General features: G+C 50.9%; 2 protein-coding genes across 3 annotated transcripts; one reads left to right on the forward strand and one right to left on the reverse strand.

Annotated features, from left to right (window-relative positions):
- Nucleotides 1-410: 410 nt before the first annotated feature.
- LOC122368822 (heat shock 70 kDa protein 12A-like) lies at nt 411-34037 on the forward strand. Of its 2 annotated transcripts, none has more exons than XM_043343081.1 (13): nt 411-803; nt 21062-22165; nt 22999-23174; nt 23530-23751; nt 24601-24787; nt 25465-25593; nt 25807-26018; nt 29442-29561; nt 29874-30008; nt 30658-30790; nt 31397-31572; nt 32337-32429; nt 33356-34037. In XM_043343081.1, the coding sequence occupies exons 1-13, from the start codon at nt 431-433 to the stop codon at nt 33452-33454; spliced, it is 3159 nt and encodes a 1052-aa protein (XP_043199016.1). In that variant the 5' UTR covers nt 411-430; the 3' UTR covers nt 33455-34037. The 2 variants fall into 2 exon arrangements, with proteins under 2 accessions (XP_043199016.1, XP_043199017.1); XM_043343082.1 differs by lacking the exon at nt 411-803 and adding an exon at nt 15429-15677.
- A 3467-nt stretch (nt 34038-37504) lies between these two features.
- On the reverse strand, nt 37505-40962 carry LOC122368820. The gene is made up of 3 exons (XM_043343079.1): nt 40365-40962; nt 38909-39062; nt 37505-38573 (listed from the first exon to the last, which is right to left on the reverse strand). Exons 1-3 carry the CDS (start codon nt 40481-40483, stop codon nt 37920-37922), a joined length of 927 nt encoding a protein of 308 aa, XP_043199014.1. The 5' UTR covers nt 40484-40962; the 3' UTR covers nt 37505-37919.
- Between the last annotated feature and the right edge of the window lie 30510 nt (nt 40963-71472).

Here is a 71472-nt window from a genome sequence, read left to right on the forward strand (position 1 = left end):
GAGGGACGGACACATGTGGGCCGGCGCGGCGGCCGAGCGCCAGTCGCGCGCCGAGACCACCCGGTACGGAGCGCTGCCGGCAGAGCTGCTCGGCACCATCCCGCGCCGCGTGCTGCTCCAGCAGGCCGACTGGCCCGGCCGGCGGGTGCGCCGCGCGCTCCGACACCGGCGCACCGTCTGCCTCACTGCCGAGGAGCTGGCCGAGCCGGACGACAGCGCCGACAGCCGCTCGCCGCCGCGCAGTGTCAGCCCGGACCTGAGCTGTCGCACGGCCGCCGTCCGGGACAAGATCCGCAGCTGGAACCGGCTGGCAGAGGCGGCTCTCTCGGCGCGGCCGCCGTCCCCGCCGCGGGCGCGGCTGCGGAAGCGGCACACCATCTGTGGCGCGCGGCCCGCTCGGCCGGCGCGGCCGCGGGCGCCGCCGACGGCCATGGGCGGCGGCCCGGGCGGGGGCGGCGGCGGCGGTGGCGGCGCGCCGACCGTGCTCCTCCAGACGTGGGAGGCGCGCCGTAACTCTGGCGGCGCTCGGTCGGCGCCCGGCTCTCCGCCGGTCTCCAGTGACGAGGAGGGCGGCTCGCAGTGGTCGGAGGCCGACTCGGACCGCAGTCCGCCCGAGGTGGAGGTGTTCTCGGTGGCCACACAGACCCACTACGTCAGCAAGGACGTGCGCCGCGTGCCGGTAGCCGCCAATGAGGTGTACATGGTGCGCGTGTGCGAGCCGCCGCCGTCTCCGGGGGACGCCGCCGGCGCCGCGCCCATCCCCGTCATCTACGACCCGGCGCGGCCCAAACACACCCTGCAAGGTGAGGGCTAGGTCAACCGCGCCGCCGCCGCGCTCACAATCGTATATCGGGGGGACTCTGGGCATATTTCAAGCAAATTACACGGTAAAAATTATTCACTAAGCATGTTGGACTGTTGGCAAACACCTTCCGTAAAATTTTGTGCATTTTAAAGCGATTCTTTTTGCAATGCATGAATCCTTACAATCTAACTATTCGCTGACTTGTCTTCTGTCACCATTTGTTAGGGATTTGTTTCATTCACTCTTGATTTAGCCCTGCACTACGAGCATAAATTTAGGCATGAAAGCCTATTTATTCATTTATGACAAGTGATTGCATGCTACAAATGATGTTCACAAATTAGCTGAAATTGACAAATAACAAATATGTTATCACCATTCTGAACTCCAGCTTATAACGATTCACTCAGTAAGGCACCGAAGCTAATAAAAACAAGTGGCAAGCTTTCAATAAAGAATAACCAGCATTTGAAAGTCAGGCAGCATCAAAAAGTGACTGGAATGGTGGAATGGTGAATGGTGACTGAAAAGTTTGTGGCAAATTACCATGTATCGCACCAGTGAAACATAGCCGAAACGCTCGGTGAGGTGCTCCGTGTGCTATTCTGAGTCACCCTGGGACGGCTGAGTCACCGTGGGTAGTCACCCTGGGACGGCTGAGTCACCGTGGGTAGTCACCCTGAGGCGGCTGAGTCACCGTGGGTAGTCACCCTGAGGCCGCCCGTGTCCGTCGTGTGCCCAGCTGTGGTAGTAGTTTAGTCCGCTCCACGGCGGCAGCCGCACACCGGCATCCGGCCGGCCCCAGACCCCTCCAGACCCTCCGGCCAGCCCAGACTTCCATACAGTCTCCGATCAGCGCGGGTCTGAGCTCGGGCCGCGGGCCGACCCTCTGTCCAGCGCCGGTCTGAAGAGCCCCAGACCCGTCCAGACCCTCCAGCCAGCGCCGGTCTGAGATCAGACCACGGGCCGTCTCTCTCACCACCGCGCCAGTCTGAGTCCGGGCCGCACACAGACCCTCCCAGACCGCACACAGACGGCACACAGACCCTCCCAGATTGCACACAGACCCTCCCAGACTGCACGTATGTACACAGACCCTCTCCACACAGACCCTCCTGGGCCGCACACAGACACTCCCAGGCCGCACAAAGACCCTCCCAGACCCTCCTAGGCCGCACACAGACCGCCAGCCCTCCCAGGCTGCACACAGACCCTCCCAGACTGCACACAGACCCTCCCAGGCCCGCCTGGTGCCAGTCTGAGTCCAGGCCGTGGACAGAAAACCAGCGAGTCGTACTTCCTGTCCTGGGCAGATTCCCGTCCGTCCGGCAGTCCGGCTCGCTGACCGGAGCTGAGCTCCCGGCCGCGCAGGTCTGTCCGTCCGTCCGTCCGTCCGTCCGTTCGACCGTCCGTCCGTCCGTCCGTCCGTCCGTCCGTCCGTCCGTCCGTCCGTCCGGCCGTCCGGCTCGCTGACCGGAGCTGAGCTCCCGGCCGCGCACGCCGCACAATGGACCGGACACTCCTTTGTTCAGAGCTGTGTCCGAAATACAAAACAAAACCACCGGTTAGCGGCTGATCGCCAGCATCACAGTACGTCGCTGGATTATACATAGTTATGGAGAACGGCAATGTTAGGTATCCTGCTGCTTTGGATATCCGTTTCTGATGACTGATCAGCAAAAGCAGCAGTTTCGTGTCGTATTTGCCAGTCAGCGGAACCGTTCTTGTAGGATAACTGTAGTACGAAGTTTTTGTTTCGTCCATGCCACCTCTGTTATTGCGGAAACGAGCCGATTGTCACGAGCTCTGTCACTACAGCGCTGGCTGCGACAGCCTTTGTTTTTAAAGTCGCAGTTTGTGGGACAACTTTCGCTGCTTAGAGGCCAGCGGAATGACCTATGACAGACCTGCACGGCGGGCAATTCTGACGCTGAGCGCCTGTTGACGGATGTGTCTGGACTGTCACATTGGCCGTTTTCACGACGGAACTTTCGCAGAGGAACTTATTTGATACCTAAAAAGTACCTACCCTTAGAGGCCTTAACATCCCTCAAACTGAAATATTTTATGTTCAAAATAATTTTAGAAGTTTAAATCCGGGCATTTTTTGCCCTCAAATCACTTATTTATTTACAAACACAGCAATTTTTGGTTCTAGTAGCCCACCTTTCGACTATGAGGTATTAAATCAGCGTGGCAACTTGCTCCCTCTTTGCTCCCTCGGGTATCTAATTCCGGAATTCTTAAAAACAAGGAAAGTATATATCGAGTTCTCTTTTATACCTATTCAGTTATGTTTTAATGGTGATTAAAATATGACAAATTTTTTAATTACATTTCATATAAGAAAACACGCAAAACAATGAAACAAAAATAACTACGGCAGATAATTACCTTCAGGTATCTAATTCCGACCAATCAGCACCTCAGTAGGATATGACGTCATACAAGAATGGTGGTGAAGGCCGTTTGCAGTCCCGGCCGGTAGGTCACGTGACCGCCGGGCGCCTCGGGTCACGCGGCGGTCGGGAGTCGGACGCGGGGCGTGGTCGCGGGCGGACGCGCGGGGCATCATGCTTTGCTTTGCTTGCTTTGTCAACTTCATATAACTTACTATCGCATTCGTGTGAAAGCCAAACACTGCTCAGTGCCCTTAGAAATTGAGTTTTGGAAAGCTTAAGTCCCTATAGCTCCTCAGGTCGGCAACAGTTGAAGCCTCATCTGAACCCATGTGAAAAAACGAGGGTAAGGAACCTTGTGTTGCTTTTTCTTTTACCGTCATAATTGTCTCAAACCATCACAATTTTGAGTTGCCACATTGTCTGCTTCACTACATTCGTGTAAAACTTGGGTGAAGGCTGGTGGCTCAAAGAAAGGTGAAGATATTTCTTTAAGTGCCTAATCCGTGAAATTGAAATATCCCGGCTTTACAAATCTACACTTTTCATTTTCTCCACGATACATTTTTTAAAATTGTTTAAATTTTATCTACATTTGTTAAAATCGGGGCTTTGGTTTTGTGTAAACTAGATCATAAAGTTTACTATAGTTTTGTGTAACCTGATGGCTGAAGAAAATAGTAATTTTGCTAAAATGATGTGCGGAAATTTGTTGCTTTCCAAATCAAATTACTCATACCTATATTTCATTCAAAATTAGGAGGCATTATTACTGTTTTTTCTTGTAACATGAACTGAGTTTGGGTACGGTGCTCCGGAAACGTTGTGGAACTTTAAGCTAGCTAGAGCAGTTTCCATAAAAATTGTTTAGATAGTTGACATGGCTTGTTGACAACTCTTTTGCTGTTTCTAAAAAAGTGGAAAAAATATTTCCTGCATTAAGCACACAAGGCATGTTATTCTCATAAGCTATCGAATGTGTGTGTGTTTTTTTTAAGCTGTTTTTTTTTTAAGCTTTTAAGCTGTAACTTCAGTTACTTCACTTTAGAACATATTGCCCAGAATGCGTCACTGATCATGAGCTGGTATATCATATCATATGTAGCAAATACATAAATGAGAATAGTGTGTCATGAATTTTTGTGCATGCTTCTGGATCATCTGTAATTACATCAAAGGCTCGGCTCAAGAGTGTCCTGCCGACCAGCTTATGCCCAACCCTTTCTGTCCGCAGAACGTCGCCTGCGACTCCCGCACGCCGTTTGCCCCGGCCGTCCGTACTGGTCTTCGCGCTGCGAGCCGCGCTGGAGTTCGCGGCGGCGTCGTGGAGCTCCCATCGGGACGGCGTGTGATGCCCGCGTCGAGCTTATAAGCCGTGAGCTTCGATTGGCGGCTCACGCGGTCACCAGCTGTATGTACAGCCTCGGCCCCGACGACCCCGCTAATGGCCGAGACCGGCATACCCCCGGCATGGGTCCGCTGTCCGGCGCAGCGCTGGCCGCCCGCATGCTATGCTACTTTTGGCTGTATCGCTGCCCAGCGGGAGCGCGCTCCACGCTGCGGAAGAGGTACACGTTGCGACCCGACTGAGGACTGCAACCGGATGGTGACACGTCGGCCTCTGCGCCCTGGCCGGGGCAGGCGTGACCGACGTCACAGTGGAGGAACGCCCAAACAAGACCAGCCCACCGTCGGAGCAGCATGGAAATATCATGTTCTGCCTGGACGTCGGACCCGGCGGCGGCGCAGTGCACCTGCACACGTGCGGAGAGGGGCGCTGGAGGCTACTCTGGAGCTTCTGCCATTCCGCGGCGCGACTGCTGGCAAAACGGCGGCGATTGAGGCGGTTGGGAACAGCTGCAGCAATGGTGATTGGCGGTGATGGCGACATGGCGGTTTGGGACTTCATCTCAGCGCGGCCGCCGCCCAGGCGCCGCTGCGCCCGGCTGCTCAGCCACCTACCGGATGGCGGGGTGGCCCTTACGGCCCTCACGCCCGTTCGGTCTGCGGCCACGTTGTGGGGTGGCGGTCGCGGGGTTAGCGGCGTTGGACTTCGTCCTTTATCCAGACTGCACCGCACCATCTGAACGGATGGATCTGCCAAGAAAGATGACATCCAAGGCGGCTATGAGGCGATCACAAAGCTTCACCAAGAGCTTCTCCTTCATGGGGCCGGCCGGCCGTTAAGTCGCAACACCGGCTGCCGAGTGCCAACAGCTGCGTGCGCTGGCGCCGACGCGTTGTGGGCCGCGCTGCTGACGCCCAAGCTGCGATATCAACCATCTATGAATAAGTGGCAGCGGTGGCGGCTTGTCAGTTGTTAACGTGCCTTAACCCTATTCCTGGCGGGCTCCGCCGGGACAAGAAACTGGCGGGGGGGGCCGATTCGGCCCCCCCCTGAGATCTCGAGAACGAAGCAAGATAGCGACAAGCGGTAAACGGCATCGGATACGCACGGCCAAGATCTACAATTTTTACTAAGGTCATTTTCAGGTCAGGTCAAAGATGACGTCACAGGGGTCGAAAAAGTCAAAATGGCGGCGCTAGATATGGAGAGAGTTTTTCTCGAATAACTTTCGAATTAGTCAAGATAGGAACAAACTAAGGGCATCATCGTGATCCTCTCGTCAATCCGCATCGAATGATATATATGTTGACCTCGAAAGGTCAAGGTCAAAGGTTGACCTCAGGTCACGTGACCTCGAGGTCATCATGTATATCATTCGATGCGTCTTGACGAGCTGAACACAATGAGACCATCCACGCGTCTGTATCTTGTTCCTGTACGGAGTTATTGGCCAAAAACCTTTGGTGACCTTTGATGACGTCACATGACCTCACAGCTGCCCAACAGCAAAACAGACCTCAAGGTAGTGAAGGTTGATCGTATATGAAGTCATGTATGGTATATGGGGCCATTCCGACCCGTTTTAGTGGTAAAAACAGGGAGTTGATTTTTCCCCCATTGACTTATAATGGGGAGGTCGCGAAATTGACCTGACCTTAGGTCACCGATATCAAAATTCCGAGATATACAAATTGCACATACTGGTACCCTAACTAAACCCTGAAGAGAAGAAATTGATCGGTCAAAAACTCTAGCTCTGGCGTGATTGCAAACTTTTCTCAGGTAGGGTCACCAAACCGCATCTGGTGACCTGACCTGAGGTCAGATCAACTCAAAATTTTCAGACATGTTGCGTAGAAGCCTTTTAGGAAAAGTCAGAAAATTTGAGCTTCCTAGCTCAACGCGTTTGGGAGAAATAACCAAAAAACCTCAGGGGGGGGGGGCTCCTGAGGCCCCCCCCCCCGCCAGGAATAGGGTTAACAGACGTTGCGAATAGCCCGCGTTGGAATCGCATGGTTGGGAACACAACGCAAGTAAAAATGGGCTTCCTTGATGAACCTACTTTTTAAGCATTGTAGCCTTTGTAATTTTGGATGTTTTGCTGTAGATATTATTTTCTACATATATACTATATAGGCACTCACGTGCTTTAACCCTCGCATGTGTGCGGCGTTTTCCAGCTTCTAATGTGTAGGGGGGGGGGGGGGTCGGTTGGACCCCCCCCTTGCCGTTTGGCCCCTGATCGAGCTAGAGCTTCGCGGAAAAAACGAGCGTGTTGCCCGTGACGAGAGGAAGCCGATGATACCCAATTTTAAGGTCCTAGGTCATTGGTTGACCTTCCAGGTCAGGTCAATGACCCAAAGTCGGGAAAATCGGGATCTGTTAGAAAGTCGTAAAGTGTGGCTGCTAAGGGGTTTTTCGGGGTGCTGATCACGAATATCGTGTTAGTTTTGATCACAGATGATGTCTTGAAGCATTTAGACCAGGTCGGGTCAGGTCAGGTCAGGTCAACCAGTAGGCGTCGTGACGGGTATTCGTAGTACGTGTCAACCGCCTCTGACAGCTTCGTAACATGTTACGAAGGCACCAAAACTACTTCGTAAATGTTCAAATGGTTGCTAAATTCGAATTCAGCTCCAAAAACTAGCCTAGAAACATGTAAAACTCAAAAAAGTGACCCGAGGTCACCCGAGGTCACCAAAGGTCAATGACCTGACCTGACCTTCAGGTGACCTTGACACACACGGGAGTAACATCAAATCACATGTTTGAACGTTTGAAACCACGAAAAGCTTGCAAACGCGCGGCTAGTGCGAGCCGACATACGCGAAATCGCGATTCCGGCCAAACATGGTCTCGGAAAAGAGGTCACAGGTCAAAGGTCATTAGGGTCAGGGTCATGAAATTTTCAGGGTAGGTGTAAAATTGATCAATGCGAGGGTACTGAAAGTTTCGTCGCGATCGGCCGCTTTTTACGCGAGTTATTCGCGAAAAACCATGGGGGGGGGGTCCATCCGACCCCCCCCCCTACACATGCGAGGGTTAAATCGCGCAATGCAATTGAACCATGGTAAAGACAATGATAAATGAACTGAGAGCTGACATGCCCCATGCTTTGTGTGTGTATGTGTGTGTGTGTGTGTTTTTTTTTTTTTTTTTTTTTTTTTGGCGAGTCGATAAAAGTGGTTTTGGACACTGGATGAGTTTTTAGGGGTGTGGTGAGGGGGGATGTAATTCCACAGACCTTCTGTCAGATTCACTAACGCAGTAGGTCTGTGCGGTGTTTAGTTATCGGAGCATTCTTTGAAAGACGTGAATAGGGCCACCGAGTACAGTAGGTCTACTAAAAAAGTCCCCCGCTCCAGAGGCGGCCGGCCGGCCGAACCCCCGGATTCCAGCCCCGACTCTATTGCGCAGGCCGCGGCAGTGACACGGGTCAGGTCGCGGCGCCCGGCGAGTGTGTCAGTTGGCGGCGGCCGGCCGTGGAGTGAGGACGCCGTGTGTGGGGCGCAGAGATGCCGCAGTGCAGAGGAGGGGAAGATAGTGACTCTGCCGATGCCGGAAACGATGCCGGAAACGATGCCTTTGTGATCTAATTTAAACACCTGCACTGCAGTGCATATCCTTCCTTGCCCCATTCCTATTAACTATATCATAATCCTTCAATAATCCGTAATGACCATTCAACGCAAGCAAGCAAACAAAACAACCCGTTTAGTGGCGACATCATCTCGGATAAAAAAGCGACAGTGATGATTAGAAATGACTTTGCGCGAGGGCAAATCGAGGGGTAAATATGTATCATATGCCGAGTATTTTATTCCCATCTAGCAAATTAAGATTGGGGATCTTGTCCAACAAGTCAGCGGCCGTTCTAGACACAGATAAATGCTTTGTTTTCGGTCGCATCATTATCTGCAATAATTCGAAGCGAGGTTTAACCCTTGCCGGCCGAGAAGAAGGGGTGGATGCCGCCACCATGTATTTTTTTTGCGGTAGCTCAAAGCACACTGATGATAGAAGGCTGAAATTTCATATGCCTTACATTTGATTCAAGCCGGATCATTTGAAATCAACCACGTTTTCATGTCAGGTCACTTAACTATGACGTCTTAAGTAAACCTCTGCAGACTGCACGGTCGTCGGTTATAAAATGATGCAAATCCATAATGCACTTAGTGTCATGATATAAGCATAATGGGAAAATATGGAAACTGTTAATTTGGCGTCGGAAATGAGCTAAAACTATACCTCACGGACATGAAATCGTGACTTCATACATTCTTGGCAAGGTTTAACCCTCGCCGGACCTATTGGTTTTCTACATACGCGCCGGCCGAGGGGGAGGGGGCGGGGCGGGTACGACCCCCCTCGCCGTTTCGCCCCTGGTGGAGCTAGCGCGTCGCGGAAAAAACGAGCGTGTGCGCCGTTACAAGACGCAGAGTTTGGTACCCGATTTTAAGGTTCTAGGTCAACCGGTGACCTCTGAGGTCAGGTCAAGTGCGCCAAGGTACGGTTCAGTTTTTGGTGAATAACTTCGCAAAAAACGGCCGCAGAGCGCCGATTTTGGCAGCATCGTGTTCGCCTTGCTCAGGCGCGTCGAATGATATACTTTTTGTCCGGGTCAGGTCAACTTGGGGTGTTGACCTCAGGTCAAGGTCAGGTCAGCACCCCCAGGTCACGAAGTTGGTCGAAAGAGGTCATGTCGCATATAATTCGATTCGGCAGGCCTTCCTGAGTCCATTGGTGGCTTTCCCGACTCGCTAGCTCAATTTGATCAAGAGTTATTGACGAAAAACTAATATGACCTTGATGACGTCATAAATGACGTCACGAAAGGTCAACATTGCAAAAGTGACGCATCTAACCTTGCAAGGAGTGCATCAAATCACGATTCTGTGTGCTTGAGATAGTTGGAGATCGTTCCCGGTGCCAGAATAGCAGTTTTCATTTTTCCCCATTGACTTATAATGGTGAGGTCACGAAAATGACCTGACCTCATATGACCTTTAGGAAAAATCCGAGATATACAAGTTGTGGGACTCATAATGGATACTAGATCCTTCAAGTTTCATTTCCCTGTGACATCTCCTCTGGCAGTGAGGGCGTTGCGAAGTTGCGACATCTGAAGACCGTGCAGAGGTTCACTTATGACGTCATAGGTCAGTGACCTGACATGACCCAAAAATGCAGTTGGTGTCAAAAGATCCGGCTTGGATCAAAGGTCAGGTATGCCAAGTTTCAGCTCTCTATCGCCAGCGTATTCGGAGCTATCGCGAAAAAACCCTATGGAGGGGGGCGGCACCCGCTCCCCCCCCCCCCTCGGCCGGCGAGGGTTAATGCTTCACTTTTGCATCTGTTCACCTTGCGTGTCGGAGTGCTCGTCAATAGGAGTGCTTCGTCAATAACTCCCGATCAAAATGAGCTAGCCAGTCGGGACAGCCATCAATGGACTCTGCAAGACTTACCGAATCAAATGTTATGCAGCATGTCCTCCTTTCAACAGCTTCGTGGCCTGTGTTGCCCTAGCATGACATTGACCTAAACATCCTAAATTGCTTCACCTAAGCAAAAAAGCATATAAATCGACGCGTCTGAGAACACTGAACAGAAAACACGATTGTATCGAAATGACGATAATGCGGCCTTTTTTTGCGAAGTTTTTCACCAAAAACCGATCCAATGCCTTGGGGCCCTTGACATGCCCTAAGAGGTCACTGATATTTTAAAATGGGGCGACAGTCGCTGCGTCACGTAACGACGCAAGCGCTCGTTTTTTTTCCGCGAGGCTCTAGCAATTAGCTCAATTATAGGAGCTAAACATGGGGATGGGGAATCGCTCCCTTCTCACTCACTATTTGGCCGGGATAGTGTTTGCAATTATTGTTAAAATCTAACATTTTAAGATTTCAAATGATCCATTTTTCCCGCCCAAGTCTTTCAATTCAAGGTCATAACACCAGGTCACGTCAAGTGACCTTACCTCAAGGAAAGTTCCTGTGCTCATCATATCTAAATACATCGACTAACCGATCGCTTTAGAACCTTCAGTAATTTCAATGGGCAACAGTATATGCATTTGAAACGTTTACTTTGCAAGTTTGACATTGCTGACAGAAAGGTCGGGTCAATTTTGAGATCGCTAAAGTCAATGGGAGAAAGTTGAACTGCGCTTTTTTGGACGGAACGCATAATAAACACTCTGAAAACATGTGGTGCCTGATGAGATACAATACTGAATGAGAAAATTGTTTGTTTTGTTGGGAGCCGTCTTTTTCGGTCTGAGAAGGCCCTTGCAGAGCTTTATGACATAACTATGCTCTGGTGTAGTAATTTGGTTGTGCGAGCCAGCGACAGTGATCTGCGGACTCCGGAAGCGTGACTGTTCCCGTGGGACGATTGCCCTGTCGGGCGGTCCAGCCGTCTCCCCAACGGTCACCCGAAGAGGGTTATGTGTCTTGGAATGGAACCAACATCAACTACAGGTTGGCTGGTGGGGTGACCTCCAGTCCAGAGAGGGAAGCATGAAGACTAGGGGCGATGCGGATTGGTTTTTCCTGAGGATAGCGAGGACGGAAGGAATCTAGCACCCTTGACCCTTCCTTATACTGAATGTATCTCAGGCTGTTAAATCTTCTAAGCGTTTTTTTTTTCTCGACATCGTCAAGGTGCCATTAATAAAAATATGAAATCCGCGAAGATAAATTAAATATAGAAATTGTGACCAACAGAACATTATCAGTTGCGTTCAACATACTCGTAAGCATGATCACACACCCAGCTTACACATGAGCCATGTAATAAATATTTTTGATAGACATGCTTAAGTTATGAAATCATCTAAAGTGTTTGTAAAATTTCACGATACGGATCTAATATCCTGCTATCCATCATGACCATTTCTGGTCGGGTCATGTCTTTGAACATAGGCCAAATTCTTCAAATGACCTCCCTCGCCGGCACAGGGAGGGAGGGTTGATGCAATCCCCCCCTCCAAGGTTTTTCGCAAATAACTCGCGTAAAAAGCGGCCGATCGTGACGAAACTTTCAGTACCCTCGCATTGATCAATCTTACACCTACCCTAAAAATTAAATGACCCTGACCCAAATGACCTTTGACCTGTGACCTCTTTTCCGAGACCATGTTTGGCCGGAATCGCGATTCGGCGTATGTCGGCTCGCATTAGCCGCGCGTTTGCAAGCTTTTCGTGGTTTCAAGCGTTCAAACATGTGATTTGATGTTGCTCCGATGCATTAGGGTGGTTGTCAAGATCACCTAAAGGTCAGGTCAGGTCATTGACCTTTGGTGACCTCGGTTCACTTTTTCGAGTTTTACATGTTTCTACGCCAGTTTTTGGAGCTGAATTCGAATTTAGCAACCATTTGAACATTTACGAAGTAGTTTTGGTGCCTTCGTAACATGTTACGAAGCTGTCAGAGGCGGATGACAGGTATTACGAATACCCGTCGTGACCCCTACCGGTTGACCTGACCTGACCTGACCCGACCTGGTCTAAATGCTTTAAGACATCATCTCTGATCAAGACTAGCACGATATTCGTGATCAGCACCCCGGAAAACCCCATAGCAGCCACACTTTACGACTTTCTAACAGGTCCCCATTTTCCCGATTTTCGGGTCATTGACCTGACCTGGAAGGTCACCCGATGACCTAGGACATTAAAATTGGGTATCATCGGCTTCCTCTCGTGACGGGCAGCACGCTCGTTTTTTCCGCGAAGCTCTAGCTCAATCAGGGGCCAAGCGCGAGTGGGGTCGTGCCACCCCCCTCTTGTGCCATCGAAGGATGCAAAATGGCCTGTGCCGGTGAGGCTTAAAGATCAACTTTTGATTCATTCGAAGCGTTTTGATAGGAGGAACACGAGGCTGGTAAAATTAATTTCATGCAGGTTTAGCTTAAAACTTTTAGTGTTTGTGGAAAAGCAATTGGTTTTCTCATAATACCGATGGTGGCAGTTGCTGTTACATATTTACGTGCTAAGCCGTTGACCTTAATTAAATCTGACAATATTATTCAGACATAGCGGTAAACGAGCTGCTTGTTGTGTTAGGTTAGGCTCTTTCGGTCGATTTCAGAGTGGGAAGGATGACAGGAATTAGGGGGAGACAGGGGGCCTGGGCGGGAGTCCTGAGCCTCATGCTCCGCTGGGGCCGAGCCCATCACGTGGGTTGGATTGCCCTGATACATGGATAGCCCTGGGCGGTGTTTCACGGCCCCGCGCTGCAGCACGCTGCGCTGCGCTGCCATGCATTGTAGCGGCGGTTGATATGAATTCGGCTCCACGCAAGCGTTACGAGCTTCCGAGTCTGTTGATGTTTCCATGGAAATTGGAAACCCAATGCACCGGTGCGCACAACGCATCCTGTCCAAGCAAAATTTTACCATCGATAACCTCTGGTGACATGACCTTTTGCTCTGAACCGATCTAAAATTGGCTGAAGTATTTTTTTCTTTTTGCTACTTTCGACGCTACTTCGAATACCACTTAAATGTCCAAAGCTGCATATAAGAAGGATGCTCAATCCCCATTTCCCCTCCAACAGGGCGTGAGAGTCTAGGCATTCCTGTGGGGCACGGGCTAACAATGACTATCTCATAATCATTGTGGCCATGAACATCTACTGCCATTCTTTAAAGGGACACTCCCACCTTAACATTAGTTTTGAGTTGAGATAGCCAAATTGGTGGCCATGGCCTGCAAATACCGGTTTGGGCACTCACAACATCGAAAAATGCTTTAATTCGAAGATATGGAATTTCAAACTTGCAGTTTTCGGATTCTAAGGGGCTAATGCATTGGAATGCCCCCTTAGAATTTGTGACGTCAGCGGAGATCTAACGATTTTTAAATCTTAGACTAAAACCATCGTTAACACGTGGTGGTATACGCTGCTTTGCGCGCAACGTCTGCCGCACTTTAAGGCTGCCAAATTATTGCTTCCAAATAAAGTCGCTAGTAACAGGGGAGATCCCAAAAAGTAAACAAAAGTAAAAGCCTAATATCTTGAAAACCAGTGAATATTTTTCGGTGAAATTTGGTAGATATTCGTTTTCGCTCTTTCTGAACCAAGGGACATCACTTTCATGCCAATTCATTAACTTTTTTGAAGGTGGGAGGGTCCCTTTAACACCGGTTTCGCTGCGCTGAGCGGTGGCCGTCTCGTTTGTTGGATTCTACAGCTGGCTGGCGGAAAGCGTTACCGGCCGCCCGTCCACCGCCCGCGGGCCGGACCGAGCGGTCCCGCTGACCCTACCTGACCTGATACCGGCGCGATACGGGACAGGCATACGGGGGTTCGGCTCAGCGAAGGCAGCGCCCACTGGTGCTGGGGACTTTTTTAATAGACCTACTGTACCTAAAGCCGTGATATTCCCCCACAAAAACTTCTTTTAAATAACCGGGGATAGGTACATGAGCAGAGTAAATGCTATTACGAACGCCTATCACAATGCTGAGCGAATAGGAAAATCCATAGATGGAGAATTGTGCCGCGTTACGGGTGCTCGGGCGCAGCCAATCCACCGTTACCCCAGCGGTGACCTTGACCCGCATCGTCTGTCTCGGCTCCAAAGCCAAACCGGCGTGGAATTGGGAGCGTTCGAGCACTCATGGTCCAGCGCAATTCTCCACCTAAATCCATTCCTGATACACATTTGCTTGCTCATAGTCATGTAACCCCGGTAAATTCACCCAACTTTCATATTGGTCGCTCCATAAACAGATGGCCACAGAGATCAACTTAAAAGGCCATTGTTGCATTCATTTAGTGGAGATCATTAAAGAGCCGTGACAGGCCACAAGTCGCGTGACATCATACGTGTAACGACCAATGACGTCGGCCTGCAAAACCCAATGGAAGCGGCTAGCAGCGTGCAATAAAATAGGGCGCTGCTTTCTAAATGTCTGTCGTGCGCCATAAATGAATATATTCTTTGTAGCCTGGCAACTCAGTATCTTTTTTTAACTATTGTACTAGTATTTAATAATTTCATAATTTTATAATTGTGCTTACGCTTTATGTTGATATTAGTGATAAATCCTTAGATAAAGTAAATCGATGTGATATTTAATAGAAAAATAGCAAACTAACGCACCATTCATTCGAAAGCTGGGGAACCTACTAAAAAGAACTACTAAAATTCCTGAGGAACTAAAGGATTAAATGGGGATTAAATAGATGCCTGCTATTCCGTCGTGAAAACGGCCATTATGTCGCCGGTCAGAGCCCCCCTCGTGACGCCGAGAGGTGTATCAGTCCGGCATTTACCGGCCGGTAACCATGCGCGCAGAAAGTGAATGGCCGCGGGAGGGGGAGGGGAGGGGGGCGAACCGTGACGGCAGGGCGTCCGGAACGGGCCTGAAAATGACCCCGTCAGCCCGCGCGCACCGGAACGAGGCGGATTGGCGCCAGGCCCAGCTGCTAGAGCCGCGGAAATTAGTCAAATACAGGGCCCTTCACCCGGTGCAGAGTGCAGACCTCTCAGTGATAGAGAACGACCCGCAACTTGTGACAGCCCACCGAGTCGCACATCCGAGGTTTTCTCGGAGGTAGAGACATGAAGGGCTGGGTCTGATAATATTTATCGACAGTCAAAGTCGACTGTGTCTGGGCAAATTATGATCAATCAGCCTGCATTCCGTTTACTCGTGAGCTAAGACCGTCACGACTCGGCGGTCCCAGGGGAGCACAGAGCCCGAGCCGTGGACTCGGCGGTCCCGTGGAGCACAGGAAGCGTCACACCGAGTGGCGGCGTGACGTCACGGCCGGCGCCAGGTGGCCCGGCTCGCCGGTCCGCTGAACAGGTGCCGGGCCGCCGGTCCCGGCCTAGGGCCGTCCGGCGCGCCCGCAGTCCGACCGCCAGCAGTCGGCGCCGCCGGCAGCGCCAGTGATTGCATCTCGGGGTGTCCGTGGGCGCCTGTGCCGTGATATCTCGCCCGCGCGGCTGGGAAAGGTGCGGTGTCATGTAGTGGTTCACGCCGGCGAGGCTGCGAGAAGTGCGGTGTATCGTAGGTGCTCCAGGGTGAGAAGAGATTCATTCGGTGCTTTGGACCGATAGGAAACAAAGGCGTTTGCGTACAATGCGGTGAAGGGCGTTGATTTGGTAAGTTTGCTGTCAAAACTGATCGTCTCTTTTGCGACCATTGCTCACTTTCCGTAAGTCGATGGTATAATCCTGTTCTGTTGTCATTTGTCATGCATGGTAAGAAAACAGTGATTGCTCAATGGTGATCACGATCAGTACATTTAGTACATCAGATCAGTACATCAGATCAGTACAGTCACGATCAGCTTTCACGATCAAACCAATGATATCGCGCCACTTGCCCTTGACTAGCTGATAAGGAATTAATTAGCATGGAGCAGCGGTGGCTTAGGTATGCATTGTGATGAGTCAATAAGTAGGTACCTAGGTGTGTTTTCTGTCACATCTAATGTGGAAGATTCAGCATTATCTTTAAACAGCTACTACATTGCCCCAACAGACATTGTAAGAAGAAAACGATACCTATATAGTATATATCCCATTCGGAGAAATGAAGAACCCTCTATATCTAATATGACACGTTTGGTATTTTACCACACTCTATATCGCTATGAGAATAATTTGTCACTGTCACGGTACTAAAGTGCTTTTTATGGTAGTAACATCAATCGGGTAAATCATAATTGCTTTTTGTTTCAAAGAATCTACAAATAATTCCCTTCGAACGGCCAGCAATGAATTAAATCAGCAAATAGGTACAACCCACGCGCCTCACAGTACACCCCCCCCCCCCCCGCCCAACCCACCCCGCCCCCATGTACCGTCTGTGACAGGGCACTGGACAGGAGACAGTGCCTCTATGTAGTGAAGTCAGCACCTGCGCGATATTGTTCTGGGCCGAGCTCACCGCTGTATTACGGAGCGCGCATGCCCCAGTCTTCCATGGCCGAGCCTCTGCTATACAGCCGAACGGCCGGGATATTTCCGTCAAAGACGAGTGACTTTGACGGATGGGCGACCATAGTGTTTGACACAACACTATGGTCGACCATAGTGTTTGACACCCGGACAAGTTTGAGTGTCCGGGAGATATCCGTCAAATACGGGAAAATCCGAAAGGGACGTGTGGCAGATCTGCCCACTGTCTCTGAGCGACCGGGGCGTCTCCCGGGGGTGCCAGCTCCCCGCAGATCTGCACTAGGTTCCCGTCGGGCACTGAGCGGTGTCGGACAACCGGGGGCATCCACCGCGTCCACCGCGTCCACCACAGCGTCCACCGAGTCCACGGCGTCCACCGCATCCACCATGGCGTCCACCGCGTAACCGCATCCACGGCGTCCACCATGACGTCCACCGCGTCCAACGCGTACACCGTGTCCATAGATTCCACCGCGTCCACCGCGTCCGACCGGACGGGAGACCGATATCTGGTGGAAAGTGGACAGACCTTCATGCTCGTGAAACTCGTGAAATCGTTTGGTCATTGTTAAGCTTTCAGATTGTGTGTATAGCGTGCAACTTTGCACAGGCATTATGCCATATGCATTTTTTTAGCATAACGAAATGAAACGACTAACGAGTTACAAACGCTCGAAATACTCACAATGCCACTCAACTCAATGCTTTGGCACATCAACTGTCAACATAATTTGCCAATGAAGGTAACACAGAAACAAATTACACTGGCATAATCAGATCGTTTTAACGTTAGGAGGTAATACTTGATCCAAGTAAAGCGTCGATCAGCTGACACGGTCCTGGATGACACGGCCGGATGGACACACCCGCACGGACGGTGTGCCCTTGCCGGCCCGATGACGCGTTCGGACCGTGACGTCATTAAACCGCCGTCACGGAGCCAATGGGCGCAGCGTGTCAGGGGCACAGGTCGTGCGTCACGTGGCCAATAGGACGGGCACGCGCTCACCTCGGGCTGAACATCATCAGAGCTGCGGCGTGCTCTTTTCTGGATCATCACCGCTGGCGGAGCGGGAGGGCACGGACTCACTATGCAGATAGTGATGGTCTCGCCCGTGACACAGATTCAGGACGCATCGCTACAGTGATTGCAATACCTTCTTGATAGAATCCGAATGCTCTAAGCTAGCCATTTTTTTGTGCGTTTTCCTCATGCTGGGTTGAATTCGGCCGGCCAATTCTACATAATTGCAGGACAGAGGTATGATGGGTGGGAATGGGGTAACTCCATTAGCCTGAGTCGGCCACCGGCTGATGAGCCGGGCAAGTTCAGGGCCTCGGCTAAGGAATTTTGACTGGTGGGCCACTTGGGCAACGACATGGACTGACCTTCGTAGCCATAGCCCCCCCCCCCCCCAATTTTCGATTTCTCCCCAGATTTCGGCCACTTTATTCTGCAAAAAACGTCAGGATGGCATTAAAAAATGTAAAAAAACGGGGCTCGACCCCCCCCCCCCCGACTCTTCAGAGAGAGAGGAGAGAGTAGGGACCCACAACCCTCTCAGTGGTGATACTCCCGCGGTGCACATAAAATCGCACAAGCACGGAATATATAGTGTACGACATATCGTAGTAGGGGAGACCCGGGAGGTATGGGCCGGTTTTGTGAAAAGGCAATTTTCTTCCAGTGGGCAGTGGCTAGACCCGGTCTTTCACTCTGTGTACGTGAAATTGCCTTTCGCCTGCAACGTGTGCCTGATATTAGGCATATGGGATCAACTATTTTGTCTCGAGATAACTTTCAATAAATCATGTGCTTTTTCGATCCATCAAAATACATCGGGAGGTATGGGCCATGGCCCGGGAGGTATGGGCCGGTGCCATGTTTCATATTCTTTTCTCAACAATGAGAATAATACTCGTAGCTGGTATCTACGTTGATCTCTCTTAGAGCCCAGGAACCGCATAAGCGGCCAACAGCTTAACTACTTCATGGAGGTGACTTGGGCACATATGCATTTTGGTAAACTCAAGCATGCACCATGAAATAAGATCAATAATATGTTTCTGCTCGAATGAAATTTGAAGTAAAATTTTCGACCTTGCGCGACAAAAATAAAACTTATTGACGGGGACATTCCATGAAAGCATCTTTTTATTTATTTAGGATCAACAGGGTGGGTGGCCCGAACCTCCCGGCTAGGACGCCAGAATGTGCGTAGCACCTCAGCTCATAATCTTGCAAGAAAGCTTCAAATTGTCTATCCAGTCTTAATTTGCATGCTTTAAACTTTATCTTAGCGATGTTCTGACATTATAAAACGAGCCTGGTTTAAATTTATCACGAATTTTCTGTAGGTATGTATTTTACTCGGAGAGGGCAAAAACGCTTTATCACCGCTCATTGCCAAAGAAGAGTGAGGAAGATTTTGAAAATCACGTGGGATGTATAACGGAATGGCTGCTACCAGTTAACGCCGTCAAATGTGTAAAAATACCGTGAAAAATACGCAACACTTCTTCAAAACTGCGATGGCCCATACCTCCAGGGGGCCCATACCTCCCGGGTCTCCCCTACATATCGACATATCGACATGTCGTAGACTATATATTCCGTAGCACAAGTATGCACACAATATTGACGCAGATGATAAAACTTTGGACGATAACTTACGGTCGTGAGTGGATCGCTCGCCGACTAGTCAGAGATTCGGAAGCGGTCGGACGGGATCGGGCGTTGTTGGGTGGATCGGGAGGAATTGTGAACAGCACGAGTGCAACTTTATATATAAAGTGGGCTGTAGCACTGGAACCCCAAAAGGGGGTTGTGGCAGGAACCCCAAAAGGGGGTTGTAGCAGCAACCCCAACATCTCTGAAAATGATCATTAAGCCTATTGGTGTCGCATGGAAAATAATTGACTCAAAAGCCAAGCTGCTCAACCCTGATATTTTCTAAAAAAAAAAGTTATGTACACGTTCACTTCTGGTGATTACAGTGTCCCAAACTTCAGATTTCTCTTGGGTGTCTGAGTGGAAAATTCGAGCCGCCAAAATGTGAGAGTGGAAAATTATCCATTCTTATTCATGAGTGTCATCTTCAGCCCAAATGAGACATTTTTGGAACGCTGACTGTGAACGGTTCGAAATTCGTCCAACTGGTCAGATGTGTGACTGCAAGCATCATACCGGTCGGAAGACGCATAATATCGCTTGCAGACTTCAATCGGCTGGAAGTCGCCGACACTACCTCTAGTTTGACTCTGGCTTATATCGTGTCTATCGGCGAGCCGTCTGAGATCGCTCGCAGGCTTATCCCCAACCGTCTGAAGTGAACTGGTCTGTTTTTTATTCGTAGTTTTTCTTGTAACCGACTGGTCTGCGGCAGATGCTTATGTGACTGCAACCACTCCATCGATCGGAAAGCTTGCAAGAACTCTCGCAGACCTTGATCGGCTGGAAGCCGCCGACACTATCTGTAATTGACAGAGGCAGACGTCTTTCGCGATTGTTGCATGAAATTTTAAGCCTCGGTCACACTTCACCGAATTGGACCAACAGACGAGAAACGGACGAGAACTGTCAGCGTCCGGTGATGTCCGTTTGTTTCCGTTGGACGTCCGTTTGTCATCCGTTAATATCCGTTCCATGTCCGGTGGTGTCCAGTTGAGCACACCGGACACCACCGGACATGGAACGGATATGAACGGATGAGAAACGGACGTCCAACGGAAACGAACGGACATCCCCCGGACATCACCGGACGCCGTCCGTTTCTCGTCCATTGGTCCAATCCGGTGAAGTGTGACCGAGGCTTAGTCCACTTAGTCCACTATAGTTCACTTTTTACCCCAAGAGGATATTGCAAACAATAGGTTGATGTTTTTTCACAAGAATATGTTTCACGGATGGGTACTTTACAGCCTGAAAATGTACGATAAGATCTGCTATTCAATTTGAAATGTTAAAAATGTGAAAACTTAGATTTTTCGGAAAATTACTGGTGGGCCAAATATTTGAGGCTGGTGGGCCATTTCGGGTCACTGGTGGGCCATTTGGCACACCAGTTAACATGTTAGCCGAGGCCCTGGGCAAGTTCATCCCTTTAGGTCAATTGGTTCACCCCGTTTGTCCCGGGGATAGGTCACAGAGACGCTATGACATCTTTCCAAAACATGTTTTCCCTGGAGGTGTAAGGATATGCGGCAAAGGCTTTCTGTTATATTGAAATGGGTTTACCATTTTTTTTTTTTGGCGATTTGGGCTCAACATATAAGAACCATTGTCTAACCATAACATATGAGAGCGTTGTCTCTAAGCAGCTCTGTAGGTATGACATTGGACAAATAGGTGGCCATCAAACTTCCCACACCACCTATTGATAATGGTGGCGTCTTAGGAATGTGCCAGAACCTACAGGGGCATTCGCAGCGAGATGATACGAGGAAGTCAGGACCAACATTTGGTAAACAAGCTGCCAATCATTCAACACAGTGTAGGTACCCGTATTAGCATGTTGTTGAGCCGAAGTTGTCTTCCTCGCTGTCGAGTTGCGTCCGTTCACACCGCGCCCGTCCGTCCGCAGGTCAGCCGCCCAAGCCACCGCGCATGTTGAACATCGAGAGCGGCCTCGACTTCACCCGCGACCCGCCCTCGTTCTCCTCCCTGGCCTCGGGCGCCTCCTCCGATGGCGGGGGCGGCGGCGGCGGGGGCGGCGGCGGCGGCGGCGGCGGCGGCGGCGGCGGCCGGCTCCACGAGGCCATCAACCACGACCTGGTACTGGCTCACGAGGCGGCGCAGCGGGCCGCGCTGCAGCTGCGCTCCGGCTCGGTCGGTACAGAGGCCGAGTCCGTGCTGCGCGAGCTCGACCGCACGCTGGATGGCGCCGGCGCCGGCGCTCAGCACGGCTTCAGCTCCGAGTTTGCCGCCCAGGTGGCCCGCGAGCGCGGCGCCGGCGGCGACTCGGGCACCGACAGCGGCCGGGGCCGCAGCGCCGAGCCGGCCAGCCCGGGCCGCCGCGAGGCGCGCACTCCTGAGAGCGGCGCGCGCAGCCCGGACAGCGAGCCACTGAGCGTGGGCAGCGGCTGCCGCAGCCCCGAGCCGCCGCCGCTCAGCGCCGCGCACCGCCAGGAGGACGCACCGCCGCCGGCGCAGAGTCCGAGCCGCCCTCCCCGGCGGAGTCCGGCGCGCCGCCCCACGAGTCCGCCGTCCCACCCCGTCAGCCCAGACAGCTCCCATCCGTCCCACCGGCCCGCCGCCCAGCCGAGTCCACCGGCGCACCCCAGCCCACCGGCGCACCCCAGCCCACCGGCGCACCCCAGCCCGCCGGCGCACCCGGCCGCCGCGCGGCGCGTCAGCAACACGGAGAACTTCAACCTGGTGGAGGAGATGACGGACGGCGGCCGGAGCGTGCTGGCGCGCCCGGACGACTTCGAGAGTCTCTCGTCGGGCGGCTACGACATGGCCGAGGTGGGCGTCACCCGGTTCCCGACGCCGAGCACGCCGCGCACCACGCCGGCGGCCAGTCCGGCGCCGCGCGGCGAGTCACCCCTGTACGCGGCGCCCGAGCGGCCCCGGCGGCCCGAGCACGCCGTCGTCGTCGCCATCGACTTCGGCACCACCTACAGCGGCTACGCCTTCAGCTTCGTCAGCAGTCCGGGCGCCATCCACATCATGAGGAGGGCCGCAGGTGGGTCCATGTCATGCCGAGGGCCGTAGGCGGGTCCACATTATGCGGAGGGCCGTAGGTGGGTCCAGCTGCAGGTGGGTCCACATCATGAGGAGGCTGCAGGTGGGTCCACGTCATGAGGAGGGCTGCAGGTGGGTCCACGCAAAACACCACGCTAAAACAATGGCGCGATGTCATGTGTTCCCATAGAACACAGATCAACTATCAATTTCCAAATCAATCACTTTATAGTGTTTACCAAGTTGTTGAGGCACAGCGGCCTGGCAGCGACGGAGTAGGTCAGGGCGGGAGGGGGGGGGGGGAGGGGGCAGACACGCGCGGAGACTGGGACGCGCGTGCTCCTCCTGGCACCGTTTCTTCGTGACCGCCTCAGTCGGGTGAGGGGCGCCGCGACTGTGTGCGTACGGAGCTCTGCACGTGCGGAACGGTCTCGGCCGGCCGCTCCTCAGCCCCGGCCGGCACTGGGGAGGGACAGGGACAGCGTACGGGCGCGCCACAGCGTGACGGAGCGCTGCTCCAATATCGCCCTGACCTGTAACATCTAACATCCAGAATCATCAGTTAACAGAAATCCTAAGAAATCTTGCCACCTTCTTCTTGACCGTATGGTTCCTGAGCATAGGAAGATCATCGACGTCATTTGATAGGCAGTTGAAGCACTTTTCCTGTACCTAAAGTTATTTCGCTTTGAGCAGCAGCTTTGGCATTTTTCTTCTCTAATATATCGTAATTCGCGATGCTTGGCTACCATTGAGCACTCAGCCGTTCCCAGCGACCCGCGCCGGAAGGTCCCCCCCCCCTCCAGACGGTGACGGTCCTGGCCCGCTCCCCAGGCGGTGACCCGGGCCTCAACAACCAGAAGACGCCGACGGCGCTGCTGCTCAGCCCGGCGGCCGAGTTTAGCGCGTTCGGGTTTGCCGCCAGGGACGCCTACCACGACCTGGAGCCGCGCCAGGCCGCCGAGTGGCTCTACTTCGACAAGTTCAAACTGTCCCTGCACACGGACGCCGTACGTGACCGGTGGTGACGGGTGGTGACGGGTGGTGGTGACGGGTGGTGACGACCGGTGGTGACACCATGTGTGACGGGTCGGGGCGGTCAGAGATCAAGATTGGTGTGAATAGGAAACGGGAATAAAACCCGGTACAGCTGTCTGCATAAGTGATGATTGTCTTCATATAACTCGCCAACGCAAATACCTGGAAAACAATGAATCTAAACAAAACCATGGTTCAGAAGTGCGTAGAATCGTCACTTAAACGGTTTGTAAAGTCTCCAGAATACGAAGCCCTTTATCCACCCCACTGACCGCTGTGCCTCCGCCGAATACCCCACTGACCGCTGTGCCTCCGCCGAACACACAGAGTCTGGGCGTGGACACCTACATCCCGGCGGCCAACGGCCAGTGCATCTCGGCGCTGCTCGTGTTCGCGCACGCGCTGTCGTTCTTCCGGCGGCAGGCGCTCGACGAGCTCGACGACCTGCTCGGCTACGAGATGCCCGCGGGGCAGATTCGCTGGGTCATCACCGTGCCGGCCATCTGGCGGCAGCATGCCAAACAGTTCATGAGGCAGGCCGCATACAAGGTGAGACAATGTCCCAAACTGTTCATGGGGCAGGCCGCAGGCCGCCTACAAGGTGAGACAATTTCCCCAAAGAGTTCATAGGGCGGGCGGCCAACGAGCCTCACTATTGTACAGTGGCTGAGATAACTCCCGTGAATTGATCACTCCTTTCTTTTATGTACGATCAGCCCCCGTGCCTCATTGGCCCCTCTCCTGCCCCTTTCCCTGTTCTGTTGTTCCGTAAAGGATACACACGATGCGCCTCACCCGCTCGTTGGTCGCCGTGCCGTCGCCGGCCCTGCAGAGACCGCATGCCGACGCGGCGGACCGTAACGCGCCTGTCCCGCTTGGCTGGAGACTCTAATCACAGCCCGCCCGGCGGAGGAGTGTGGGTGCGGGCGTGGAGGCCATACGCAGCCACCCCGAACCGAGACAGCCTCCGCGGCACGACGGAACAGTGCCGTCCCTCGGCACCGACACCGACACGACACAGACACGGCAGACACGGCACAGACACGGCAGACACAGACACACCTTAGATAGTTACAGAGAAACCTAACAAACCGCTCCCCTTTCCCTTCCCCAGACGGGCCTGCTCGGAGGACCTGCTGACCTCCCCTAACCTCCCCCACCCCTTCCCCAGGCGGGTCTGTGCTCGGAGGACCTACTGACCTCCCCCACTCCTCCCCCAGGCGGACCTGTGCTCGGAGGACCTACTGATCTCCCCTGACCTCCCCCAGGCGGGCCTGCGCTCGGAGGGCCGCCGCGAGGACCTGCTGACCTACCCTGACTCCCCCATCCCTCCCCTAGGCGGGCCTGTGCTCGGAGGGGCGCCGCGAGGACCTGCTGACCTCCCCTGACCTCCCCCAGGCGGGTCTGTGCTCGGAGGGCCGCCGCGAGGACCTGCTGATTGCCCTGGAGCCCGAGGTGGCCTCCGTCTACTGCCACAGTCTGCGGCTGCACGAGCTGGTGCACGAGGGCGCCGACCGGGTGTCTGTGTACGTGCCGTCGCGCGGCGAGGAGGCGCGCACCGGCGCCGCCGTCCAGATGGTCAGAGGTCAGTGACGGAGGGGAGAGGTCAGTGACGGAGGGGGATGGTCAGAGGTCAGTGACGGAGGGGGATGGTCAGAGGTCAGTGACGGAGGGGGATGGTCAGAGGTCAGTGACGGAGCGGGAGAGGTCAGTGACGGAGGGGGAGAGGTCAGTGACGGAGGGGGAGAGGTCAGAGAGGAACGCCGCCGTCCAGATGGTCAGAGGTCAGTGACGGAGGGAGAGAGGTCAGTGACGGAGGGGAGAGGTCAGAGGTAAGTGGGAGGGGGATGGTTAGAGGTCAGTGACGGAGGCACGGTCAGAGGTCAGTAATGGGGGTGAGGTCAGTGTCGTGGTCAGAAGGGATCACCGCCGTCCAGATGGTCAGAGGTCAGTGCGAGGCTGTTTGCCTACAACTGTCTTTGTAAAAATGATTGACTTTACGACTTGCGCACGAAAGGATGAAATGGCACCAACTTCACGGGACGAAGCAAGTAGTGCTTTTAAGTTCAAACCAGCATCGTTTCCTTTTGTGTTCATGAGTAATTGATCAGCTATATTGACTAATACGGTAACGGAAATACGTATTTCGCAATCGGTGCAAGTGTGTCCAGCTTTGGATAGGGAGTATACCCGCTGGCCGAGCAGCCCGGTCCTCTCTCTCTGACCTCACGGTGTCGTACCTCTGCCGTGTGGCTGCTGCAGGCACGCGCTACCTGGTGGTCGACTGCGGCGGCGGCACCGTGGACATCACCGTGCACGAGGTGCTGGACTCGGAACACCGACGGCTCAAGGAGGTCTACAAGGCCAGCGGCGGGCCCTACGGCAGCGTCGGTCAGTGCAACCGCCCACCCGTCCGGAGGCGATTGCGCACGCGCGGGCACTTTACACAATACAGATATCCTCGCGGAAATTAGTCGCTCACATTCACGTATTTTTGTATACCTAATAGTCGTATTATAACCGTTGAATGTCCAGTAAAGTAGTAGTAAGAGCATCGGTTCTGTTAATAATCTATACCTTATGTAGTCGCACTTCTACCGGCAGGCGTGGACATGCAGTTTGAGTCGCTGCTGGGCGACATATTCGGCGCCGAGTTCGTCGCCGGGTTCCGGTCGCGCCGGCCGGCCGCCTGGATCGACCTGATGGTGGCGTTCGAGGCCCGGAAGCGGGCTGCCTCGCCCGACAAGGCGTCGCCGCTGAATGTGGCACTACCGTTCGCCTTCATCAGCGAATTCAAAAAGGTCCGCGGCAAAAAGGTGAGCAAACGAGGGAGGGAGGGAGGAAGGGAGGGAGAGAGAGGGAGAGAGAGAGAGAGAGAGAGAGAGAGAGAGAGAGAGTCCTTTACTCCTCGCCTGCTCTCACGTAATTCATTTACAGATCCAAAGCAAAATATATTAGGATGCGCATTGTTTAGGTACAAACAATCAATTGCTGAATGTTGCTTGATGTAATTAGGTTAGGTATGTACCTACCTACTTAAAACATCAATGTCGAGTTAGGATAACCCTCGCATGTGTGCGGCGTTTGCCAGCTTGATTTTTGCGTGCCCACAACATTGTCGTAGGACACTCGTCAAGAAACCTAAGGAACACTCTGGTTCACCTAAAGGATACAACCCCAAAGGAGATGAGAAAAGGCGTCGTTTACGAGGTGGAATGTGAATGTGGAGATGTGTACATAGGGGAGACAGGAAGGCCTAAGTCAGTGAGAATGAATGAACACGCCCAAGACATCCAACACGGACGCAGATTGAAATCGGCACCGGCACGACACGCAAGTGAGTGTTCTGGTCAGATGCGCCCTTTGGAGGCAAGAACAGTAGCCTATGTCAGTGATTGGAGGAAGAGGACAGTGCGCGAGGCCATCGAAATAAAAGAGAAGGATGCAGATATGAACAGAGGTGTTGGAAAATTCGCACTGAGCCCAATTTGGGATTTGCCTCAAAAAAAAAAAACGCAAGATGATTTTCGTTCCTCTCATCACTGTAGTATGAGTGGACTGAATTAAAACTAATGACACCGAATGTGTTCTGTGTATAACTTCTTGTCTGTGTGTTTGTATGTATTTTATAGTTAAATTTACAGCATACTTTGATAGGAAATAGTGAGTGTATCTAGATATTCTTAACTTGGAATCTCCTACATGGTTGATAGCGCGCGGGGATTTGATTTTTTTGTCTGTGAATTTAATTTAGAATTTTGGGTATCGCTGCAATGTGAGCTATACTTATAGGGTTATTCTAGTTGTCCAGTGACCAAGGCCAAACAATATTGGCCGAAATATTTGGACTTGCATACGCAATACAATCCCAGTGAATTCCGATAAAGTTTTATATCTACAAACATAAACCTGGGAAAAATATGACTCTAAAACAGCACATATTAAGCCCTTGTTACACTGCCGAATTTTGGTACACGAATGTGCACGAATATGCAAGTCATCCTATGTTGCGGACCGATTCGGGATCTTTCTTCCACGGTCTTGGCATTTCGCAGACCAGTCGGTGTCCACCGCGCGACCTTAACGGTTCGTCACGACCGCCACGAATATTTCATGAAAAATGAAAATTTCGTGGCCGTTCGCCGAACTTATAATAAACGAACATGATCGCCAAACAGTCGCCGAGTCGCCGCCGACATGTCGCTACGTGCGCCGACTTGTTGCCAAGTTATCGCCGACTATTCGTAACAGATTCGCCATTCATTCGCGATGTTCGCCGAATCATGGATCAGCTTCGACCCGCGCACGATTAGGGGGGCCCCCCACCCGTTGTCTGCAAATTGGGCTCTGTCGGCGAACTGTTCGCCTCTGTCGGTGAACTGTCCGCCGATTTCCTACACGACGTGATTCGGCGACAGGGTCGTGGCCAAAATTCGGCGGTGTAACAAGGCCATTAAAATAGCAACGATTAACCCGCGCCCGGCTGGGGGTCCTGGATTTCCACGCCCTGCTGGGGGGGGGGGGGGTGTTTGAACACCCCCCCTTGTAACTCGGCTCCTGGGCCACGTAGCGATACGCGGAAGGCGGCGTTCGAAAGAGCGTCAAAAATAATGACGAAATTACTTCGGTCAATTTTTTGGTCAGGTCAAAGGTCAGGTCACCAGAGGTCATTGAAGGCAAAATTTCGCCGATTTCCAGGTCGAATGTCGAAAATTTCCAAGAAGCCAACGCATAACTCGGGAACCAATAGAGCTACAGCGCCGCGGAAAAGCGCATTCGATAGCCCTATTAACGCCCTTTCTGAGTAATTCTCTCAGATTTGACCTAACGTCAACGGTTTTGCCTGCAGGGGGCAAAAACTGCAAAAATAGCCGATTTTTTCGGAAACAGTTTTTCGGCAATAACTTTTGACCCAAGCCTTGTACGAGCTTACTTTTACCGGCATCGTGTTCCTCTCGTCAAGACGCATCGAATGAACTATAACTTGACCTTGAAAGGTCAACTTGAAAATTTGACCTCAGGTCAAGGTCATGACCTGACCGGAAAGGGTCATGTTGCATATCAGTCGATCCGTATCGTCGAGCTGAACACATCTAAGGCGTTTTCATCGCTCTAGCATGCCTCTATCAAAAGTTATTTGCGAAAAACTGTTAGATACCATTCGTGACCTAAGATGACCTCAGGGCATAAACAGGGGTCACGGACACCATTTTCATGTTCAGTGTGTCTAAACCACTTGTAATTCAGTGTTTGGGAGTGTTTATAATGTCTTCCGTCCAAAAGAGGCGCATTTCAATTTTCTCCCATTGACTTATAATGGGGAGGTCGCAAAATTGACCTGACCTTAGGTCACCGATATCAAAATTCCGAGATATACATTTTATAGATACTGTTACCCTTATCAATCGCTGAAAGTTTCAAAGCGATCGGTCACTCGGTGTAGCTATGACAGACATTGAAACTTTTTATGAGGTGAGGTCACTTCAAGTGACCTGGTGACCTGACCTTGAATGACCTTGGTCTGAAATTTTCACAACATGTGTAGAATTGATGTATGATAAGGTGTACCAAAAACGGCGGCGCGGAGCGCCGCCGTTTTTGAGATATTCGCGAAAAACCACAAGGGGGGGTGTTCAAACACCCCCCCCCCCCCAGCAGGGCGCGGGTTAACCATTCACGATCTGATCACAACTTCTCTCCCAATGCTTCCGGCGAACGGCAAATAATTTTTTTCATTTTTCGTGAAATAGTCGTCGCGGTCGTGACGAACCGTAAAAGTCGTGCGGTGGACACCGACTGGTCTGCGAAATGCCGAGACCGTGCAAGAAAGATCCCGAATCGATCCGCGACATAGGATGACTTGCATATTCGTGCATATTCGTGTACCAAAATTCGGCAGTGTAACGGTAGCAAAGGTAAAGGTGAATTCCTGACCATATGCCCGACTAGGTTGCACAAGTGCATTGCGGCACAGCCTACATTCAGGCGTAGTCACTAGTGCCACCTAGTGGCAGATCTTGAAACCAAGTCCCTAACCATCTGCATTCTGCAATCTACCGGTGGCAAAACAACGGAGATGAACGTTGTTGTGAAATATATGTAACACAATATAGATAGACACAGTATAGACACAGTACCTCTCGATAGTAATTGATGTATTTAGTTGAGTTTAGGCACGATAGCTGCTGAAGCTAGGGCCGGTTGTGAGTGCCGCGCCGACCCGTGCTGCTGACCGCCAGGTGGAGCAGGCGGTGAAAAACTACCGGGGCGGCCAGGTGCGCTACACGGATGGCATGCTGCGACTCGACTCGGAGCTGATGCAGCACCTCTTCGCGCCGACGCTCGACAAAATCACAGAGGTCAGTGTATGGTCACGGCCGAGACTTACCGAACCTGTATCAGAAGCGTTCCGTAAACAAGATAAGCCGTAAAAAGACCCGAAACTACTTCGGCAATACGCATTTTTAAAACCGATTTCGCTATTACCTCAAACTATACATATAAAATAATTTGAATGATTTAAACCACTATGGTAAGCGACGGATAATTAACGTTATACTCATATATGTAAATCGAGTAGCTTTGACAGCCTTTTTGAACACCTCTAAGTTTTAATGACCAGGCGTAAAAAAGGAAACCCGGCTTCTGACATGACCGTTGTCTCACCACAGCAAGTGGAAAGTCTGTTCGACATGGTGTCCAACATGCAGTACCTCTTCCTGGTGGGTGGCTTCTCGGAGTCCAAGCTGCTGCAGGAGCGGATGAAGAGGACGTTCTCGGACAGAATCAAAGTGGTAATACCCCAGGTAAGACTCAGGTGTCAATGTGGTGATACCCCACGTATGACCACTCAGGAACACACAAATACTTAACGAATTGGCTTTGAAGCTGCGTAACACGATTTCGTACTTGCATACGTTGGATTCGATTCCAAAGGCTCTTCGATATGTTGCGCTGAGCCGGGGACGCTGCATTGTCTGCTGTAACCTTTCGTTATGGTATCTCGCCGTGACCTCCAGAATGACCTGCCAGTTGTGCCCTCCTCAGGAAGTCAGCCTGGTCTTGGAGTGTCTGTTGTGACCTCCCTGCTGTGTTGTGGCCTCCCCGCTGTGTTGCGCCCCTCATGAAGTCAGCCTGGCCGTGCAGTGTCTGTTGTGACCTCCCCGCTGTGCCGCGCCCCTCAGGAGGTCAGCCTGGCTGTGTAGTGTCTGTTGTGACCTCCCCGCTGTGCTGTGACCTCCGCGCTGTGCCGCGCCCCTCAGGAGGTCAGCCTAGCCATGCAGTGTCTGTTGTGACCCCCTCCGCGCTGTGCCGCGCCCCTCAGGAGGTCAGCCTGGCCTTGCAGTGTCTGTGGTGACCTCCCCGCTGTGCTGCGCCCCTCAGGAGGTCAGCCTGGCCATGCTGCGCGGCGCGGTGCTGTTCCCGTTGTGACCTCCATAATGACCTTTGCCTCAGGAGGTCAGCCTGGCCATCCTGCGCGGCGCAGTGCTGTTCGGCCTGGATCCGAGCGTCATCCAGGTGCGCCGCTGCACCATGACCTACGGGGTCGGCGTGCTCAACAAGTTCATGCGCGGTATCCATCCACAGGGTAAGCAGCAAACATCGGTCGGCGCGCGAGCCGTCCGTAACAACGAATTGTGGCCCTTGTGGTAGACGGATGTCTGTACACTGGCGAAATAATACGGCTGCTCTTCGGCCTAAAATGCTTATGGTGAATTACGATGCAGTATCAGTATGGCATAGATTGCGTAAAACAGACGCCAAGAATTGCATATTTCTTGGCATATTTTATTTCTTGAAACACATTCAAGATGACGTACGAATCCATAGCCCGTCAGTATTCTTCACATTGCTGTTGAACATTTTTTTTTGACTCATAGATTATGACATGCTTTACTGGTTCTTAGTCAGTGAGCCACGTGAACTACTTAGTTTGTGTGTGTTTTTTTTACGGTTAATAACCCCGTCTCTTCACATTCCTGAACAGGGACGCTGCTGGTCCCGGCGTGCGTGTGTTTAACTATACCCGCAGGGAGGCTCCTGGTGCTCTATCCTCCCCGTCTATACCCGCACGGAAGCTCCTGGTGTTCTATCCCCCTGTCCATGCCCGCAGGAAAGCTGCTGGTGTTCTGTCCTCCCCGTCTATACCCACAGTGAGGCTCCTGGTGTTCTATCCTCCTGTCTATACCCGCAGGAAAGCTGCTGGTTCGGGACGGCCGTGAGTGGTGTGCCGACATTTTCGACAAGTTCGTCACGGCCGACCAGTCGGTGGGGGTGGGCGAGACGCTGCTGCGGCGCTACACGCCGGCCCGGGCCGACCAGACCACCATCGTGCTCCACCTCTACTGCTCGCACAAGGAGAAGGTCATGGTGAGTGTACCACCTCTACTGCTCGCACAAGGAAAAGGTCATGGTGAGTGTACCACCTCTACTGCTCGCACAAGGAGAAGGTCATGGTGAGTGTACCACCTCTACTGCTCGCACAAGGAGAAGGTCATGGTGAGTGTCCCACCTCTACTGCTCGCACAATCAGAAGGTCATGGTGAGTGTACCACCTCTACTGCTCGCACAAGGAGAAGGTCATGGTGAGTGTACCACCTCTACTGCTCGCACAAGGAGAAGGTCATGGTGACTGTACCACCTCTACTGCTCGCACAAGGAGAAGGTCATGGTGACTGTACCACCTCTACTGCTCGCACAAGGAGAAGGTCATGGTGAGTGTACCACCTCTACTGCTCGCACAAGGAGAAGGTCATGGTGAGTGTACCACCTCTAAAATGAAGGTCATGGTGAGCGTCCCACCGCTAACAGGAAAAGGTTACGGTGCCCCACCTCTAACAGAAGGCCATAGTGTTCCACGTCTACTGCCTGATGACTCTTCTACGAATCAATGGAGTGCAACAGCTGTTTAAAATATTGTATGCTAGAATCGTCTCAGAACTCCAACATAAGCAGTGCCGTTTAGTGCTGTCCTTACTGGCAACCAGTACGATGGATACACTGGCCCCGAAATGCATGGATTATCATGTATGGTACCCAGGGTTATACTCTGCACGATGCTTATAAAGCGCCGGGGCTCTGAGAGACAAACAGTGCACGTTTTTACTGACACCGAGTGTTTGTGCTGTTTACAGTTTGTGACGGATGATGGGGTGGAGAAGTGCGGAACGCTGAAACTGATCCTGGAGGGCACTGCGCCGAGCCCAGCCAAACGGAGAGAAATTCAGGTCAGTGTCGAAATGAGCCGCCGTGTCACAGAAATACGGAATGTCTCCACAAATATTAAGCTTTCTCTCTTAATGTTTGCTTCAAGGTGACTGATCAGTGCTCAATTCCAATGCTTGCAAGGATCCTAGTCCGTATGATTTCAGGTATTGAAACGTTGAGTTGAGCATTGTTGATAAGATTATCAGGAGTATGAAAAATAACCTCTTGCTCATATCTGAAGGAATTAAAAAATTAAAGACCAATATATATTCGGGCGTGGCCCTTCCTCAGTGGTACAGTGTTACAATGGAACAAGAGAGACATATGTGACACACATGAGACTAAATACATTATTTTGAATAAAATCACTCACAGATATACGATATACGATCAATGTTATGGTGTGGTAGTATGTTGAATAGGTATCATACTCATATGTACTGTGAACAAGACGCTGATTTGTGGAAGCTTGCGACGTAATATGTGTAAATGTTGGCAATATGTATAACAAGGTTTAGACCAAGCGTAGGTATCCCTATCATATCGAACTGTATTAATTTATGTTTCATGCAACCATTCATTTTCCTGCCAAGTAAATCTAGATCGACACCTATTTTGGAAGCGCATGCAAAATATCTGTGAGTGATTTTATTCAAAATAATGTATTTAGTCTCATGTGTGTCACATATGTCTCTCTTGTTCCATTGTAACACTGTACCACTGAGGAAGGGCCACGCCCGAATATATATTGGTCTTTAATTTTTTAATTCCTTCAGATATGAGCAAGAGGTTATTTTTCATACTCCTGCTGAGGATCCTAGTCCCTTGAAAAAAATCCACCCACATCGCGATAGTATCCATATGAGCCGGTAGGGCCCGCCTACTAACTCTACCTGCCTCCGCTGACGACGGGCGCCCGTTTTTCGGCACGTGTTTCCTCGGCCAGGTGCGGATGCGGTTCGGTGACACGGAGATTCTGGCGTCGGCCGTGGACCTGGTGTCCCAGCGCTCTGTGACGGCGCACATCAACTTCCTGAACCTGTGAGCGGCCCTCACACACACAGAGGAGCCTCTGTCAGACGGTGCTGCCCTCTGCAGTCGGACCACGCCTGCTGCCATCTGTCGCCGGTGTGGAAAAACAATCATCGAAACATTGCTCGTGCCGCTAACAGTGTATTATGAGGCAAATACTGCATCAAACTACGTGGTCATCTGCTGCGTTTATCACACATGCTGCATCGTTGTGTGTGTATTTGTGTGCTTGTTTCGTGCATTGTTTCAATGTCTGTGTTAATTAAGACGTGAAATGCTTATGTCATGATATTGTGCAGAGCTTGACGCCGCATAGTATTCTTCAATTAGGTATGCAACATGCATAGAGGCTTTAATGAAACCATCGTTTGACATCATCTTACTGACATTTTCGTCAAACATGAGCCACAACTTTTGTGACGTTGTGAGATAATAACTGACAAAAATCCCAAGTTGATGCACAGCTCTCACAGCATTGGACGGTTGGTCAGCCATGTGTTTGGGGATCATAACTAGTTAATTGACAAAGACACTCCAGTAAAATGACCCAATGGAAATAAGAAGTTTCGTGCGTACTGCGTACACTTCTACACTTTTTTAACCCGCGCCCTGATGGGGGGGGCCATTTTGGCCCCCCTGTGGTTTTTCTTAAATAGCGAAAAAACGGCGGCGCGCAGCGCCGCCAAATTTTAGGTACCTTACTGGGCATCAATTTGACACCTTCACACAAAATTTCAAGTCACAGGTCACCTCAGGTCAGGAGTTATTGAGGTCAAACTGAGGTCATGTTCGAGCAAAAATGAGCAAAAAACATGACATCTTGAAACGCTCACCAATTCTACAGTTAACAAGCAATTTTAAAGTTCTTTATGTGGTTGTGTAGAGAAAAGACGGCGCTACAAAACTGCTATCTCGGATTTTCGAAATTTTGGGATTTTGACCCCCCAAAATAAAAAAATGATTTTTTTTAGATAAAGTCAAAAAAATTCCAAAAAATTTCGAATTTCGAAAAAACCGGAATATATGTGATAGTCCCTGCGCTCTTCGATATACATACCAAATTTTAGATCGATACCTCTTTTTTTGGCCAAGTTATAGCGAAAAAACTGTTAAAAATTGATGACGTCAAATTTTTTGAACTCAATTTTTAGCAATTTTAGACCTCGTAGCGCAAAACAGAGACCACCATTGAACTCCCCGTGACGAGCTGCATCGAATCGATACCAATTTTATGCAAAATATCAACTTTGAAATTTGACCTAATTTGACCTGACCTTGACCTGACCTTAACCTGACCTTGACCAAAACGTGACCTAAGCTGGCCCTTAAGTCTGTCTGACCCACATAATCGCATTTGTCATGTAAAATGGACCATAAAACATGTATCACACGACACTTTCATATTGTGACCCCCCCAGTGACCTGACCTCTGTGACCTGACCTGGTATCAGTGACCTCAAATAGCAAAGTATGTGTTTGAAGAACATTTCTCCATCGATGATTTTCAATGAAATGCATTTTACTCGATTTTATAACGCATTTCTTGAAATGCCTGTAAACGGTGAAAATTCGACCTTTGACCTGACCTGTGACGTCATCGGTTTGACCGAGGTCAATGAAATTAGGTCACAAGGTAGTTCCCCGCTGGGACTATCCAACACCGTTTACCGCTTGTCGCTATGTTGCGTGGTTCTCGAGATCTGAGGGGGGGGGGGGCCAAAATGCCCCCCCCCCCCATCAGACCGCGTTGCTCGGCAGACCCCATCTGGGCGCGGGTTAACAGCCTATAGACTTATGCATCAACACAGATCGATTATTGTGATGTTGGCAACAAATCCTCAATACTGAAAGCTGTACCCAACGTAAAGTATGTATGTATCATGTATCATGCCTTGTATCATGTGCATTTAGAAATTGTATTGTGCTTACGTAGTGATATATTCTTATTGTTTACGAAAGACGTAAGAGAAATACAGCCAAACATAACAAAGATCGACGTCTCCATAGAGACATGACCGCAGCATGGTTCGCTATTATGAGAAATTCTAAACCACTTCACACCGTGTAACAATACGCAGTTAACAGGTCATTAACCCTATTCCTGGCGGGGGGGGGGGGCCTCAGGAGCCCCCCCCCCCTGAGGTTTTTTGGTTATTTCTCCCAAACGCGTTGAGCTAGGAAGCTCAAATTTTCTGACTTTTCCTAAAAGGCTTCTACGCAACATGTCTGAAAATTTTGAGTTGATCTGACCTCAGGTCAGGTCACCACAGGCGGTTTGGTGACCCTATCTCAGAAAAGTTTGCAATCACGCCAGAGCTAGAGTTTTTGACCGATCAATTTCTTCTCTTCAGGCTTTAGTTAGGGTACCAGTATGTGCAATTTGTATATCTCGGAATTTTGATATCGGTGACCTAAGGTCAGGTCAGTTTCGCGACCTCCCCATTATAAGTCAATGGGGGAAAAATCAACTCCCTGTTTTACCACTAAAACGGGTCGGAATGGCCCCATATACCATACATGACTTCATATACGATCAACCTTCACTACCTTGAGGTCTGTTTTGCTGTTGGGCAGCTGTGAGGTCATGTGACGTCATCAAAGGTCACCAAAGGTTTTTGGCCAATAACTCCGTACAGGAACAAGATACAGACGCGTGGATGGTCTCATTGTGTTCAGCTCGTCAAGACGCATCGAATGATATACATGATGACCTCGAGGTCACGTGACCTGAGGTCAACCTTTGACCTTGACCTTTCGAGGTCAACATGTATATCATTCGATGCGGATTGACGAGAGGATCACGATGATGCCCTTAGTTTGTTCCTATCTTGACTAATTCGAAAGTTATTCGAGAAAAACTCTCTCCATATCTAGCGCCGCCATTTTGACTTTTACGACCCCTGTGACGTCATCTTTGACCTGACCTGAAAATGACCTTTGTAAAAATTGTAGATCTTGGTCGTGCGTATCCGATGCCGTTTACCGCTTGTCGCTCGAGATCTCAGGGGGGGGGCCGAATCGGCCCCCCCCCCCCCCCGCCAGTTTCTTGTCCCGGCGGAGCCCGCCAGGAATAGGGTTAAGACGCACTGGCGAAGCGTCCAGGAGTATAGAAATACAGCAACTTAAAGTTAGGCCTCAGCTCAAAGCAAAAACATATTGCTTCCATAAAAAAGTACTCCATGCATGTGTGTCATTGGACTTGGGTTCATAGACCTCATCTGCTCACTGCATATTAGCCGTTTTGACGACGCGGGTTATCGAGTGAATGCACGTAACTTGACCAAATCTGCACCAAATGTGAACCAAATGTTATAAGAAGTTGTATTCCTTTCAAATATTTTATCCTTTCAATTTCTTTCTTTTTGAAGTTATCGTTATCGTTATCGTGTTATCGAAGTGACTGATTTGGTTATCGAGTTATCGTTATCGAAGTCCGGGTCAAGTTACGAGTGCCCAGTGCCCACCATTGTAAAAGCCGACACATGAGGATACAGGTCATTGTCCTGGAACCGAAGAGCAGCGTCGCGTGGGAGGTAGGTATTTGACACTTTCACCGGGGCCGCCTCTGGAACGGCCCCGCTACTCACCTCACCGGTATTAGCTGCGTGTAGATTACTGATGGCCTTCATACCAATGGTTTAGTGCGCAAAGAGAGACTTTGAGAATTTCCGATTACATAACAGCCATCAGAAATCATTGCAATGCGAAATTATTCACCATGTGGGACCGGAACCTGCCTATATCAGCTCATGGAAAGCCAGTGCGGTGAGACGGCCAATAAAACGCGAATGCCCACGTGATCGAGTTCGTGACAGACGGAGGGCAGAGGCGTGACCCACTCTTTCGGTAACGTCACGTGACGTCTTTAGCACGATCCAGCTGTGGAAGTTATGTAACATTCGTCCTAATCTCCCGGCGCGGTAACTGCCCACAATGCCGGGATATCCCCACCAAAACTTGGGAAAAAAAAGAAACGCGCACTTCGGGGAAACCTAGACAGGGGAATTCTCTCTCGCGTCTCTGGATTACTGGGCGGCAACGTAACCCGCGACACAATGCATAGTTTTTGTTGCAGGGGCAGATTTATTTCATCGGCATTCGCGTGAGCATGGCTGCTCGAAAACCCTCGAAACACATGCACTTGAGTGCGGTAAAACCTTCATTGACATAAGGTTATTCTCTCACCACCGTATTCTTCGAGCTCTCGCCACATTCCGACGACTTAACTGACTAATCCGTATATGCCAGCCTCAGCTATGGCCTGCCATTTATTGATGTCTGCTCACCAGCTCGAACATAAGCGTTCTGTTTATATTGTGCCAATGCACGTTTCTTTGCATTTCATCTGATAGTTGTCGTGTCCTTGCCAGCTGTTTTACATTTGGCACAGCGGGGCAGCTGACACAGCGCTGCTCCACCGCAGTTGCAGCACTGCAGACAGTGATAAACCGAACAGGACATCACAGACCTCATACGCTCTACGTGACGCACCTGGTTTTCAGCCAGGCCACCTCCATGGCGGAGACGAGCTGCCCCTCAACGCCCGGCACCACCATGTCGGGCTGAATAATTTCGTTCTGCTCGTAGTGGAACAGATAGTAGCCCATCTCCTGGAGCGCCAGGAACGTCTTGTACATCTCCCGGTAGAAGGTCATGTGCTTCCACACGGGCAGGAACGAGGTGAGGTGCAGCTCGACGCCCAGCTGCTCGACGTTGGTGGCCAGCGGCGAGCGGTGCCCGAGCATCACCTGCTGCCGCAGCACCTCGAACTCGTCAAACTCCACGTCCATCTTGAGGTAGTGCACGGTGCGCTCCTGGTGGCCCAGGTAGCGCATGAACGTGTCCAGCGTGCGGATCTGCCAGCCCTCGCGCGTGACGTGGTCCCAGGCGCCGATGCCGTACCGCAGGAACGAGATGGTGCCGTTCATGGAGCCGCTGGCCACGTCGATGGACGGGTCGAAGGCGAGGACCTCGCAGCCGAACCACTCCATGTCCCAGTCGAACGACCAGTCGGTGGAGATGCCGAACGAGTAGACCAGACACCTGCGGCTGGTGTGCAGCGTGAACTCGCCGTCCATGCAGACGTACTTCTGGCCGTCCTGCACCTGCCGGTTGTCCCGCAGCCTGCGGGCCTGCGCGAGAGAGGAGCGATCGGTCAGCGACTGACGACTGGAGTCGGGACCCGGCCGCCACCAGTGGTCGGGTCCCGACACAGCGGGAGGATCGTCAGACCACTGACCATAAGACGCGTCACGGGGACAAACCATTATCTGTCCCCCAACTATACTGGCATGGAGCCTGTAGTTCTGCGGATCTTAGCCTTGATGGATTCCAAGAGATTCGAAAAACAATGCTGGCTTCAGACAGTCCCATACCTATAGGTCACTACCTGCTGAAGGCCTCACGTAGATAAGAGAAAGCCAGTTCAAAACTCAGGGAGCTCGGCCACGCAACCCGTCCAACTCACGCCGTATCCACCGAAGCGTGCCTTCTTGTGGCAGGCCCTGGGGTGCGGTTTGGTGAGGTAGGTGAACAGCTTCCTCAGCATCACCCAGTCGTCCTCAGGGAGCGGCGGCAGCGCGCGCACCTCCATGTCCGCGCGGCACACCGGGTCGCCGGCGCTGTGAACGTGTAAACCAGACTGTGAAACATCCACAGCGGATCGCGGCCGCTGTGAACGTATATCAACAAGACTGTGAAACATCCACAGCGGGTCGCGGCCGCTGTGAGCGTATATCAACCAGACTGTAAAAAATCCACAGCGGGTCGCGGCCGCTGTGAGCGTATATCAACCAGACTGTGAAACATTCACAGCGGGTCGCGGCCGCTGTGAACGTGCAAACCAGACTGTGAACATCCACAGCGGGTCGCGGCCGCTGTGAATGTATATCAACCAGACTGTGAAACATTCACAGCGGGTCGCGCCCGCTGTGAATGTATATCAACCAGACTGTGAAACATTCACAGCGGGTCGCGCCCGCTGTGAACGTATATCAGCCAGACTGTGAAACATTCACAGCGGGTCGCGGCCGCTGTGAACGTAGGTATATCGACCAGACTGTGAAACATAGCAATCACCACATAACATTTTATTATCAAGACTCTTCTTTCATTTGTTACTGCTATTAGCAAAACTATCAAAACGATAAAAATATTACGCCTTATAATAGTGCCAAAACAGGTCCATGCTCAGTTTTTAATAAAATGGTAGACATAAAAATAACAACATTACAGCCTATCTATTATTCTAAGATAAATGACTATCGTGATCTAAACTAAACCAATATTTAAATACATTTACAAGTATTACAAGGGTTATCAACAAACATATGTTAATTCACCGAATCCTTAACTGAATTTGAATAAAATGACAAAATTACAAAATACGGGTATATCCGAGCACGCCTCTTCGTCGACCGCAGGTGAAGAGGGTTGATAAAGACTAGAGTCATGCTGGAATATACCCCAATTTTGTAATCTCGTCATTATATTCCGACTAAATTTAGGTTTGGGCCACTTTAAATATGCTTATAAATGTTATAATCATCATGATGACCTTACTCACAACGCTTTACCCTTTGAAAAAGGACATAGGCAAAAGATAAGGTAGCCTTCTCGTGATCACTGCTGTAAGACACATTTCAATTGTTTATGAACAAATTGGTATAGAGGAAAAGCTAAAAAAAATTGCGCTGGCATAAACATCTGGGTACTTTCTGTTATGATTCTTTCATGCATCAGTTTAAACAATGTACAAATTGTACATACATCGAAATTGTGTGTCACCTAAAAATATGTCCATTTGCATCACACGTTTCGACAGCACAAAGTCGCCACCTGGTTCCAGGACGGGTCAGCCGGCGCCCCCCCCCCCCCCGCGGCGCTGGGTGCCGCCGTCACTGCGGCGCCCCCGGCCGTCTCACCTGCTGACAGCGGGCGCGCGCCGCTCCATCCGGGTGACCACCATCACATACACCCACAGCAGGGCCGCAGAGGCCACCGTCTTGAGGAGGCCGGCGCGGGGCCAGCCACGGAGCGCCATGGTCGCAGCACGGTCCTACAGCGGGCCGTCACATCAGCGCCGGCCGGCCGGGCTGCCGCTGCTGCCACTGCCGCCGGCTGCTGCCACTGCGACCCGGCTGCCGTCACTGAGGCCGGCTGCTGCTGCCACTGACCGTCAACTGAGGCCGGCTGCTGCCACTGGCGCCGGCCGAACTGCTGCTGCTGCCACTGAGGCCTCCCGGGCTGCTGCTGTCACTGAGGCTGGCTGCTGTCACTGATGACGAGCTGCTGCTGTCCCCGTCCGTGCTACTGCTGCCACTGAAGCCGGCTGCTGCTGCCACTGACCACTGAGGCCTCCCGGGCAGCTGCTGTCACTGAGGCTGGTTGTTGTCACTGATGACGAGCCGCTGCTGTCACTGCGACTGAGGCCGGCTGAACTGCTGCCACTGAGGCCGATCGGTCTGCTGCCACTGACCACTTAGGCCGGCTGCTGCCACCGTTCGAGCTGCTGCCACTGACCACCGAGGCCGGCGCGGCGGTCCGAGCCGCCCTCCGCGGCAGCGTGCAGCGGTCACTGACCCGTGCACGCTGCACTCGGCGCGGCAGAACAGCGCCGGAGGCGCCCCGAGTCGGACAGAGCGGGCAGAGCAGAGGAGCGAGAGAGAGAGAGGGAGAGAGAGAGAGAGAGAGAGGAGAGAGACGGAGAGATGGAGGGTGGGAGGAGGGAGGAGGGAGGATAGAAGAGGGAGTATAGAGGAGGGAGGATAGAGGAGGGAGGATAGAGGAGGGAGGATAGAGGAGGGAGAGAGGGAGGGAGGGGGAGAGATGGAGGGAGGAGGGAGAGATGGAGGGAGGAGGGAGAGATGGAGGGAGGAGAGAGAGATGAAGGAAGAGGGGAGAGAGAGAGAGAGAGAGAGAGAGAGAGAGAGAGAGAGAGAGAGAGAGAGAGAGAGAGAGAGAGAGAGAGAGAGAGAGAGAGAGAGAGAGAGAGAGAGAGAGAGAGGGTGAAGGTGGGGCGAGAAGAGGGGCTGAATGTGAGTGGTTTAACCCTCGCCGGACCTATTGGTTTTCTACATATAGCGCCGGCCGAGGAGGGGGGGGGGGGGCACGACCCCCCTCGCCGTTTCGCCCCTGGTAGAGCTAGTGCGTCGCGGAAAAACGAGCGTGTGCGCCGTTACGAGACGCAGAGATTGATACCCGATTTTAAGGTCCTAGGTCAACCGGTGACCTCTGAGGTCAGGTCAAATGCCCCAAGGTACGGTTCAGTTTTTGGTGAATAACTTCGCCAAAAACGGCAGCAGAGCCGCGGTTTTGGCAGCATCGTGTTCGCCTAGCTCAGGCGCGTCGAATGATATACTTTTTGTTTGGGTCAGGTCAGCTTAGGGTGTTGACCTCAGGTCACGGTCAGGTCAGCGCCCCCAGGTCACGAAGTTGGTCGAACGAAGTCATGTCACATATCATTCGATTCGGCAGGTTTTTCTGCGTCCATTGGTGACTTTACCGACTCGCTAGCTCAATTTGATCGGGCGTTATTAACGAAAAACTAATATGACTTTGATGACGTCACGCAAGGTCAACATTGCAAAAGTGACGCATGTAACCTTGCAAAGAGTGCATCAAATCACGATTCTGTGTGCTTGAGATAGTTTGAGATCGTTCCTGGCGCCAGAATAGCAGTGTTCGTTTTTCCCATTGACTTATAATGGTGAGGTCACGAACATGACCTGACCTCATATGACCTTTAGGAAAAATCCGAGATAAACAAGTTGTGAGACTCGTAATGGATACTACAGGGTGGAAAGTAATTACGCGAACATACTTTTTCGTCTTATAGCAATGGAAAAAGCGTCGGTAACATGAAAATTTCATCTTTTCATATATTCCTATTTATGTGCGATACACTGACAAAGGCGTTCAGGCATAATTGACATGAGCATGTCAAGCACTGTTGGCAAAAGCTTAGTCCACGCCTCCTGGAGCTGTCTGGTGAGGCAATCGATGTTGGTGGCTACTAGCAGCTCTTAGACGCTCTCCTGAAGAGTCGCCTGGATATTTTTGATCAAATTGAGGTCTGGGCTATTCCCAGATTGACCATTATATGCCCAGAAGAAGAACGAGTTCTCAAAGCACCAGTCTTGCGTCTTTTTGGCCGTGAGAGGAAGGACTTTATCAATCATGAAGAAGAGTTTCTTTGCGTCGGGCACAAAAGTGCGCTCAATCATTTTGCCCCTTTTGGTGCATTGATGGATTAGATAAAGAGACTCGTCTGGAAGGATGTTCCACTAGTTGTATACTTTATTTTAGGTAGCCTTGTTGGTCACTACATGCAATTCTGACACCATCCGGGCGCTCATAACACGCTGATGTGTGTTCCTTTGCCGGATGTTTGAAGGTTGGGACGGGCGGGACGTCGGACGCATCAGCAGTCCCCAACGCGTTGTTCTGCAGGTTTGACGGATGAAATAGCTTCGAAGATGTCTCACCCAACCACAAAGCCAGCTGCCTGTCCTCCTCTGTTCAGGTTTGGCGGTCTTTAGAAAACTTAAATTGACAATCCTGCTGTTAATTCATGAATTTTGGCCATCTCGATTGTTTGTACGGCTTGATTTTCGAATTTTCACGGATTTATGTATGAATCGTGATACCTTAGACCGGGTACCCCGCCAAAGTAAACCATTTCGCCTGTTTTCGGGTCGACTGTTGTCGTTTGGTCGCGGAAATGGTGACCACCCATTCGGCGCCTGAATTCGCCGAGGTTTTACTGCCGCCAACGGCTTTGCTTTTTAAGTCCTCTCAAGTTTTATTATGCTTCAACCAAAGGTGTAATTGAGTAATACTGGTGCCGAGACCGTTCCGAGTCCCTTCCGCACCAATCCAGCCAAAATAATCACAAACGCTTTCCCTGGCAACTTCAAATTGAGCTCTTTGCCCATTTTGGTCTTGAGCAGCGTAAAGCGTCAGCACCACTCGAAGCCGAGAGGTGTTGTAGACCTTCCAAGTCATTTTTCAAAGTAAGGTCACTTTTGTTAGATGAGGCGACAACAAACACGACCAGTCATGTTCCATAACAGCCGGCGCTCATACAAAATCTCCACTGACGGGCGAAATTGTAAGAAAATACATGTTCGCGTAATTACTTTCCACCCTGTAGATCCTGCAAGTTTTATTTCCCTGTGAAAGCTCCTCTGGCAGTGAGGGCGTTGCGAAGTTGCGACGTCTGAAGACCGTGCAGAGGTTCACCTATGACGTCATAGGTCAGTGACCTGACCTGACCCGAAAATGCAGTTGGTGTCAAAAGATCCGGCTTGAATCAAAGGTCAGGTATGCCAAGTTTCAGCTCTCTATCTCCTGCGTGTTTGGAGCTATCGCGAAACAACCCTATGGGGGGGCGGAACCCCCCTCGGCCGGCGAGGGTTAAAACATATTTTTGTAACATATTGATACGACCTCTTCCGGAATCGATCACGTTGATATTGCCAAGTAAGTCCATTTTTGAAACCGGTGAAGCACTTTCGGAAGAGGCATCCGTTCGAAACAGTCCGCGGACAGCCCTAAGAGGCGCGGGGATACATGGGAAATCGGTTATAGGTCGGATACAAGGTTACGATGGCATAACTCAAAGGCTAGACGGACCGGCGCACTACTGATAGCATTAGCAATAGGTAATTGTTTTCTCTCAATAGGTATACTCACTTGACGTTTGCGATGGATCATACAAAGTCACATACATGCATGACATAACAAACGCATTGGTAGTGAAAAACACAGCAGATAATCTGACCAACAACTGAATCTTGTGATTCCTAAGTGGTCGCACCTGTAATCAGCGCCCGGTTTCTCTCAGTAGGTAGTTACACAGGCCCATTTCTCAGTACGTGTACCTACCTACGTTCCTCCCTGATGCCGAGGTCGGGACCATTTTTTAAAGAACGACTTAGGGATCTGTGCAACTTTGTTCAGGTTAACATGACCTGCCCAGGTATGTACGTCGGGGATAATCTCGGATAATGCCACATGTAGGAAGGCAGGGGCGTGTCCCATTCCACAGAGAGTCTGGCCTGAGGTCGCTCTGTGCGATTCGCGGATCATCTCAGATTACAGGTGGTAGTCATTTGCTAAACTATCTGCTTCGAATCCTTCCCTAATCTCTCTCGGTCGGACATGATGCATTGCTTATCATCCATTAAAACTGAATTGAATATCCTCCATAATGACCTGAGCCTGCGTTTCTGTGCGGATAGCGTTTGGGGTCGTCCCGGCACTTCCTGATACGCGCGCCCGTGTTTCTATGCCGTCTCTGGCCGTGTGTGTGTCCAGTCCGCGGCCTCTGGCAGTGTTTGTTTCCCGGGCCGTTCCGTAATCCCGCTGTGCCGCGGCGACTCAGTCGGACATACACGGCACTGGGGGTGAGTCGTGCCGCCGTGAGCCGCCAAAAGTCACCCGCTTCCTGGGATCCAGATTTAGCCGCGGCGATAATCCGGTCCAGTATTACACAATTTGGCGTTTCGTGACGGCGGTAATTACCGGCTTATCGCGGCGCTATTTGCTGCACCTCCGAATGCCTACACCGGGATCAGTTGATCGGCAGCGTCGCCACTTTCCGCCCCAATCGGTGGCGGCGGGCGTTTTTGTCGTGTGGCCCGTTTGTCGGTGCCGCCCGCGACAGTCGCCGGCCGCCTTTTTCGATACTCGCCTGTCATTGTCGGCCAGTGCGCTATTTGTACTCGCTGCAGCCCTGCATGCCGCGCCCGGAATTTCGGCGCCCTTTATCGACGCCCCCGGATCGCTTCCTGGCGCTCGTATGTCACCGGCGCTGATAGACATGCCGCGGTTGGGCCGCACACAGCCGGCGGCACGCCACGGGGAACGTCCAGCCTCACGACCGGCAATGAGCCGCCTGAGCAAACGGCAAGCCGGCGCGGCCCTCTCGGCCGGCCGACCCCACATCCGGCCGAGAGAGGCACCACCGTCCGCCGCGCACCGGCCCGCCTGGCGTGCCGGCCGCAATCTGGCGGTCCGCTCCATTCAGGGGAACGGCCGCCTCCCACCGCCCCACCGCACTATGGTTGGAAACGGCCTCACGGATGGCCGTGGGCAATTTCGGAATATATGTATATTTGGGGTGTCATTCTGTTGGAAATTGATGAAATGTTTTGAATTGGGCAGAAAAATTATTTAGTTGCGCATTTAGTCTCCATTATCGTACGTGGAATCGGGAGTTTCTGATAGTGGCTTTTTTGGTGCGCCGTCAAAGGTTTAAACAACCGCGCTGGTGATAGCATGTGGAGTGCCTCCATGACGTTGTAAAACTGGATTATTATATATCAAAATAATCCTTGTTATGTTGGCTATCGAGTGGAGTGACTCTTTTTCCCATGCGTGTTCAAAATCAGGAACGGCATTGCATTCTGTTTGCAGTGTCACCACAGCAATATTTGCAAAATTACGTGTATGTTTCATTGGACATACAAAAAGTTCTCCATCGACCTCCATTGAGCTTTTTGGCAGAATAAATCTCTGTTCAATTCTGCGTAAGGGGAACGTAAAAGCAGACTGCGCACTTGTGCGCAAAATCGTCCGTGAAGCTTCATCTCCCGAGGCGTATACCTACCCGTCGCTTCGTTAGCACCAGGTCGGCTCGTCAGTCTTGCAATCGCTTATCCTAATAAATGATGGTAAGAAGCAGGGTTGCGGAGTCGTGGTGGCGCCAAATCCGACTCCGACTACGACTCCGACTCCTGACTCGTTGCCATGACTCCGGCCGACTCTGTCTCCGACTCCGGACCCCTGTCAGTGTTTCGGAGTCGTGATGGAGCTGTTCCGATTCGGACCGACTCCGACTTCCACTGCGGGCTCCTGACTGACCCCGACTCCGACTCCGACTCCTGGCTCGTTGCCACGACTCTGGGCGACTCTGACTCCGTCTCCGACTCTGACTCCGACTCTGACTTCGACTCCGCACCCCTCGTAAGAAGTAACTGCTCGCCCCTGCACCTGGAGTATGGATATCGTGCAAACGTGTATGGATATCCTGGAGTATGGATATGGATATCCACCGACAGAGCAGACATACAGACATGCTGTAAACGCCATTACACTGCCAATACCATGGCAAATTAAATGGCTATCTATGGTTTTTGATCATCGTTCTACATTTTCCAAAATCTTGAACTGAATGTTGGCAATTTCTCGTGACTACTTCACGACCATGATGCATGCATTTCTGAAATTGATCTTTTTTCAACCAGCCACGTACTCGTATGATAAAATGAATGTCACCATCGTGTTCTACGCCCAAAAGTACCCATAAAACATGTTTCATGCATGGGCTGCGAATAGGTACCAGTTTTAATTTTCGGGGTTATGTGCTTACCTGATTGGCCTGACTTTGACCCTGGCCAGTGGCCTATGTTTGACTGACCCCTACATTGATCTGACACTCTTTTAGCACTTATATGAAGGGTTGTGACAGTTGTGACAGTTATGACAGATTGTTTAGGACCAACTGATGACTGAATTTGTTTAGGACCAACTGATGACGATATAATCGAAACGCGAAACGCGAGGCACCGATTGCGAGGTTCTAAAGTCCATGCTACTGAAAGCCCGATTTCAAGTGTTGGACCTGACCTTGACCCGACCTGTGACCTCGAAATTCAACTTTAAAGTATTCATGTGAATCGTCTCGTCGCGTTCTTCTTTCGTTTGCCGCGCCTCGTGCGTTTCGCTGCGCCTATTTCTTCGCGAGTTATCGGCTGGGGGCGTTGAACGCCCTCCCCCCCCCCGGCAAACGGCGGATGGGGAAATACCCCAGCAACTGCCGGGTTAATCTGACGCATGTTTTGTCATTTGATCGTCATTTTGTTTCTTACTTTTTTGCCAAATCTAAAAAAATCATAAATATTCTTTCTCCAAATTTTTGACCCTTTATGACCAACAGTAAGACACTGTGCGTCACTACGTTGATATTTCTCGCCCTAATGCATAACAACAATATCCATTCAGTAATAGCAGCATTCAAAACATGTTCAAAATGCCTCGCGATATCGATAACATAACGAAAGACATAGGCGACTTATAACATACTTGCAATGATGACGTCACACACGCGTGACGTGACGTGACCTCGCCATTTCTGAGTTACTGTATGATGCACGAAAGACACTGGTATACCTATGCAAAGTTTTATCGCAGTCGGTCTACGCATTAACAAGGTATGGGCAAAACATTTTTTCGCGTTGACCCCCGGCCATCCGTGAGGCCGTTTCCAACCATAGTGCACCGTCAACAAACCGCCCGGCAGTGAATGGGGCGCCAGTTCTGGGTCACTGCCGACCACCTCCAGCCCGTTCCACCATCCGGGTGACGTCACCGGATATCGGTGACGTCACGGCGCGTGCAGTGATCGGATCGTGCCGCGCGCGAGGCACGATGACTGTCCGAGGGCGCGGCGGATAGGGAGCGGGGCGTGCCGAGTTCCCAGAGCGGCGGCGGCGGCCGGCCCGTGTCGTGAGAGGGCCGATCGCGGGATGGCGTGCGCCGCGGCCCGGCCGGCCGTGGGACCGCCGGCCGTATACCGGGAACAGGGAGCTGTGTGGGCGGCCCGGGATCGACCAGGCGACACCGCGCCGGCCGGACGCGGCACGCGCCACACAGAGACACAGCGAGCAGCCAGAGCGAGAGAGGGGACGGCGGGGTCACCAGCCCGTTGAGAGTTCTGAGTAGAGCGCGTGGCCTGCTGGAGCCGTGAGTTGCACGGCCCGGTCACAGAAGTCGGAGCGCGGGAGGCACGGGTTGGTCGCCAGCACCTGGCCGCCCCGTGCTCGGCAGGCTCGATGTGGGTTATCTATCTGAGCATGCCGTGTCTGACTCGGTCCCGGCGCCGCCATTAATAGCACCGGCGCGCGTCCAGTGGGGGCAGTGCCCGGCCGACCTGCCCTCGCAGCAGATCGAGCAATCATCTCTGTATAGCTGTGCCGCGCTAAAAATAGGGCGCACGAAGAACAGTCTCCGTGATCATCACCGAACACATCAGCACGCACGCACACAATCTCAGACCAAAATAGACGCACTTCTTTCGTAAAGTTATTGGCTTTCGCGATCAGGACCGCATGTCGCGGCTGTTTTCTGAGAAAACAAAAATGGTACTTACATCAACTATTATGAACGGTGAGCCCGTGAAAAGGTGTTTTAACAGAAATTCATCGCAATGGTTTAGATACGTGCATAGTTAATATAGGAAATGTTGACAGACTGCCACTTGGAGTCTGTCACTTGTTGAGAGCTCAAGGTTCGTAACTTCTTTGTGGTCGATCATTTCAAACCCAAGTCCTCAGTTTACATACAGTTTCACAATGATTCCCCCACGATTACCACCTTCAAAAAACATCAGCTAACACAAAAAAGGTCGCAGCGTGCACTTAAGCGGGCGGTTTTAATTGGACACCTCCACGGGTACATGCATTCCTTTCGTCAGCCGCACACCTGGACACAGCAGGGACCAATGCCATCTACAACCACTTATCCCATCAGATAGCAGTTACAGCATACGACCAGAACATTTCCGGGAAATTTAATACCTTTATAATTGCGTTTACAATGCCGAGTCAGCCGCGTGCCTGATGCTTAAAGTCATCAGTCTTTATCTTTTTCACTTTAAACAGAAACGAAGCATTCATTTCAGGCGGCTACGTGCCAAAGAAGCTACACTTCAAAGGGTCCGTGGCCAAATCCATGTGTACTACCACGTGTATTATGCAACGGAAACGCTAGATCCTATCACCGGCGGCCCAGTACCGGGAACCGCAGCGCCGCCCCCGGCCGAGTCAGTGCCGCGCGGCCCGTCCGCGACCTGTGTCCTCCTACCCGTCGCCGGGGGCTGCATTAGCCGCACACGGCCCACTTAGCACACCGGCGGGGGCCGCTGCGGCCGCAGTAGCCGCCACTGGTTAATTAGCCGGCGTGCGGTCCGCCCCGCGTCTGTCCGCGCTGAACTCACTGACAGTGGCCGAAATTCCCGGCGGGGTCGGACTCGCCGCCGACTGTCCCACTGCACGGCCGGCCGGCAGCTATTAATGGCTGCTGCGGTTTAAAAGGGCGCTGATTTGAATACCGGACCTCATTGCTCACCCCCTCTCAATTAGCATTCTAATTACACTTACGTGTGCGATAGTCCCACCCCCGCGTGTTGATGAGACGCCGGAATAAGCCGCCAATTTCACACCGCCACCGGTGACGTGACGCAAGCACCAGCCCGTTCTAAATCCACCGACCGGCGACTCCGGCGCTGCGCCGGCGCGGTGGCTGGGTATCTCGCCTATAGTCGGCAGCGCAGCATTCCAATCGCAAGCTATCGGTATTAATCACCCTTGAACAGACTATCATTTCCAGTGTCGATGAATGGATAGAGGCCGTATCCGGGGTGGGCTGACCCAGTGGCGGATCCAGGGGGGGGGGGGGGGGGGCTGCGGGGGCTGGCAGCCCCCACCCAAGGAAAACTGGCGCCCAACTAACTGTATCCTTTAAGTGTTTCCCCAAGGTGTGTGGGAAAACTGGCGCCCCTAACTGTATCCTTTAAGTGTTCTCCCACAGAACATAATATATATAATATATTTGGTCAAACCGGCTTCGCTAGTCCCTGTGCTCGGTAAAGTAATGTTGATGATCGCTGCAATTTATTTCGCGGAAATGGCAATCGCTCAAATGACGTTCGTTGAGGTGTCGCCGAGCCTTGTTAATATTGTTTTCTGTTTTGGTGCAGCGTGCTGGGTGGAGCACCCTGCTGCTTGTAAACGTTGTCTGAACCCTCAGACCAGGCTGTCGCGTTTGATTCTGCATGACGTAACTCCGTCAATTAGTGGATGGACGGCACATCACGGCAGATGAATTGGCGCAGAAACGACACGGTGATTATCCCGCCGTCAAACTGGGCTGTTTTCGGCTCTGAGACACAGACGTGCTGTTCAGCTATAGGCGTGGAGAGTTGCTGGAATCAAGGCGCGCCCGGGTTCCACGATTTTCACGTAGCTTACTGCTATAAGGCTTTTCTGATATCGAATATTGTGCACACTCGCACGATCTACGTGATCATTTAAAAAGACGTGAAGATGATCAGATGTCGGCCGTGTGTATCTAATAATAGCCCTGCCAACAATCCTGTAACCGCTCCCCGGAATTGTCTCCTCCCAAATGGAAGTCACGAGCTTCGTGCTGCTCTACGTTCTCGTGCACGCGCTATGTGCAATGAATCAAACCGAAGGCAAACCCGACGGTTGTATTACGTACGTTCGTGGAACTTTTTCAAGGAACGGTCGTTATATTGTGATGTTAGCTAGTGATAAGTATTATCCATATGGGTGCGCTAAATCTGAGCGAGTGCAGTGATGACAAGTTTTTGAAGCTCGGAAGTAATCTAATGGTGATTGCTGTGTTATTCTCCGTCAGTTCGTCATTTCTTCCCAGAATTTATGTTCATCAGTCATCTTTTACGTTTTCGAAAATCTGACCATTTACAGAATACATATTTAGAGCATGTCTAGCCGCGGCGAGGCTGTAGCCAGTCCCGGGCGTTGTTGTTGTTGTTGCTGAGCGCGTTCTCTGGTGGATGTTGGTCCGTGTGCAGTGCGTACCCGCTTGCCCCGGCCGTGGCCGCAGGCAGACTGACTGCGGCACTGCTCGTCACCGGCCGCCGCCGCCTCCCACGCCGCCAACTCTTCCCCGACCGGCGCCGGCGTTCCACCGAGGCCTGTGGGAGGTGTCAGTGGGACCGCGCTCACCCCCACCCACCCCGACGACACCGATTAGCCGGCGACCGTTCTAAACGGAGCCGTCAACTGGTGCGCGCCGCCCGGTGCGGCGAGATAGGGCCGGCGCGCCGTGTCAGCCGCCCCCGCACCGAGATTGAGTGGCTGTCGCCCGGTCACCGCCGCCGCTGGCGACATTTCGGGGGGGGGGGGCGGCGGACTGCCCCTCCCCGCCCCCGCCCGGTGGGTGGCCACGGCGCCGCGCCGGCTGGCCGCCGCCGCTCAGCTGCCGGTCGCCGGTGAAGGCGACCGACCGCCGGCGGGCAGGGGGGGGGGTGGATAGCGGTCCGTCATTGATGACGTGACCGGCAGCCAATGAGCGCCGGCTGTCGGCAGACGGCCACCTAGCTCCCGTCCGCAGAAGGCCGCCGGCTGCGGTCGGTCCTGGGGCGACCCCGCCCTGCCGTCTCAGCCCGCCGCTCCCGCCCTGCCGTCTCAGCCCGCCGCTCCCGCCCTGCCGTCCAGCCCGCCGCTCCCGCCCTGCCGTCTCAGCCCGCCGCTCCTGCACCCGTGTGCCAGCCCCGGGCTGCCGCGCCACCCCGCCCCCGCCCCCGCCCCGCCCCTCATATCGGACCAGGAAGCCGGACACCGCGCCGGTGAGCGGTCAGCCCAGTGGCGGATCCAGGATTTTCACTGGGGAGGGGCTGCAGGTCATAATTGGGCGCCACGCCCCGGATGGGCATTGGGCGCCATAGTCGCATCGTATTGGCGCTGAAATATTGGCGCCCAGTGGCCCTGACAAGAGGCGCCCAGGATCAGTATGTACAGTGACACCACACGATTGGAAATATCGGTGCGGAGCGTACTGAAACGACGTTATTCGACTGATTTTTGCATCCTAGTCCTAGTATGCGGCACTCCGATGAGTTGCGAATTGAAAATTGGCGCCACTGCGCCTTCGGCGCAGTGGCGCCAAAAGCCCACTGCCCCAAGGTGTTACCCACACACAACGAAAGTTATTTTTGCCATTTTGGGGGGATTCTTTCACCTTAACCCTCGCATGTGTGCGGCGTTTGCCAGCTTCTAATGTGTAGGGGGGGGGGGGGGTCAGTTGGACCCCCCCTTGCCGTTTGGCCCCTGATCGAGCTAGAGCTTCGCGGAAAAAACGAGCGTGTTGCCCGTGACGAGAGGAAGCCGATGATACCCAATTTTAAGGTCCTAGGTCATTGGTTGACCTTCCAGGTCAGGTCAATGACCCAAAGTCGGGAAAATCGGGACCTGTTAGAAAGTCGTAAAGTGTGGCTGCTAAGGGGTTTTTCGGGGTGCTGATCACGAATATCGTGTTAGTTTTGATCACAGATGATGTCTTGAAGCATTTAGACCAGGTCGGGTCAGGTCAGGTCAGGTCAACCAGTAGGCGTCGTGACGGGTATTCGTAGTACGTGTCAACCGCCTCTGACAGCTTCGTAACATGTTACGAAGTCACCAAAACTACTTCGTAAATGTTCAAATGGTTGCTAAATTCGAATTCAGCTCCAAAAACTAGCCTAGAAACATGTAAAACTCGAAAAGGTGACCCGAGGTCACCCGAGGTCACCAAAGGTCAATGACCTGACCTGACCTTCAGGTGACCTTGACACACACGGGAGTAACATCAAATCACATGTTTGAACGTTTGAAACCACGAAAAGCTTGCAAACACGCGGCTAAGGCGAGCCGACATACGCGAAATCGCGATTCCGGCCAAACATGGTCTCGGAAAAGAGGTCACAGGTCAAAGGTCATTTGGGTCAGGGTCATGAAATTTTCAGGGTAGGTGTAAAATTGATCAATGCGAGGGTACTGAAAATTTCGTCGCGATCGGCCGCTTTTTACGCGAGTTATTCGCGAAAAACCATGGGGGGTCCATCCGACCCCCCCCCCCTACACATGCGAGGGTTAAAATACGCGAAAGCATAATGCCTAGAGAACTTGGCATTCCTTCCCTCCTTCCGTGGCATATAGTGTTTAACCCTATTCCTGGCGGGGGGGGGGGCCTCAGGAGCCCCCCTGAGGTTTTTTGGTTATTTCTCCCAAACGCGTTGAGCTAGGAAGCTCAAATTTTCTGACTTTTCCTAAAAGGCTTCTACGCAACATGTCTGAAAATTTTGAGTTGATCTGACCTCAGGTCAGGTCACCAGAGGCGGTTTGGTGACCCTACCTCAGAAACGTTTGCAATCACGCCAGAGCTAGAGTTTTTGACCGATCAATTTCTTCTCTGCAGGCTTTAGTTAGGATACCAGTATGTGCAATTTGTATATCTCGGAATTTTGATATCGGTGACCTAAGGTCAGGTCAGTTTCGCGACATCCCCATTATAAGTCAATGGGGGAAAAATCAACTCCCTGTTTTTACCACTAAAACGGGTCGGAATGGCCCCATATACCATTAATGACTTCATATACGATCAACCTTCACTACCTTGAGGTCTGTTTTGCTGTTGGGCAGCTGTGAGGTCATGTGACGTCATCAAAGGTCACCAAAGGTTTTTGGCCAATAACTCCGTACAGGAACAAGATACAGACGCGTGGATGGTCTCATTGTGTTCAGCTCGTCAAGACGCATCGAATGATATACATGATGACCTCGAGGTCACGTGACCTGAGGTCAACCTTTGACCTTGACCTTTCGAGGTCAACATATATATCATTCGATGCGGATTGACGAGAGGATCACGATGATGCCCTTAGTTTGTTCCTATCTTGACTAATTCGAAAGTTATTCAAGAAAAACTCTCTCCATATCTAGCGCCGCCATTTTGACTTTTTCGACCCCTGTGACGTCATCTTTGACCTGACCTGAAAATGACCTTTGTAAAAATTGTAGACCTTGTCCATGCGTATCCGATGCCGTTTACCGCTTGTCGCTATCTTGCTTCGTTCTCGAGATCTCAGGGGGGGGGGCCGAATCGGCCCCCCCCCCCCCGCCAGTTTCTTGTCCCGGCGGAGCCCGCCAGGAATAGGGTTAACACGTTCGAACCGTCTGGTGAGCTCGGAGAACAGAATTAGGGAAATCCTGCAACATTTAATGCATCTTTTGAAGACACGTATATACCTACCTATGTGTCTTCAACACGTACAATGCACGATGTATGTACAATGTATAGGCATAGTTCACGTAGGGTAGCCTGGGGCAAGACGCCCAGATAATTTATTTTGCTACATAAATTTTGTCCCACATCACCTGGAAGGCCAAATTTGTTCTCAATGCGTTCTTTGGACATTTTACTTTAAATTGCACCCCTCAAATTCATTCACTTATGATCGGACTCCAAGCTAGGAATTGATTTGTAAAGCAACTGCAAATGGGGCATTTTGCCCCAACCCCAGGGCAAAACGCCCCACGGCCTGGGGCAAGTAGCCCCATACTTAAGATTAAAGATTTAACATGGTAGTTGGCTAAATCTTATGTGAGAGGTCCGTTAGACCTCCGGAGGCACGGCATTGAAGTTAGCACATTCCATCCTGTCAGGTGTTCAGCTTTTGACACTATTGTATGAGCAGGTTTTTCACCTGCCTCATAAGATCAAATAATAAATTATTGCAATGCAAATGTTTACAAAATACTTCCTTTGCCATCCAGTGGCTGAGAAAAATACAAATAAAGGCACAGAAACTAGCTGTTCGCCAGCTACCGAACATTAAAAGTGGGTAGCCCGAACAACACATGAGGTAAAACGCCCCATGGGGCTTTTTGCCCCGCGACCTACTGGGGCGTTTTACCCCATCACGTAGTTCGGTCAAAGAACAACGCCTTGCACTCCAGCAAGACATAATTTAACACGAACCAACCCGGCATGATAAGCGTTAGACAATAGTTGTTTAAAATACATAAAAGTCGTTAACCTAATGTGGACCATAAAAGAACGCCAGGATGCATAATCTGACGTCAAAACATAAAAATCACTCAAAAAACACATTTTTGGCTATATCTCCCGAAAGAGTCATCACAATTTCTTCCCAGTCTGCTCATATAATGATCATATAGTGCACGTTTTATAGAAGACAGGATGTTTCCCCAGAACTCTGCCAGTTCCGAGAAACATCGGTGAGGCGTTTTACCTCGGCGGGGCGACTTGCCCCGGTCTACCCTATGTACAAAGGGCAACCAACAAAGCATGCGAGGGAATGAGGGGGCGGGGGCTATATTTGAAGTTGAAATGTGAAACGTCAGGGACCGGTATTTTTACTTGGAAGTCGAAATTTGTAATGTATTTGGAAATTCACACGTTTTATGGGCAAGAGCAAGCCTTACAACATGGAAACTGGTCAAAATTCAAGCAGGAGAAGTTCGCGAATAGTAGCACAAGCATTTAAGCATTCTTAGAGCCAAAAATATATCGGCAAAAATCCAATTTTTATGTCATTTTTGAGACATTATATGCATCAAAATCAGCAAAACATGGCAATACCCTGACGCCATTTCCGGCAAAACTAAAGTAGATAAAAAAGCGCCTCTTTATAAACAAGGCGACAAATTGGTGCAACCGAAGGTTCGTGCTGATACGTTAAAGGAAACACTTTTAACATGGGATTTTGAGCTGGAATAGCAGTTTCGTAGCTTGAGCTGAGACTAGGAGCTTTTACGGCCCAATGATCACCCTAGACGAAGATATTCGATTTCTCGTTCCGTAAAGAGTGTCTTGCAGAGGAATGAGTGCTTTGCTGAGGAATGCAGTCACGTCATCGTCAGCCTGGATGTCAGATCCAGGATGTCACCAGGATTGGATGTCAGCATGCTGCTTACATCCAATGGGTTTGAACTACGCAACATGATTGGCCAACGCGTCAAACATTATTTTATGTAGAAATATAATATACTTCTTCCTATACTGAAATGTAGAAAGAATTCGTTCTTATAAAAATGTGTTATTTTATTTTCTGGTCATTTTGAGCAGAAAAATCACAAATCCATTGTAAATAACTAATTTCAAGAAAGTGATCTCCTTTAAGCGGTCTCCTTTAAGATCACAGAAAAAAAACGACAGGGAGGCTTTATTCCCCCCTTCCCCAATTAACCCTAGAACGCCTAGGGGGGGGGGGGGGTTGTATCAACCCCCCCCCCTGAGGTTTTTTCGAAGTGCACGCTAAACGGCTTGTCGTAGCGGGCTGAAATTTTCAATACCCTCTGGGGCAACCTTTGCGCATCTTTTGCCGAAAAAAAAATTGATCGGGTCATGTCAGGTCACGGAGTTATGACGTCATAAGAGGTACAGCCTCCGGCCGACAGTTACCAAACGTGTGCGCCGAATCCCTAGGTTTTCTGCCGGTGATACCCACATTGTTTGATGGATCATGATGAAACTTCCCATGCATGTTGGGGCAAGCATTGGCTATCGTGTGGTGCAAGAAAATTGACCGGGTCAGGTCAGGTCACGGAGCTATGACGTCACAAGAGGAACAGCGTCCGGTACTATTTTTGAAAAGCGCCCGAACCACTATTTTGCTAATTCTTGTCACCTCAATGGGAATATGCAGCAATATTAGCTTCTATAGGGAGCAAATGGACCTCCCAAATCCAAAAATACAATCAGATTTCAAAAATTTAAATTTTGATTTTTCGAATTTCTGCCGCCGACTGTGACCTTGCCGACTTCCGGCGCTCCCAACGCGCCATTTTTAGAGCTAGGGAAACGAAATACATACCAAACGATAGAAAATTGATCAAGGAACACGATAGTGAAGGTTTCAAGTCGATATCTCCCACCGTTTTGCCGCAATCGCCGCGGAAAGTTGAAAAAGTTTGATTTTTCGGAAAATTTGACCTTTGACCGGTCATAAGTAGGTCAAATGTTGACCTAGGACCAAAAAATATACCACCAATCGCGAGATCTCGTTGAGAGCAATCCGTTGGTTTTTTTCGCTAAGCTCTACGACCTTCCGTTTCGAAACGCCAGGGGGGGGGTCGTAACAACCCCCCCCCTGGTCGTTCGTGTTATGAGAAATGGCCTGGTCGTGCGAGGGTTAAGCGTGGTAGGTATACAATATCATCACTGCTTTGGCTCAAAGAATCTAAAAGTGAACTTGACAAGACTTCGTTCATCCGTTTCGATGCACAAAAAGGATCAACCGTACTTCGACGTTTGCCTTCGAAACGGGTAATACTAACAATAGACAGAAATTAAAATGTAAGTGTTCTCCTCGACCGCCCTCTGAGCTGGGTGTCTCACATGTCCTTCATTGTACGGAAAACCAACGCAATCCTGAAATCCGTAACAAAATCCGTCACCACATATCACCTGGAATTCTAAAAACCCCTGTGGAGGCTCACGTTTTCCCACACCTGTGGTACTGCTCATCAGTCTGGGGCGTGGCCTACAATTACAGCCTGGACCGACACCAAAACGTCACACTTAGTCTCTCGAGTCGTATTTGGTATTTGTCGGTACAACCACATTACCCCTACCCTCGGCGCACTCGGTCGGCCCACCATAAGGAACGTGGGCGCACGGCGCGACGCGGTAAATATATAGGGGAGGCATAGGCCAGGATGGATGTTTATTTTGTCATCTTCTCACCTACCTATAGGTAAACAATGCAAGTACAATTATGGAAAAATAAAAAACAACGAATTGGTAACTAATAGCCGTTTTCACGACGGCAATCTGGCGCACATTTGGTGCACATTAGGTGCAGATTTGGTCAAATTAGGATCCTAGTTGTTGTTTTTAAGGGGCCCTCCCACCCTAACAAAGTTAATAAATGGGCATACAAGTGATGTGCCGTGAACAGAAAGAGCGGAAATGAATAAAAATCAAATTTCACCGAAAAATATTCACTGTTTTTTTATAATAGACTTTTATTGTTGTTTATTCTTTTAGACTTCGTCTTCCGCTGTCATTTGGAAGCAAAAATTTGGTTCCGTAAAAGTGCGACAGATGTTGCGCGCAAGGCAGTATATACTACTACAGCAGCAATTGTCTTTTACCATGTAAGATTTAAAAATCGCTAGATCCGAGTTGACGTCACAAAGTCAAAGGGGGCATTCAAATGCATTAGCCTGTCTGAATTCGAGTGGTGCAGACTTTAAAATGAGATATTTCCGATTTAAGGCATTTGTCGTTGTTGTGAGTGAGCAAGCCGTTAATTGCGAGCCAGGGACCCCAATTTGGCTATCTCAACTCAAAACTAATGTTAAGGTCGGATGGTCACTTGTATAGGTTTCTAGCTTAGAAAACAATCGCTGATCATTTCAAGGACTTGAAGAAAAATTACTATAACCTGCAAAACAATGTGTTTTCTCGGAAATGCCGGTGTGGCTCATTCGAACGACCACGAAGAGAACTATAATTGGCGACCAGTTGACGCCAGTTGTGAAGGGTTAAAACGCAAGGTCTGGCCACTTTGTCCCGGTCTCCCCAACAGGGCTCTACAGTCTACACGTGCATCCGGTCTCGGCCCGGGTCCCAGCCCGGTCCGCGGCGGGTCCCAGCCCGGTCTCGGCCCGGGTCTCAGCCCGGTCTACACTCGAGCCGGTCCGCGGCGGGTCTCTGTCCGGTCCATACTCGGGCCGGTCCGGTCCGCGGCGGGTCCCAGCCCGGTCCGCGGCGGGTCCGGTCCGCGGCCCGGGTCTCAGCCCGGTCCGCGGCGGATCCCAGCCCGGTCCGGACTCGGGCCGGTCCGGTCCGCGGCGGGTCTCAGCCCGGTCTCAGTCCGGGTCCCAGCCCGGTCCGGACTCGGGCCGGTCCGCGGCGGGTCTCAGCCCGGTCCGGACTCGGGCCGGTCCGGTCTCCGTCGTCCCGCGGTCCGCCCCCGCGCGCTGCAGCAGCACGCTGAGGTGACGCCGCCGGGCCCGACACTGAGTCAATGTGTGTTGAGTAAACACGACCAAACAGTGGCAGCAGGTCCCACACCATCCTCGACGAAAACTTGAACTTTGGAGCCGGCCAACGGAATGGTAAACAGCCGGAGAGCACCATCGCTCATCCCGCGCTGGCGGAAGCCTACAAATCACGGAGAAGCCAGCGATGGGGAAAACGGAGCCAAAATGATGAATAATGATTACGTCGAAACACATCGGATATACCGATGACTTCATCAGAGCTGGCTCCTTCCCAACGCTCCATTAAGGTACCTAAAGCTAAATGATGGCAAAACGGAAAAGAGTCTTTTCACTCATGTCCATAGAAACAGATGCTTTGTGAAACACACTGCAGATCTTGAGCGCATTTACGTCTCATTTTGCCTTTCTTAAAGGAAAAGGGCCACCTTTAACATGGGGATTGAAACTGAGATAGCCATCTTGTAGCCCGTGTCCGAAAACCTCTCTGTCTACCTCCTTACGGCCGATTTCGGCCTCCATTCGTAGTTATCGGCAATTTTAAAAGAAAATACGCCAGGAATGCGTCCTTATCCCAGGAATGCGTTCTTATCCGACAATACAGCCACCCGCGGTGAGGCTTTGGTTTTTTACCAATCAGCTCCAACCAGCTCAGCTTTAACCAATCAGCTTATCTGACACAATCCGACGAGTCTGTCTTCTGAACGCTGATTGGCTTGAGTGTGACGTCATCGCTATGCCATCATACAGTAGGTGCCGTAGAGAGTATCAACATAGTACCAATATGTTAAATAGTTTTAAATACTTTTTCGCGAATTGTCCACTTCTGGCACCAGTTTTAAAAAGAAAATGAAAAATAATAACGTCAAAATGAAAAACAACGATATCTTCATATTTCACGAAGGTGGCCCTTTTCCTTTAATGACTTTTGATAAGCTTCACGGACAATAAAACTATCAGACTGGCACGATGGAACATGAATGATTGATAAAAGTCTCACTAGTAGTAAGTAATCCGCGGTATATAGTACCCCTGTAGCATTACAAAGTAATCCCGTTTATCCAGCATCCCAATATAACAATCGCCGTGCCGCGGTCGTGGAAGCTCGTGACACCATCAGCTAGCTGGGGCAGTGAGCTGGCGGGTTGGCGCGCGGGCCGGGCCCTCTGGGCTGGCAGGGGTCGGGTCATCGAGGGGGTTGGGTGCCCCTCCCCGGACCGCGTGGGAGGAGGACGCGTCAGGAGCGCGCTGACGTCCGCTGACGTCCGCCGCCGGTCCGAAATAGCGCCCCGCCGCCGAGAGGGTGTCATTATTGTCGCGGCCACCCGCGCGGTGGTGGGAACCAGCGCGCCGGAATAGCCGCGCGGCGCTGGCATGGCGCGCCCTGCACAGACAGACAGAGCGGCGCCGCGCTGGTGGCGGCGGGCGGCGGGCGCACAGCACAGCGCCGCGCTGGGGCTGCTGACAGCGGCGCCACCGCTCTGCGGGGGTGGCCATGGGTATTCCATCAGCTGCCGGCGCCGCACACCCTTTGGTGTCGGCTGATTGCCAGTTACGGCGTGTGCGAGCCGGCGCACCCACGCGCCAATCAGACAATGTCGGCACGGCACGTCGAGCAGCGCCGGCCGCGCCCACGGAGCTGAAATAACCGCCAGTTCGGAATGGATAAATCCGCAGACGCACCAATGCTTCTGAGAAAACGAAATGTCACATTTTTTCCAAGTAACTGATCCAAAACATCGAGATATAGACGCCGAATATAACGTTTTAATAGAAATGCTGTTTTCTGCTAACGTATGCCTCCCATCAGTGTGTTTCTTTAGCCCGAGCACTAAGCACTAAGGTGTTTCTGCAACATGACCTATTGGCGTTTTAATTGGGGAATATTTGTTTCTGGTCCCTAAAAAGCTGTTTCTGGCACCTAATTGCTGATCAGCCCCAAAATGCTTATTCGACCCTAATATCTGAATCTGGCACCTAATTGCTTCCACACAGCCTAAAGTTGCCAGATCGTCTAGTTGAACTCCGTATTTGCTGTTTGCTGATTCAGCACCAAAACCAAAACATCCAGCACCTATTTTATTCCACGTTTGCCTACCTAATTCGCGTAATCTTCCTGATTTATGTATCCTAACAACATGAACGTTACATTCGGTGATGTCAAGTGCCATTTTCGCCAGTGGAGATAATGATTATTGCCATTTCTAGCCAAAAGAGAATCACTAGCCAGCTATGGTGCAGCGTAGCAAGACGCTCCTATACCAGCCCGCTATGTAGAGACTAGAGATTATTGCACCCTCAGCCATTTTAACGTGAAAAGTTTGGATCCGTCACTTCCAGCCAGGCTCTCAGGTCATAAACTGGAGTAAAGCAAAATGTCAACTCTGAACAGACATGCCACGCAACCGGCCCTCTTTTCAATATTATTAGCTTTCTTGCAATCATCGTCTGACTCCATCTCGATCAAAGGCAGCATCCGGTTTCTACAGGGGCGTTTGACTGACCGGCCACACAATAACAAAAAACAAAATCAAAGCTTCATGCACACATATGCCATACGTAAGAAACGGATGAAAAAGGCACAACCACGGCACAACTCTGCGCGGCAAACAACGGACATTGTCCCACGCAAGATCCCGCGTTTCTTCAGCGGCCTTGAACGGAATGAAAACATTACATTTCTTTTTTGGAGCTATTTGATGACGTCAAAAAATACAATACCTGTTTTAACCCTCGCCGGCCGAGGGGGGGGGGCGGGTGCCGCCCCCCCCCATAGGGTTTTTTCGCGATAGCTCCGAACACGCTGGCGATAGAGAGCTGAAACTTGGCATACCTGACCTTTGATCCAAGCCGCATCTTTTGACACCAACCGCATTTTTGGGTCAGGTCAGGTCACTGACCTATGACGTCATAAGTGAACCTCTGCACGGTCTTCAGATGTCGCAACTTCGCAACGCCCTCACTGCCAGAGGAGATGTCACAGGGAAATGAAACTTGCAGGATCTAGTATCCATTATGAGTCCCACAACTTGTATATCTCGGATTTTTCCTAAAGGTCAGATGAGGTCAGGTCATTTTCGTGACCTCACCATTATAAGTCAATGGGGAAAAATGAAAACTGCTATTCTGGCGCCGGGAACGATCTCTAACTATCTCAGGCACACAGAATCGTGATTTTATGCACTCCTTACAAGGTTAGATGCGTCACTTTTGCAATGTTGAACTTGCGTGACGTCATTTATGACGTCATCAAGGTCATATTAGTTTTTCGTCAATAACTCTTGATCAAATTGAGCTAGCGAGTCGGGAAAGCCACCAATGGACTCAGGAAGACCTGCCGAATCGAATGATATGCGACATGACCTCTTTCGACCAACTTCGTGACCTTGGGGTGCTGACCTGACCTTGACCTGAGGTCAACACCCCAAGTTGACCTGACCCGGACAAAAAGTATATCATTCGACGCGCCTGAGCGAGACGAACACGATGCTGCCTCAAGCGGCGCTCTGCGGCCGTTTTTTGCGAAGTTATTCACCAAAAACTGAACCATACCTTGGACCTGACCTCAGAGGTCACCGGTTGACCTAGGACCTTAAAATCGGGTACCAATCTCTGCGTCTCGTAACGGCGCACACGCTCGTTTTTTCCGCGACGCGCTAGCTCCACCAGGGGCGAAACGGCGAGGGGGGGTCGTACCCGCCCCCCCCCTCGGCCGGCGCGTATGTAGAAAACCAATAGGTCCGGCGAGGGTTAATGGTCAAAATCGAGACAATTACTCACAAAAATGTTTCCCTTTAAGCATTACAAATAAATACTTTTAAATATTTAAATGACATTGTTTTTCAAACAAATTAATATTATTTGCTTACTTAAACGTCATATACAATGCTGAGATCACTACGGGGCTGTCTTAGAGTGTAGCTGCACTGGCAACCTTTAGGCTAGACTCCAGGGGTCATTATACCAGAAAAAACATGATTCTACCAGCCAGTAGTTCATTTTTCTACTAGATTGGTGCTACGCTCAGCATTTAGGTGCCAGATTCAGAAAAAAAGAGTAAGGCGTACCGATGAATAGGTGCCAGAAACAGCTAATTAAGGTCATTTTCCATGATTGGTGCTGGTATCCACCAAATAGGTGCTGAGGACCAATTTTGGGGCGAGTCAGCTTTTAGGTGCCAGAAATAGCTTTTCTGGGACGCAATTAAATGGCGTCCGTTTTAATTTAATCCTGTCCATCTGAATTCTGAAACTACCAGACCGACCTTGAAAAGTACATCCCTCGACATTGCATTAGCACACTGAAGCGCCGTTTCGAGAAAAAATTCTTATTGGCAATTTATTCACAGCAGCAACAGCGAGAGATCTGACAGTGGTTTTACCTTACACCCGCATTAAAAAATACTTCTGAGGCCAGTTTTACCAACAGAAAAATAGCAGCCCGGCGCAATTTTTCTGTCAAAAACCAGCCGACGAGTTTCACCAACCAGGCGAAAAAATATCCGCCGGCGTGAAAAAATATCAGCCAGAAAAATAGCCAACGAGTTTCACCAACGGCAAATGCGGCATTAATGGAGTGTTTATCTGCGCCATTATATGTAGAAAAACAGCCCAAAAAAATAGACAGGCGACCCCGTCTATTTTTTTGATGTCGTGTGGGGAGAATTGGCCTCATTTGTTACTAATTATCGTGATTTGCGCTTCTCAGTTGATATAATAATTTAGTATCATTCATGGCCAATTTGTAAAGCATCTGGGCTTCAAGATTAGAAGAGGAATACTGATGATATTGCGTAAAGAAATAGCCTTTGTCACTAGGCAGCAGGGTTGTATACGACTCAATCAATAGCAATCAATTCAATCACGACAAATTTGGGAAACCAATCAAATCAATCAAGTCAGAGCAGTTTTCGGGAATTGATTCAATCGACTCAAACGCGACAATGAAAGGAATCAATCAACTCAATCAAACGACTCAAACCAAGACATACATTAGGTTTTTTGCCCCACCAACTTGGAAAAGTGTCCGTAGCAGTCTGGTGTACCTACCAACCTACATACCTACAGAAGAAACATAAAAATATTGTCATTCAAAATTATAAATTGCCCTACCATTCAAAGTTTCTATGTAATAAGGAAGGATAGCTAGCGATGGACAGGTGGATCATGATATCGAGGTTCAATGGGTAGAATTGGAGCAGAATTTCATTTAATGGGTGCAAAATAACCCAGTAGTTGACTCGCCCCTGAACCCAAATCACCACCTTTCACCTAAAAGTTGTCAATTTAATTTTGGCCATATTCCAACTCCATTTACACTAAATATCAGATATTGCAGCTGAAAGTTTGAGTTGGCTGCTCGGATTTTGGCAGTGTTCGTGATTTGGCCATTTACCCTACACCATGTCTATTGTAATGGATAATATGCATCAATAACATATTAACCATAGGGAAATAGAAATAAATATATTACCTGCATGTGACGGTTTCGGTTAGACAGAGACTGACGGGCAGCCCGAAAAATCTTTCCACACATTTGCATTTGAGACGTGGGATGGGGCTAAGCTTTTATAAATCCTTATTCTACGTCTTTTGATTTTTTGGTAAGATGACGTCATTGATAATCATGTAGTATGGTAGATCATCATAAAGTAAATCGGTTGTACAACACCAATTTTGTTTTAATTATTATTTCATTTGAAATAAAAGCACTTAATAATATTCGGTAAAATATTTTAAGGAAAATGAAATATATTAAATATATTATGCTTAGGCTCTCGGAGAAAAGGATCAACAAACGTTCTGCTGCAAATTAAACAATGCAGCAAATTTAGCGAGACGAAAACGGCGCTTTTGTTTCAGTTATTTTTGTAGGGGTTTCAGATATTTATAGAGTTCAGTGGGTTGTTTCTGAGGAGATGTGGAGATGTGAATTATTAATTAATCACACTTTATTAGTATATAGGGCCTTGCACTTTATCATCTGGATAAAAAAAAAAACGTTTCCTGCTGAGTGCTGAGTGCAGAAAGGTAGGTAGATGCATCGCCAGGTTCTATCACCAGGATTGGAGCAGTTATTGCAGTTGAAAGTCAAAGTTGGCTGTTCATGTTTAGGCCCTGTTCTTTATTTGGCCATCTACCCCATATTGCAGTTGTGATGACAAGCAGTTTTCAGTGTAGTTTTGTGATCTTGATGTCATCAATTGGTGTCATTATTTTTCGTCAAATAAAACTTATTTGAACTTTCCATTCAATCGACTCAATCATACGAGTCACTCTAATTTTCGGGAATCAAATCAGTCAACCAGTCGCTAAAGTCAAACGAGTCAGTCAACCAGTCATCCCGAAAAGTCAATCGACTCAATCCAATCAACTCAAAATACGCGTTGAATCAAATCAATCAATTCAATCGACTTGATTGGTATACAACCCTGCTAGGCAGGACCAAAAGGAACCAACAAGATGGGTGTTTGGTGTTGTGGTGTTAGTTTTTTCGTTTTATATTATCTTTTTGCTACCAGCACCCAACAGCAAGATGATAGCGCATTAACTAGTGGTCAGCTTACAAGTTCATTGCTCGCACGGAAGTGGAAAATAATGATGGAAGGTCATTTTCGAAAATCGAAGGTGATTGAAGAAATGCTGGAAGGAGAGGCAGAGAGGGTAGGCTCAATGGACTCAAGATTTTAAATAAATATGTCACTGTTTTCACATATTCATCTACATTTGACATTGCAAGGTGCCAGCTACTGATACCACTACTACTTTTGGGTGGAACTTACTCGAACTGTGCGGCATGGTGCATTGACATTGCTAAGACCAAAATGGCAAGATTTTCAAGATATAATAATTCAAGATAGTAATTCAAGATAATTCAACTCAAGATAGAATACATTTAAAAAAAGAAATTGAATAGCATGAAAGAAATGTTTAAAGGCTTGTTTTTTAAGCAAAACGTGCAAAGTTTGCATGGTTGCGAACCCGAACAAACTTGCTGAATGCTGTCATAAGATTGTGCCACTGAACTCAGCAAGTCATGCTGCCAATATTGAAGGAAAAGAAAATAATAGTAATGTTTTAAAATGTAAATGAATCCATAACTGATGTGTGTGCTGTGTGCACTGTGCTGATATTGAATGCATGTGTATCTTGCATGCATGAGTCATGCAGGGATCATGTTAAAACTGGCTATAAGTATTGTGAGTTAGTTTTGCTAAATTGTGGAGGCACCAGGCAAATTGCGGTCAAAATGTTATTTGTTCACCTCAGCGCTGAAATTTCTGCACACAGAGTTTTCAGATCATGCGCCGAAATGTTCATGCAGCCCGTCCGTTACGCTGGTCATGTTGACAGTGACAAGGATTTTTTCCCAGTCTCAGTTGAAATACAATAATAATTCACTTAGCTTGATTTTAGCTTATGTTTTTCATGCCAGTTCCTAGAATAAGGCAGCCAATATTTTCTGTCATGTGAGAAATAAAATGACAATATGCACAATTGCGGGCTGTGGCATGTTGTGATGTTTTTCCTTGTTTATTGCTGAGGTTTTTCCAGTCTCTGCTGCAAAAACGGTGGTGAATCCACCGTAAAAACGGTGGTGAATCCACCGTCGTCCGACGGTTTCGATGACGCCAATCATCGGCGAGTGTTGCTGTGATGGCCGACCTGACTGAGCGCACAGCGGCAGCCGCCGTCGCCAATAACGACAGTGAGGACACCTCCGAGTCGGACGGAGACGCCGCCGCGGACGACTTCACCGTGCTGGACGAGGTGGAGCGCTCGAGCCGACAGGCCGTGCACCGCGTGCGCTGCCCGACTGGCTGGCGCACCCGCAGCCGATTGGCGACCGGCGGCCGGCGCCGGCCAATCTGCCGGCGCTCTGCCCCGAGCTGCGCGCCCGGCTGGCCGCCGAGGGCATCGAACAGGTGTTCCTGGTGCGGGTGACGGTGCTGCCCGAGTTGCTGGCGGCCGCAGAGTCGCCGCTGCCACCGGCCGACCTCTGCGTCTCGGCGCCGGCCGGCCGCGGTAAGACGCTGCCGTTCGTGCTGCCGCTGGTGCAGGCGCGGCGCCGCGGTGCGCCGGCCGCCGGGTGCGCGCGCTAGCTGTGCTACCCACACAGGCGCTGCCCGCTCAGGTGCCCGCCGTGTTCCGCCAGTACGACGCCGACACGCCGCTCTGCGTCCGGCTGCTGGGTGGAGACGAAGTGGCACGAGGGGGGGGGGGGGGGACACCAACTGGTGGCGGTGGGGCCGCGCGGCCCGGTCTCCCTGGCTGATCGTGGTGAGCACTCCTGGCTGGCTGATGGATCACATACCCAGCGCCGAGGGCTTCTCGCTAGCGCACCTGCGCTACCTGGTGATAGACGAAGGCGACCGGGTGATCGAGATGGCCGAGACGGGCTGGCTGAAAGCGGTGGAGCGGGTGGCGGCAGCCACGGCCCGCCGCCCTGCATCGCCGGCCGGCTGACGGCCGCCGCCGTCTGCGCGCCTCACCTGCCGCTGCAGAAGCTGCCGTTCTTGGCTACCCTGTCACAGAACCCGGAGGCCGGAGAAGCTGGAGCGAATGTCGCTGTTCCAGCCGCGACTGCTGGTGGCCGGCACGGCCGGCCGCCGTCGCACTGCCCGGTCAGTTCGTCGGCAGGTTCACCACGCCGGCCGAGCTGAGCGAGTCGTTCAACGTGGTGGCGCCGCAGCCGCTGAAGCCGCTGCTGATGCACAATTTGCTCCGACAGCCCGACTGGCGGCGCTCGCTCGTGTTGGTCAACTGGAACGAGGCAGCGCACCAGCTGGAGCTACCGCTGTCGGTGCTGGGCGCGCGCGAGGCCGAGTTCCCTGGGGCAGTGCCGGCGGGCCAGCGCGGCGGCGGCGCGCGCCAGCTGAGATGCTGGTGTGCTCGAGGCTATGGCGCGCGGTATTGACGTGGACGCCGTGGACGCGGTCGTGTCGTACGACATCCCGGCGCTGTTGAAGGCACACTGCGTGCGTCGGACGGCGCGCGTTAGCCGGGCCGGCCAGGCGGTCACGCTAATGTTTGAGCGGCAGCGCAGCCATTTCTAGCGGCTGATGGCGCAGGCGGGCAAGGTGGACGGCCGGGTGCGGGAGACGCCGGTGCCGCTGTACGAGCTGCGCCAGTACGAGGCGACCTACGTCAGTGGATTTCCACGCTAGCTTCTAGTTGATCGCTTTTTTCACCTTTTTTACGCTCATCGCTCATGATTTATTTACATTTTAGAAATATTACAATGAATAGGTGTTTACCTTGTCATCAGCCCAGAAAAGTTAAAGTAGGTAAGGCGTTTTTAGTTGCATAATGTATATTGGTTCATGAACACGGATTTAACGTGTCCTAACTCCCAAATACTTCGATATTAGACCCGAGTTTTGCAAACCGGTCGAAAGGCTTAGAACGATCATTTGGTTGGGGCGTAGCCAGACGGCTCGACTGGGCGTGGAAGCCGGCGAAAAGGTGGTCACCACGCGATCATCATGTAAAGCGGTCTCCGTCGGACGATTGTGTCCGTGCGCAACGAATGATCTCGGCACACGTGGACGAGTTCGGCAGGACTCTCCACTGAGCGGTACTGGGCGCAGTCGAACGACGGTCGACGAAGCTAGCGCAGGTATTGTTACGAGCCGGACCAGTGTAGCGGGGCCGGAGCTTATATTGTTTGCTGTGTGGCGTTCCTTCGTCTTGACCGGGCCCGGCAAACGGGGCCTGCATATCGGCTGAAACCACCTAGCCGGGCAGCATAACCTCCACCTCGCCGAAGTGGGGCGAACGACCGCCCTCAGCCCTGCAATGACCGCGGTGCAGTTAACCCGCGCCCCGCTGGGCTATTCAGCCATACGCGCCCTGCTGGGGGGGGGGGGGGGCAGATTCTGCCCCCCCTGTCTAACTTCCGAACCGATGGTCGTAGAAAGACGGGGAAAACGGCAATCGAAAGCTCTCAACAAGGCGGATCTTAAGAGCCCAATTTTTTTTGCTTAAGTAGGTCAGAGGTCAGGTCAAGGTCAGGTCAAGGGTACAAAATGCAAGTTTCTACAGTATCGGCCTTGCACCGTAGTTGCCGAAGAATGGACTGAGACTGATTGCCCAAAACGTGTTCTTAGACTACCAAGACAATATTCGTTGCACACAATGTCATTCAAAGGTCAAGGTCAAGGTCAGGTCAGGTCAGGTCAGGTCAGGTCACCAAAAACAAAATATAGAAAAGGGCATGTGCGACACATGTTTTATGGGTCATTTTACTCATGGAATTCAATAGGCACACTCAATAAGTGATATAGACCACCTCTGGATGAATTTCAGGTCGAGGTCAGGTCAAGGTCAGGTCAAGTGAGGTCAAATTTTGAAGTTGGTTGTTAAGGCCTAAAAAGGTGTCTATCCGATGCAGTTTTTCACGGCGAATCGAATGGTGCTATTTTTGTTTCTGTACGAGGTCGAGAACTTCCAAAAAAATCATTTTTCAAAATTTTTGTGTGTCGTGACTTCATAAAATTTTGAATAACTTCCACATTTTTGAACCGATTCTTCTAAAAATTGGTATGTAGGTGCACATAGACCACTTCTTTGACATATATTCCGGTTTTTTCGATAAACTCAAAATTTTGGATTTTATAAATATTTTCCCAAAAAAGTCAGTTTTTTTGAAAAATTTTGGCCAAAATCCAAAATTTTCAAAAAACCGAGATAGCCATTTGATAGACAAAGTAGAATCACGTATAACCTTTTTTGTTACGTCTTGATTCCTTTAAAAATGAAGATGTTAGCGGCGTTTGAAATTTTGCCGTTTTTGAGGCGAAAATGGCGAACATGACGTCACTAAAACGTCAATTTCTCAAAAATTTTCCGACGGATTTCGCTCAAATTTTCAGGGAACGTGTCAAATTGATGTATGATAAGGTACTGAAAGTTTGACGTCGCTGGCGCAACGCGTTTAGAAGTTATTGGCGAAAAACGGGAGGGGGGGGGGCAGATTCTGCCCCCCCCCCCCAGCGGGGCGCGGGTTAATCTGGGTAGGTATCTTCCTGAGGTATGACACTCGCCTTGGCACAAGGCTTTACCCATATAGGCTTTGGCGAATCCTTAGCCCTCTTGGTCCTAGAAGTAGGTGTAATGCAGTGCGCGCGAAGCCGCCTCGCAGCACCGCAGTTCACTCGCTCGGCAGCGGAACTGTCCGTCCAGCTTCAGGTGGCGCCTCTGGGAACAATGTTTGCCGCTTCTTCCCCACTCTTTTGACATCTAGGATAGAGGTGCGACTCCCGCGTCGGAAGCGGGTCCCATCTATTATAGTCCCCACCTCATAAAAGGTGGGAGTGGGGGTCCATACATTGCGTGCACGTTCGACACGATTATTTTCTACAAGGTGCAACTAAAAGCAGACAAAAAGGTTAATTGCAAGTTGAAGGTATTGTAAAAATGAAAAATAATAGGCTGACAGGAAAAAAAGATCCACTAAAACGCACGCTTCCTATCGTGACCGTCATAAATGACGTAGGTTTACAATTTGGTGGTCTTGTATTGGCAAGTTTATTATGGTCTACTTTGTGGTTACAACTCTTGAAAATATATGTTATGTTTTCCAATAATAATATTTCTCAATCTTTGTTGTATTTGCTTTAAAAAACACGCTTAACTTTATTTGAAACATGTTTTAAATAATTTATCAATCTCCTTGACCATTATCGATATTAAAATATCAGCTGACTGCCGGCGACAAATATTTCCGGCCGATGTTGGCTGGAATTTTTTTGTTGGCGAAACTCGTGGCTGTGTGGCGGCTATTTTTTCGGCTGGATATTTTATTTCGGCGGCCGGCTGGTATTTTTTGGTAAAACTGGCCTCTGGAAGGCAAATTTCCCTAGGATTTTCCGTCCACTACCTCAAGTCGCCAGTCGGTTACATAAAACCGGATAGGTCTCGGCTCCATTCATTATCATATCAGATCAGCTGCCTGACTGATGTCATCACGGTTTGCTGACATCATTGACGCTTCATTTACGGTAATTGTAATGATCTGAAAGCAGAACTGAAATCCAGTCTGCTTGGGTGGTCAACCTAACACTGGAGCATGACCACACGACATCTTACTCTTTGCTCGGCAGCCTTTTGCAATTTGACAAAAATATAGCTCAAAACAGAAAGGCACATTTTATAGAGCCGTTATTTACACTATTCGAAAAAGTCCTGATAGAATGACGGGGACGGCTGGGCAGAGAAACTCGGCCAAGGACACAGACAAAAGTCACACTGGCATCAACGCCAAAAGCGTGGGGGTTTTTCCTGGGCAGACAAAAGCCCTCACCACCAAGGCTATCAAGTGGCGCCTTCTCGCCGCGCGGTGGCAGGTCGGCCTGTGCAGAGTGTCGCCGTCTGCTGGTTTTGCCGACTAGTCACCGCTGTCCGTCCATCTGTCCGTCTGCCCGTTTGTCCATCTGTCCGTCCGTCGGTCCGTCTGTCTGTCCGTCCGT

The sequence above is a fragment of the Amphibalanus amphitrite genome, unplaced genomic scaffold, assembly GCF_019059575.1.
Source record: "Amphibalanus amphitrite isolate SeventyFive unplaced genomic scaffold, NRLGWU_Aamphi_draft 000978F_arrow, whole genome shotgun sequence".
Lineage (NCBI taxonomy): Eukaryota > Metazoa > Arthropoda > Thecostraca > Balanomorpha > Balanidae > Amphibalanus > Amphibalanus amphitrite.

Bases quoted from the DNA above. Each gene is read 5' to 3' on its own strand.
- LOC122368822 (XM_043343081.1), top strand. From the start codon at position 431: ATGGGCGGCGGCCCGGGCGGGGGCGGCGGCGGCGGTGGCGGCGCGCCG. The intron at 804-21,061 runs GTGAGGGCTAGG...GTCCGTCCGCAG, and splicing joins GCCCAAACACACCCTGCAAG to GTCAGCCGCCCAAGCCACCG. The intron at 23,752-24,600 runs GTGAGACAATGT...GACCTCCCCCAG, and splicing joins TGAGGCAGGCCGCATACAAG to GCGGGTCTGTGCTCGGAGGG.
- LOC122368820 (XM_043343079.1), bottom strand. From the start codon at position 40,483: ATGGCGCTCCGTGGCTGGCCCCGCGCCGGCCTCCTCAAGACGGTGGCC. The intron at 39,063-40,364 runs GTGAGACGGCCG...ACACGTTCACAG, and splicing joins CGCGCGCCCGCTGTCAGCAG to CGCCGGCGACCCGGTGTGCC. The intron at 38,574-38,908 runs GTGAGTTGGACG...TCTCTCGCGCAG, and splicing joins CACGCTTCGGTGGATACGGC to GCCCGCAGGCTGCGGGACAA.